The sequence below is a fragment of the Uloborus diversus genome, chromosome 5, assembly GCF_026930045.1.
Source record: "Uloborus diversus isolate 005 chromosome 5, Udiv.v.3.1, whole genome shotgun sequence".
In the NCBI taxonomy this organism is placed as follows: domain Eukaryota; kingdom Metazoa; phylum Arthropoda; class Arachnida; order Araneae; family Uloboridae; genus Uloborus; species Uloborus diversus.
Window position 1 is genome coordinate 185,194,563 of NC_072735.1, and position 51,465 is coordinate 185,246,027.

Genomic DNA, 51,465 nt, shown 5'->3' on the forward strand with positions numbered 1-51,465 from the left:
AGCTGTATCAAAATTCAAAATCAGAAAAGCTCAACCAGGTTATGGTTTTTACGGGCGAAGAACGATAAAAAAAAGTGCAAGCAACAATCATACAAATTTTCATACCACATTAAAAAATATATATTCACATAAAAAAATCACCGTATTCATTGAAAACTGGCCTGACTACGTATTCAGTTGCAGATCAGTGATCCACATGACCAAATACTAATTAAATGCATTGCAAAATGCTATACTTCCTTTAACAAGAGAAATAATTTTGCATTTCATATACAGTCAACCCTCAAGGGAGTAGATAAAAACTTTTGAGTTATTTGATGTTCGAGTTACGTGAAGTTGAAGTTCCACGGGCTTTTCAAGAGTTTGCGAAGCAATGAAAACTGAGATAAAGAATATTCAAGTAATAAGGCTTTGAGTTATGGGAAGTTCCCACTGCCTTTTCAAGAGTTTAGGAAGCAATGAAAACTGAAATAAAGAATATTTGAGTTATAAGGCTTTGAGTTTTGGGAAGTTCCCACTGCCTTTTCAAGAGTTTAGGAAGCAATGAAAACTGAGATAAAAAATATTCGAGTTATAAGGCTTTGAGTTTTGGGAAGTTCCCACTGCCTTTTCAAGAGTTTAGGAAGCAATGAAAACTGAAATAAAGAATATTTGAGTTATAAGGCTTTGAGTTTTGGGAAGTTCCCACTGCCTTTTCAAGAGTTTAGGACGCAATGAAAACTGAGATAAAGAATATTTGAGTTATAAGGCTTTGAGTTATGGGAAGTTCCCGCTGCCTTTTCAAGTGTTTGTGACGCCATGAAAACTGAGATGAAGAACATTCGAGTTAATAAAGCTTTGAGTTATGGGAAGTTCCCACAGCCTTTTCAAAATTTGGAGACCCAATGAAAACTTTGAGATAAAGAAATATTCGAGTTAGAAGACTTTGAGTGTTCAAGAATAGATTGTATATGATATTTAATTGTGATATTTTGCAAAACAATGAAAATAGCAATTCCAGGAATGTTACCAAAAAATAAAAAGTATTTTACCAGTTAGTTTCTGAATGAGAAAATAGTCACAAAATAAGTCATAAGAGAATTTGTGCAAAATAACGCATAAAAATATTTTATTCTGGAGGGAAAAAAAAAGATTTTGTGAAGATAAATTTTACAGCAGTTATTTTTAAAGAATTATTAACATTATCTTTCACAATTTAACTAGTTAATGAAATAATGATATTAATATAAATCAAAAACGATCTAATAGAAATTACTAAATATAAAATAACTAGCATAATATTTTTATGTCCACCATTCTTGCTCAAGTAAAAAAAAAAAAAAAAAAATTAGGGCAACCCTACTGACACATTTTTAAAAGAATTTATATTTTTTTAAAAAAAATTTTAATAATTACAATACATTTCTAATGTAACAAATGAATAAAAATCTAAAACATAATTAGATGTAAAACTCATCCACAACATATTATTATTATTTTACACTGATTTTACTAAAATAGCACTTCTGCTTTTTGCCTGTTTTTTTCTTCTAAAAAACTAATAATCATAACGAAAAAATAAATAAATACATAAAAAGCATTTGTAAAGCAAGTACAACTTCTGCCCGATTTTAGGACCTATTAACATTTTAGTGTTTTTTAAATATGAAGACTATAAATTTATCAAAATTTACCCTGGGCAATCAATAAACTTACGTACACATTCCCAATTTATATATTTTACAAGATTTTTGGAAAAATATAAAAAGTTTAACGAGGCATGTGCGATAATTGACAAAAGCAAAAACAATAAGGAATTGAAACAAACATTAATCCAACAAACATAAAACAAAATAAAAAAAGAATGACATTTATAAATGAAAGTGGCAAATTTGAAGCCAAATGGCAAGGTTATTGAAAAAGCTTTTCACCAATGGAACTCATAATACCATAATTTACTTCTTTTGTTAAGGGAAGTATAGCGAAATATGCTACTATTTTGACATAAATAACAATCCTTTTCACCTATCCTAACTAAACTGTGACTCCCAACACTAAATATAAATTATTAATCTAGCAAGTTCCTAGAATTTGGCACTGTTGCTTTTGATAAGCAAAAATAAGATCTTGAATAACAAAATTAAATTGTCATGGCTAAATACATAATAAATTTCAGATTGTTAATTAACTTTATTTTAATTTGAAAAAAAAAATGTTTTGTTAAAAATGTCCTAATTTTACACGTTACTGAAGAAATTCGTCCCCTAATATATATTCAATAACTTAACTGATATTAGAATCATAAAAACAATCAATATCAATCACAAACTAATTTTATCTGTTGATTGGAAGTCCACATTAATGAACAAGCAAAAAGGTTTGTTGCTTTCATTTTTCCACAGTAGCATAGAAATCTAGTACAGAAAAATTTTCAAAAATATAGAGAGGAGGATGATGACGTATAACCTATTCTGATGCAATAAATTACCTATACATTTTTTACAAAAAAAGAAAGCATACACACACACATACATACACACAAAATAAAAACATCAACTCAATGACGATGCGTTGATGACGTCAGATCCACAGGACAATGGGACACTTTCTTCACCGGTAGTCACACGCTCACTTTCTTCGCTCCTGGAAGTCGAAGAATCATCGGGTTTGGTCGAGCTCTCTTCGGATGAGTATTCTTTGCGAGCTTGGGTATTTGCAGTTCTCTCACTTATTGCCATAGTCAGCGCGGGCTGACTGAGAGAGGAGGAAATCTCCGCCCTATTGTTCCTCGTTCGGTAAGATTCGGTGATAGACCGAGGCATGAGGATATTGCGACTGCTGTTTAATACTGTTTTATCACTTTGATCCTCGGGCGAGCGGGAATTGCGGAATCTCCCGGAATCTTCGCAGTGGAGGAATTCTCTCATGGAACACGAGCTCAGACTTCCTGGAAGTTCACTCTTTCCTATAAAGCAAGAAAAAAAAGATGTTCACATTTTTTTTGCAAGTGTTAGATTTTTAATTTAAACTTTCACAAAAAGTGAAAGAATCACTTAATTTGAAAAAAAAAAAACAACATTAAAAATACGTTTTTGCATCATGCAGAATCAATCCCTTTTCGATGTAAACATTGCATCACGTTGTGACGTCATGTGTGCGATCGGTTGCAATGGCTCAGTAAAGTGAATGGACTTTTGGGTGAACCGAGTCACCAGTTCATTGTATCTTATAACCGCGAGAGTTTTTTTGTAGATTGAGTTACTTTTTGATTGGCAACATATCTTTAACTTTCTTGCATTGGCAACACATCTTGTGTTTTGCATATTCTTGATTTGAAAGCCATGTGAAGACCTTTAAATACTTCGAGCGATCTTTTTCGCTCTCTCTCTCTCTCACCTCACATAGCCACAAGTGTTGTACGTGATTTCGTGATGTCTGCCAGTGCTCTTTACTCCTGGCAGGGCGTAATACAACGTGATGTCAATTTTAAAGTCATAAAACGCCTTTAGGCCTATTTTTGTATGTTACGTTAATGCCTTATATTCCTTGGAATCAGCATGTTCGTAAAACTGAATGTTTCGTTGTATTTTAGCGGCTAATCTTTGTCTATTCTTCTAAATGTTTTTAAATATCAATGAAGATGTTGTTCGTCAACTTTAGGAATCCTTTGAGGATAATAAATACAGATTTTCCATGAGGAAAAATGCTTCACGTGTTTTTCTTTCCAACTTCAGGCTGTGGACATTTTTTTTTGCAAGTTCACTTCTACTAGCGGTGTAGTAAGTCTAAATTTCACTACACTTAATGCTCACAGCAAGCAATGAAATCTCATTGAGCAACACTTCACCAGCATGGATGCCCCAGTGTTGCCAGATGGTCAAATCCATATTTCCCCAATTCCTTTCCTACTTTTCCCCAAAAAGCGATGTTTTCTCTATAAATTCCCCAAATTCCAAAATTATTTTTCCCCTAATATTTTCATAAAATAAATCGACTTCCTGTAATATTTTTGTCTCTTGAAATTTTTTTTTCTTCTCCAAATAGCCAAATTTTCTTACAAATTTCCCCAACTTTTTTTTCTTACCACTTTCGTTTTTTTTTTTTTTTTGATGTTTACCTTTCTTTATCTTTACTAATAATAAAGCTGAAAATCTCTCGGTCTGGATCTCTGTGATTTGCATAGTGCCTAGACCGTTCGGCTGATTTTCATGAAATCTGGCAAAGAATTAGTTTGTAGCTTGGGGGTGTGCACCTTTAGGTGATTTTTCGAAAATTCGATTTTGTTCTTTTTATCTTCCAATTTTGAGAACATTTTCCGGAGCAAAATTATCATAAGATGGACGAGTAAACTACCAAGTTATCATAATGTGGAACCGTAACGAGGGCAAGCCAATTGGCGAGAAATTCATCATGCATTATTTGTAAATATACAGGGGGACCAAAAGATCTTTTAATTTTCTAAAACGGGCAAAGCCGTGCGGTGCCACTAGTCATAAATACAAGCGCCTGACAGAGAGATAAGAAATAACCAAATATTTTTTTTTTCTACTCGCATTTACTACTCTGCTTCTGTATGTATATTTAAACTATGATTTTTGTATATATTTATCCATGAACGTTCTTCATCACTTATTTTTACCTATTTCACATATCAACTAGTTACTCACGCAGTACATTAATGCGAATTCCGTAGCATAATATTTCACATAATGCGAAATGTGAATTCCATAAAGTTGAGCAAAGCTAAACCGACGCTGTTTGATACAAACAATGTAACTACTACTTCTTGACACAAATTTAAATACGAAAAAAATTCTTTTCCCCTGAGTTTTTTTTCCCCAGCTTTTCCCCCAAGAAAAAAAATTTTTCCCCAAAGAATTCCCCACAAAATCCAATTCCCTAAAATTTCCCCAAAATGGGGAAATTTCCCCCAATCTGGCAACACTGGGATGCCCATATAGGGAGGCAAGAGGGGACTCAAGCCCCCCTTAGAAATCAGCACTTTCTTCCATTTGGTACTTTTTTCTTTGGAAAAATTTAAAAACATTTCTTCTCCAGCCATTAATGACTAAGTTATCAAAAATGTCAAGTTTTAACAACACTAAACTGTACTGAAATCAGTTTATATGGGGAAAATATCTGCCCCTCCCCCTTAAAATTTTGCATTTAGGCGCCCATGTTCACCAGTATCTGAAAGGCAATAATGCTCAATTCTGGCAATTATCAGAAATTTAATTGGGCCATTCTGTGTGACAGAAAGGGACATTTTAAGTAGTTTTTTCACGAGATTTTGTTTCATAAATACAAATTATAAAAGCTAGAAGTTTTATTTTTGATAGCAACAGTAAAGAATTTTCATAACAACTATGTAGAACATCAAAAGTTAGTCAGTTTGAAAAAAAGTAATCGAACAAAATGCAATAAAATGCCTGTGACGGAACGGGACCCATACGAGTCCAGTTCTGTCACAAGCATTTTATTGCGAATTCATCAATTATTTTATTTGATAACAATAAGTTTAATGTTTTGTGGAATTCTTATGACAAATCCTTACAAATGCTATCAAAAATAAATTTCTAGCTTGATTTATTTGTATTTATGAAACAAAATATACTAAAAAGTGTCCTGTTCCACCAAATGGAATGGCCCAGCTTTGGATAGAGTAGGTTTTCACAATCAGGTGATCCGGGTTCACAATTTATTTCATTTTTCAAACAATCAAATTTCAGGTGTTTTCTAGAAATAAAAAACAGCAAATTTCATTAGCTCAAGTGAAATGTCTAAAGTAATGCAATTACTAGGAATAAATATACAGTGAAATACAACAAACTTCGAAAGAACCACAAATATTCTTCGTAATGACGAAGTAATGTCTGACAGAAAACGAAAAATTGTTGGATGGGAAGGTATGATTAAACCTATCTCTTACCCAAACAACGTAATACATTTAGCAGAGTGTGAAATTCGAGTTCGTGAATCAGTATGATTGAAGACAAATAACTTAGTAAACATCAATTAATTTATTAAGAGATAAAAACATAATACATGGCTTTAACAAAAGTAAATAAGAATAAGTATACCATTATTGCAAATACCCCGTTGACCTAGACTAATAAGTAATTATCAATTGACCCGACTATCGTTCATGAGGAACGAAGTCTTCGATGGACAAACGTCATACTACTTCAATTAAACAAAAAAGGCTGACAGCCTAAGCTTGCTGAACACACAGCAAGTTGGCTTGCCTGACATGAGCTGACGCCTCTAGGCTGTGCAAGAAGTGAGAGAGAGATCAACTGATAACAGCCTCGCTTATATTCCGAATCTCATTAGCATATCTTCACTTCAATGCTAGCAGATCGTGATTTTCAGTGGCCAAGCCCGAAGCGTGTGCACGTGACGTCACATGTTCTCAGGGGCGTAGCTAAGGGGGGGGTTTTGGGGACAAACCCCCCCCCCCCGAAAAGTTAGTCTCAAAAAAAAAGAGAAAAAGAAGAGAGAAGAGAAAGAAAAAAAAAAAGAAGAAAAGGGAAAAATTCCAAGCGATTATACATATATATATATATATATATATTATATTATATATATATATATATATATGTATATATATATATATATATACATATATTAGTATATATATATATATATATATTCTTTATATATATATATATATATACATATTCTTCTTATATATATATATATATATAAGTAACCCCCCCCCCCCGAAAGTCGGGTCTAGCTACGCCACTGCATGTTCTAGAAGGATCGACGTCAAAGTAGTCACGTCATGGGCAACGCCCACTACACGTGCCGTTCTCTATTCCAAGACTAGTTACGTCACGGATTCTAGCGTTCGTTAAGGAACAATGATATGAAAACTGCAAATATATAAAATGTTATCTAACATACAAAATGATAATAAACCTTCACTTATGATTGACATACTATGTCTATCAAAAATCGGGGTCCGACTGCATAAAACAGGGGTGATTGTGAGTTCATCAAAAAATACCTGAAGGTTTCGAAGCAAGAACGGGGGGGGGGGGGGGTAATCTTTGGCCCCTATTACTTAAGTGCACCTATGCCATAGTATTAAATAGTTCAATAGTCAGAGTCAAAATAGTGTGTGAACATATGATTAAAATTTTAATGGGTTACAAAGTTCGTTTTGAGCTGGTGTTATACAAAATTATCTTGACATTTGTCCCTCTTAAGGGATAGGTGTCCATCTTAAGGCTCTTGCAGGTATATTTGATGAGTATTATATAATTTTAAAAAAAATTGCGGAGGTAGGGAGATAAAAGCATAACTAAAAAAAAAAAAAAAAACATAATTCCGGTATTTTCGGACATAAAAACACCGGAAATACTTCCGAAAATACCGGAAATTCGGTAAAATACCGGAACACAATCACCCTTGATAAAATTTGCCGCAAACACTTACTATTTAACGTAGTCCCTTGCCTCTCGGCCATGGGCGACAGATCCACAGCGCTCTCGTCTCTGTTCAACAGACAGGACAGGCAAGAAGGGTCGTCGGCAAGGAAATCCAACAGGTCCTCCTGCTCCAGCTCCATTTTCGCCTTCTGCCACTCCCTCTCTATCTGCTCCCATTCCACCTGCGGAGTCCCCACAGACGTCCTGGGCCTCTGGAAATCTCGCCGCAGCAGAGCTTTCGTCTCCTGCTCGAAATTCTTGATCTTTTCCTGCGCCAGGGCACTCAGCTCGTTATACCTGCAGACATGAGTGGAGAGTTTATACTGGGGGGGTAAAATGTGCAGCAGGTTTTTTTTTAATAGTATAATATTTTTTTAATAGTATTTTTAATAATAATAGTAAGTTTTAATAGTATATAATTTATCTGACATGGGCATTTCCATGTCAGATCAATAAAAGAAAAGTAAGTTTTGACCTCATCATTTCCGATTCAAACAAAATTTGGCATGAAGAGCACATATAAGGCAGTGAGGAGCAAAGGGATGCAAGGGGCAAAATCAAAAAATTGGAGATAACCAGCACTAATGATAGGTGAACCTCTCCTCTGTCTTGGGGCAAGAGTTGGTACTAGTAGCCCTGGTAGGTGCTGCTGTACAGCAGGATTAAAAAAAATAATGAAAGCCTATGATCTGATCTTTAACACATTTTACTTGAAACTTAAAATAGTCCACTTGCATCCTTTTGCTTCTCACTGCCTCAAAGGCAGTGAGAAGCAAAGGGATGTAAGTGGCGATGGCAAAATTAAAAATTTGGAGATAACCAAGTAGACATGTTAAGTAACTAGTACATATGGTAGGTGAACCTCTCCTCTGTCTTGGGACAAGAGTCGGTACTAGTAACCCTGATAGTTGCTGCTATACAGCATGATTTAGAAAAACATCTCAATGACAGCCTACCTAGGATGTTATCTTTAAACTTGTTTCACTCAAAACTTGAAAATGTCCACTTGCATCCCTTTGCTTCTCACTGCCTCATATGACAAGATAAGTTATCATGCTACCGTATTACCCCATATTAGCCAGAATGCTGCAAAATTTGGGGGTCACCAGATTCTCAATAACACTTGCCTGGTCCTTTCCGGCAAGCCGGAAAGATCGAGGTTAGGAAAAAAATTAATACTATAAAAAATATATGTTCAGTTTAAAAATGAATATAGATTCTATTAGTATAAAAAACAGTTTAGTTTTGTAAAAATATTTACTAACAATGCCATTTGTTATTTTAACAAGAAAAATATTTTGTAATAACAAATAATTTAATAAAAATTAAATTTAAACCAAGCAAACAATTAGGCAGTAAGTTACCGCCATTAAATCAGGGCTAAATAATTTACCATAGCTGTTCAATAAATAAAAATTAAACTTGTGTCTCTAAAAGGGAACCAAAAATAATTTATTTAAAAAATTATGAACAAATCACACTAACAATGGATGCTTCTGAATCGATTACTTTATGGGCACATAATTAAATCTGTTAATAATGCGCTACCCTAAATAACGAGCACATATTATATGCAATACACAATTTTTTTGAAAAAAGGTTACTTTGAGGATTCATTTATTTTTTTTTCCTTGCAGTGGTTGGCTTTCTGATTCGAACAGAATGTGGAAATTTACTTTTGTTTATTATCCAGCATGCCGGAAAATTCGAATTTCCTTGCATGCTGGTCAACTTCGCTTTCAGCATGCTGGATAATGCAAGGTAATACAGTAGTTTTTAGATCTCTATTTGAAACTTGTTCAGGGCTGTGAAAAAGCTTGAAATATAGGAGAAAAAATGAAAAGTGTATACTTACAAATGACTATAACTTCTCTCCTAATCACAGTAGAATAAAAATATGAAAACCATTGTCAAGCTGAGGAATAGAGCTCTCTATTGAAAAATTATGTGTCTTTCTAATGACAAATTTAAGGTTTTAGGTTCAAGGTCATTCACCATGACTTTTAACCTTGAATATCTCTAAACATGCCTCCCAGAAATTTAAAAAAAAAAAAAAAAAATGCTGTTTTTACACCATTTTTTCCCTGTATTAAAAATTAGGCTGGCACTACAATTACAAGGCACTGGGGGGGGGGGGGGGGGAGAGGAACTATGAAGTTTGCATGTTTTCTATTTCTCTGCTTTTTTTCTTTGTTATTCTTTATTTCTGTTATATTATTTAAATGTTTTTGGGTGCATTGTTCATGAAATATGAATATTTTGACAAACAGACAGCTTTTTTTTAGATGCAAACTAGAATGTGATTCAATTTTATTTGATAAACAAAATTCTTATCTGCAATCAGTAACAAATTTTGGAAATCAAAAACTAAGTTTTAGCCCAAAGCAAAGCTTTGCATATTGGCTAAATGAACCATTTCACAGTTCTTTCAAAAACCAACATTTGAGAAATTCTGTCCCAACACTATCCAAAAACTCTTAAAGTTTTATAATAATTCTTATAAAACACTGTCAGAATTATTTTAAGGAAAAGAAAATCAATTTCGTTGGAACAATAGCCACCAGAAAAGCCTATTGCAATTGCATAATTTAAACTATCACTAAAAAAAGGAGGAAAAAATTATAACTCCTTCCTTCTGTTATAAGAATTGTGTTTAACAAATAAATTTGTGATCATATTCTAGTTAGTATTCAAAGAACCTGTCAATTAGTCATACAAGCACATTTCCATGAATAATGCACCTAAAAAATTAATAATAACTCAATGGCACAACAGTCTATGAGGGTCAAGGCCAACAGCCTATCTCAGTTTGCGAGATCGAGGACTCTGAGGTCAAGGGCAGATGTTCTGATCAGGTGATCAGCCGAACGCCAACTCCCAGTGTTTAGTTCCCAAGCACACTTGACATTCATTTTATCGTCTCACTGAAGGGATGAAAGGCTGAGTTAACCGTGCCCAACCTGGGAATTAATAATATTATAACAGAAATGTTACAAAACATCTACAGAAAATACATAAACATTCCTGTTTTTTTTTTTTTTGCAGTGCCTTGCCATTGCATTGCCAGCCTATTTGTTATGGTAGATTCTTAAAAAAATAAAAAAATCTGAGGGGGGCATGTAACAGTAAGTTACCATTTCCTTCCTTTTCAAGAAAAGATCAACTAAAAACGAGCTGCTGCATGCATCACATGACTTTTTTCTCCGCCAATTTAATAATAGTCCTGCCTTGGAGTAAGCAAAGAAACACTTTAAATGTTTTTACCCCAAGTTTGTTGTGAACTGAAGCAAAAAAACCGTTTTATACAGATTAATTTCCTCAATATTGGACAATTTAACGTGATTCAATGCTGAACTCTGTAAATATCGCCAATAGTAGCCAAAATGGGGCGGGGGGAGGGGAGGGGACCAAGCCAAATTAAAAAAAAAAACAAAAAAACACCCCTAATTTTTGTCGTTAAGTTGGCAAAAAAAAAATGGCGATATGTCGCCAAGTGTTTGCCAAATTATAACACCACTTGAGCTTGCATTGACATTAACAATGATTCCCCCCCAAAAGGTGTAAAAGACCCCCTTAGAAACATTCCAATGCAACCAAAAGGGGAGGTGCTCAACTAGACCCTACTAGGAGTCAATGTACCAAATTTTAACTTTCTAGGATATACCATCTTTGAGTTATGTGAGGTACATACGCACATACATACGTACAGACAGATGTCACGAGAAAACTCATTGTAGTTAATTCAGAAATTGTAAAAATGGATATTTCGGGTGTCTATACATTCCTAGACATATATCTACATGTGGTCGAGTTGAAAAAAAAAAACTCAACATGCATTCGGGGGCGAGCAAAATGGAAATTAGGGCCTATTTTCAGGTCAAAATTTTTTCGTGTGAATACAATACTTCCTTTACTTCGTAAAAGGAAGTAAAAGGAAATAGTACCTGTGGTGGACGGGGTCTTCCTCCACATTTGGAACACTCTCTTCGGCGGCCATTTCGGACCGCAATTCTGAGTCAACGGGTGGTTCCAGTGATCCATTGCGAGATGCCCGCTCTTTCGACAAGGACCGCTGCTTTGTCTTCGAAGATCCCGAAATCAGACTAGAGCAGCTCCCGAAACTCATGTCGGCGAGATTTTTGGTTTCCGTCTGGATCGAGTTCTGGTTTTCCGAACTGTCGTGCGAGGAAGTAACGGAGCTGTTCAAGTTCTCGCCTATCAGCATTTCGTTGTCGTCGGCTATTATTCCCGATCTCTTTTTGGAGTTGACGGATGCATCTTTTTTCTTGTTTCGATGTCTCAGATGGCGGGCAGCAGTGTTGTAGAAAGATGTGAATATTTCATGAGGTAATTCTAATGCGTTATCTGAAAGAAAATAAATCAGATTTCCTCTTTACTCCAATTATTCAAGAAATGCAAATTTCTATTTATTAATAATTGCAACAATTACTAAAAAGAAAATTGACTTAAAACATTCTGATACCATACAAATATAGAGACAGTTTCTTTTTTTTAAATATAAAAAAAAGAAACTGTTTTAAATTAAAAAAAAAGTATTTATATTAGTTTCCCCAAGCTAAAATTTATGAATACCTGTAATGATTAAATAAGAGTATTTTTAAATGCCCAACTAATCAAATTTAAAATGTATGTTGCCCAGGCTGTTCGACACTTTAGATTTTTGCTACAACCAAATATTTTATCCTGTGTGAAGTTAAAACATAAACTCTTTTGCAAACTTGCAACAGCAGAAATAAAGAGCCAATATTTTATCGAAATTAATTAAGTTTACTACCCATACTCTGTTCCCAGTTGAAGAAGAAAAAAAAAACATATACAGTGCTTTCCAAATTATTAGACTAAATAGTTTTTTTTTGTTTTTTGTACACTATTTGTACTAAAATACTATTTATTTTACTGTTAAAGAGCAGTACATACTGTACACTGATTATTACGTTATTTTAGCATAATTTAATATTTGCAGGTGGCAGCATTGTCTGCTTTGTTTATGTTCTTTGTTTATCTACCTACCAGGAACGTAACCTCTAACAGCTTAAACAGTTCACTAGTTCTTTTTATTAGTGTATTCTGTTATATTTAAAGTTAGTTTTAGGTAATTAGTGAGTATGTGTGTGTGAGTATATATAATAGCGAGTATAAACAATTTTTTACCTCCTTTTTAAAAAAGTTAAGAAATGGTGCAAACCTTGTGAAAAGTATGCCAAAAAGACTTAAAATGCTCATCAAGAACAAGGGAATGCATACTAAATATTAGATAAATATGTCACTGTTCGTTAATGTGTGTGTCTATAGTTATGTAATTAATAAAGAATTTGCTCTTAAAACAGTCTTAGTCTAATAAATTGGCCAGCACTGCATGTATAAAAGCTACACTGCAACTATAATGGTTAAAAGAAATAAAGAGCAAAGCATCATGCATAATAGTTACCATCTAGTTTGTTAATGTTACTCAGCAGAGCATTGGATTGCATGTTTGATGGGGGATGAGTTTTTCGCTTATCCTGCGCATTTACTTCCAATGGTAAGAGGTCACCGCAGTCTTCGAAAAGCCATTCAGCCTGCATTGAAGCAGTCATGAAATCAAAAAAAGTCTTAATTAAACCATCAATGCATTATGGAATTAAACTAAAAGAGTTCAATCACAATAGGTTTTCATTACAATGAATTTTTTGGTGCTTTGATGAAACTTATAACAGGAATACACATATTGAAATGCAGGGTTCGAAAATATCCGATATTTTGATATATATTGGATGTTTTGATATATATCTGATATTTACAATCAGCACAAACTTGTCTTCAAAATAGTAAATGCATCCCCAAATTATTTTCTTATATTGTTTTTACAATATGTAGACTTAAAAATTACGGTTTCCTTCATTATTTATATCTAATATTTCATTTAACATTTTTATCACTTTTAATGGAGTTAATTTAGCATTAGCTGTTTTACTTATTTTTCTTCTGTTAGCTACCTTTACACAGTTATATGATTCAGACATAAAAAATATGCATTAGTCGGTGCACAGTCATAAGACACTTTCTTTTTTTCTGACTAATATTTAATAGTTAATTAGGCACTAGTAATATGAATTAATATGGTTACATTACTAATACTTTCATGAAAATGAAATAAAAAGGAATATTATATTACTTTGTAAAATTAATGATGTTTTAATGGATCATAAAAGTATAATACATAACTTTTTGGTTATTTTTAATAAAAAAATGAACAATATTATTATGATTAATGTAATTTTTACATTGAAAATACCACAGTAGAAAAAATAAACATCCAAAATATCATGATATTTTCCAAATAAATAATTTTGATATATATCGGTGAACCCGTCGGAAATGTAAGAATTTAAATTCAGGTGAGACTGAGTTATGATGACATCTGTTCGATCCTGTAACCTTAATGTTATGTCAACAAAATTCACAATTCTTTGAGATTAATCTATTAAAGAGACAAATTAAGTTTTGTATATAAATATCCAACTTCATACTATATTTCAATAAAAGCTAAAAAGTGAAAAACACGTAAAACATACTTGAGAATCATATGAAAATTTTTAAAAGATTATTTTTAAGCCTTCGTTCACTGAATCAAAATTCATTAGTGAGTCCTACTTAAAAAGGCTATATAATATTAATCTTTAAATATTATTCAGGCTGATAAAGTACCACATTTTAGAAATTCCACCACTTATAAAAACTACCCATTTAATTTTTGCCATGCATATTCAAAAATAAAATCAAGGAAACACTTAAATTTACAAAGATTATTTTCAGTAGTACCATACTAAGTTCCAATTGTCAACTAAATTCCAGTGTAAAATCATTGCATTATTAAATGAAAAATCATCAGAAATGCTTTGAGCAAAAGTATGAGTAAATTTAAAAACAACATAAAGTTCAAATTGTCACACATATGTTGTAAATAGCTAGGAGGATCACTCACAACTTACTTATGTTTTTTTGAACGTTTTTTTTACTAAGCCATTTGAAGCCCTTTCTGGACAATTTTCACCTTATTTACATAATTTACTAGCAAACATACCCAGCGTTGACTGGGTCAGTAATAATATTGAGAAACAATGGGGTTGTTTCCAAAATTTTAAAAGTATTTTTATTTGAAAGAGCATGCTTAAAAACATATGATCTGACCATTTTTTGATAAATTTGTTTACGTTTAATATTTAAAAAAAAATTACTTAAATTGGAGAGCTTTCATTGTTTACGGCTTCTGCCGATGACATCACAAATGATGAAATGCCATTCAGTGTTGCCCTTCACAGTGCAAAGTATTTAATTTGCATCTTTCTCACTGGTATTGGCAACAATATGGTTGATAGCAAGCATAGAGCACAATTTTAATTTGCTGCTTGATTATCATAACGTGGAAACATAGTAGATAGATGTGCCAAAGTGCACCATTTGTGATGTCATCAAAATCACGCCTTGTTTGAAAAATTGGACATTTAAAAAAAAAAATAATAATAAAAAAAAACTGTTGGGAAAATGAAAGTATTTTCTGGGTCCATGTTATTTTTTTTTTGCTCTTTCTGTCCATTTCAATGACTAAAAGTAGTACTTTTGACTGATGGAAACCACCCCATTCTTACTTTCCTTTATTTATTTTTAGCTGTGCCCCGCAGTTTCACCCACGTTAATAAGACAACAATGTATTAAAAATGATTATATATATATATATATATATATATATATATATATATATATGTATATATATAGTAAAGAATTACACACCCTCCACAATTCCACATCAACATTTTCCATTAAATAATAAAATTAAAAAAAAAAATTTCAATAAAAAATAATTGAAAACCTTTGATTTATAAATAAATTAATTTTTAACTGAGCCGGGTACTAGGTGCTGAAAATTTTCCCGTCCACAGCCAGGTTTGAACCCAAGACCCTAGGGTTGCTGGCCCAGTGCTTTAGTGACTGAACTATTAGGGCAACAAAAGTTCTAGCCATTGATGCAGCAAAAAATGCATCATGATTGTTATTGATTTAATTTCAATTTATTGCTTCTCCACTCCTATTAGTCATAGCGTGATATTATACAGCCTATACTTTTCCTCAATGAATGGATTATTCAATACAAAAATAATTTTTCAATTCCAACCAGTAGTTACTGAGATTAGCGCATTCAAACAAACTTTTCAGCTTTATATAATTAGTTTAGAGTCATTTTACTCATTATATCATTTATTGTTTTCTTTACTAATAATAAAGCTGAAAGTCTCTGTCTGTCAGGATCTCTGCGAAGCACATAGCGCCTAGATTGTTCGACCAATTTTCATGAAATTTGGCACAAAGTTAGTTTGTAGCATGGGGTGTGCACCTCGAAGTAATTTTTCGAAAATTCAATGTGGTTCTTTTTCTATTTCAATTTTAAGAACAAAATTATCATAAGATGGATGAGTAAATTACGAAATTATCATAACGTGGAGCCATAACATGGGCACAAGCCAATTGGTGAGAAAATTCACCATACTTTATTTGTAAACATACAGGCGAACCAAAAGATCTTTTAATTTTCTATTACGGGCAAAGCCGTGCAGGTACCACTAGTATAAGATAAACGTAACACATGGTTAACACATTTAAAAAAAAGTCGATCTTAATTGAATGTCAAAACTTAAACAAAATGTTAACACTTACATAAACTATCATTGATTCAATGAGGTAACACTGATGGGACATATCTGTAACCATGGTGACCATATTGTTATCAGTAGTGCGTACAAGAGTGGGTCCGAAAACTATTGCTAGGTTTCTCGCTTCCATCTGAAGAAAAATATCAATTCGATTATAAGTATGTCATTAAAAAATTATTAAAAAATAAAAACAATGTATTTCAAAGAAAATGGCAATTGAAGTACCTTGTTCGTTGCACAATGTTCAACAACTTTCTTCAGATGATACATTAAGTAACGTAAAGTGGCGAAGTAATGTACAGGCAGATGATACAGCTAAAAAAATTAATAAATAATAAAAACAACTCTAATTAATAACTACAAATACAAAGTAACATGCATCCTGTAAAGCAAGTAATATGTTATTACTTGTCTTAAAAAAGCCACAACTGTTTTCAAAAGCTGCTTTGGAGCCTAATTATTTGTCAACTGCAAGTTTAAAGCAATATCGTAAGGGGCCATTCATTAATTACGTAAGGATGATTTTTGGCAATTTTTGACCCCCCCCTCCTCCCATTTAAGGGTACATAAGATTTTTCACCCCCCCCCCCCCCCCCCCACTGTGCTATTCTTACGTAAGATTCCATTTCGTTTTGCCAAATAATAAAGTAACAAATCCACGAATTTTGTATCACTGGAATCATTATAAAATTCACTATTATTAAATTAAACCTTATTGTATCAAGAAATATCTACTAAAAAGTTGGAATCTAGACTAAATGTTTTTTTTTTTTTTTTGTACATGATGCGATATAATTAAAAATAAAACATGCCATACAGAGTGTGATTTTTTAATTTTAATTTACATTATTCATTCCTTGTAAAACAAATAAAAAACAGCTCATCCTATTAAGTTTTTTTATCTTCCAGATGCATATGAAATATGATCCCTGCCTGACCATTTGACCGCAAGATTACTAATGCAAAATATCGACTTGAAAAATATTACGTAAGAATGAGTTCGGAACCCCCCCCCCCCAAGTAAGGGTATGTAGAGATTTTTCCATCCCCTCCCCCTTGGGACCCTTACGTAATTAATGAATGGCCCCTAATATATGACAAAGATTTACTACTTTAAAAGTTTTATCAGGTTGCAACATTTTTATTTATTGTGCAAAAAAGAAGGACATTCATGACTATCACACGCATACTACATCTTAAAAAACCCTTATACCTTATTTATTTGCACTGTAATTAAATGTCATTAATTTTTCATTGGGTAAATGAATAATCTTAGGATCAATTTTAGCATTAAGTATACTTCTTGAGGAATACCTGAATTTAGCACATTTTCAACTGTATCACGGGCGCCCATATGAAAAATTATAACGGGGGGGGGGGGGGGCTCAGATATTTTCCCCATGGTTTAGCAGGATATTTTCCCCATGGAAACCAATTTCAGGACAGATTAGAGTCATTGAAGTTTGTCATTTTTAATAACTTATTCATTAATGGCTGGAGAAGAAATGTTTTTACATTTTTGGAAAGAAAAAATGTACTAAAAGCAAGGAAGTTCTAATTTGTAATGCGGATTTTGCTCCAGCTCCCACTTGCCCCCCTATATGGGCGTTCTTGAACTGTATTAATCATTTTCTCACTCTTTTTTAGTTATTGTAACTTTCAAAATGCTAACTTACATTTTTAACAGTGTTTTCTATATAAATGATAAAAATTATTAAGCTGGTAGGACAGCTAGAGAGAAAAAATAAGTACTCAAAACTCAAATTTGGTTTCGATAGCTCTTTGGATGTTCCAGATTTTCAGAGTAATTCTAAAATGTCATGCCCAATAATACGAAATCAAATAAAAATGAGGAATAGCATTTGATTGGAATATCCACTTGTAGCTTCAAGTAAATTTTGACCTGAAAACATCTGAATGCAACAGGATTTTCCACTATAACTTGTTTAACATTTTATGCTATTTTCTTTTGAAAGTTATTTTTCACTCACATAACAAAAAGAAGAAGAAAAAAAAAGAGCATCGGTTAATATCTTATTTTCAGGGTTGTTAGAGTTTCTGCCAGTGGTGGTTTTAAGCATGGATAAAATTAGTTTTGTCCAGTTTTGGCCATTGGGCGTGGATATAGGAAATAATAAAGTTTAAAATCAAAATAAATGAGTATACAATTAAAAGAAACATGAAACACCAATCCCATAATCAGTCACTACTCATTATTTAAGTAAACAGTTCATTTTACACCCTATGCAAGTAATAAATGACGGAATATTCCAAAAGGTTAGTCACCTCATGGGAGAATTATGTGATAATTTTTAAAAAATACGTTTCAAATCGTCTAAACAGCACAATATATACCTAATTATTTCATAGTTTTATGCACATAGAATGAATTTCAAAATTAATCAAAGAATACTTAAAACTAATTTTTTAATGCATGTAAAAACTAATTTTTTAATACATTGAAAACATGTTATAAGTTTTGTGAAGAATAACTATTAGTTTTCCTAATAAACGAGTGCCCTTTGTCTTCGTTGTGAATAATTTTTAATGTTAAAGAAAAGTTGCATTAAATCAATAAATCAGTTTTAAAAATTATTCCCATTATGATAAATGCACATCCCATTTCTTTTAATCATGCAATAAAATGTGCAATATTATGCATGCAAACTGTATGTGTACACATATTAGTGCATTTTTATACACTACAGTTTTGGCGAGCTCTATGGTGGTTAAATCCAGTTCTGACCGGTTTTAACCGATTATTGCAAGTGGCATGGATAAAATGAGTTTTGTCCAGCCAAAATTACAACCCTGCTTCTTTTACATCATTTTATAAAAAAATTGCATGCACAATATAATTACTCTCAATTTTTTCACAATTAATTACTAATTTTATAAAACTTGTAGCATCTGTGACAGTCAAGGCTTTCAGTTGTCACACACGTTACAAGTTTTATAAAATCAATAATTAATTTAAAAAAACTGAGAATAATTATATTGTGCAAATAATTGTTTTATAAAATGATGTAAAATAAGATAATAATAACCAATGCTTGATTTTTTAAATATTGAGTTAATTAAAAATAATTTTGAAAAGTAAAAATGTCAACACACATATTATGGTGGAATGGCTCAGTATTAGAATACTGATGCTTTTTCTCTAAGGTTTACTTCCTTTTTTCTGATTTTTGTTCTTAAATATTTTTTGAAACTGAAAATGAAATTTTTGTCACTAGAAAGAACATGCTGCAAAAGTCAATCATATTCGTGGAAAATAATTATTATGAACACATTTGCTTATTTCCAGGCAAAATTACATATAGTACAACCTCAATATCTCGAATCTCTCTGGACGGGGGAAAATTCAAGATATTGAGTTAATAAGGTTTTAAAAAAATTACACTAACTCTCACAATTACACACACGTACGCTATATACATTTATATATGTACTATGGGACCACTTTGACTTACGATCAATAAAGTAGTCTTCAATATTTTACTAGATTTGAAATTTTATAATTGTCGAAAGTCCACAGGATGAGATTTTGAAATGAACAATAATTTCCACTTGGTTTTTTCACCCAAAAATTTAAAAATTCTAATTTTATTTTCAACCAGTAGCTCTCCACATTCAAAAAGTTTTCAGCAGTCATTTTGAAGGAGTTAAAAAAACAGCATGATAAGCGCATTTTCCGTTTTTGCTTGAAAACTGACGGACGAAAAATCAACCCCCTTTCCTTAAAGTGGACAACATGTTTGAGAGAATGCACAAAGATTCTAAACTCTGTTGAAAACACAGCACCTCCCTCCTACCAACACTTGCCTATTATCTTGCCCCAATCCCCTATTCACAAAATTTCCAAGAAAAGGGAGGAAAACGTCAAGCAATTTTCCCTAGAACTGGTTTTACTACAAAAATTGCCAAAGAAAACCAACTATTGAAATTTGCTTTTGTGCAAAAATTTCGACATATCAAGGATTTCGAAAAATAAATTTCGAGATGCAGTAAAACCTGTAAAGTTGACCACCTGTCTAAGTTGACTGCTATTTTCAGGCACAGAATTAGATCTTATCATATAATTCAACCTCCATAAGTTGACCATCTGTTTAAGTTGATCACTAATAGAGACGTACCGAGTAGCACTTTGGCCGAGTAGCCGAGTACTCGGGCTTTCACTACTCGGTCAAGTTACCAAGTACCAATTATGTTTTAAGAAGAACCATCGACACACATGTGATGAATTTTGAACTTATTGGAATAGTAGTATAGACCTCCTTGTCCATATAATAGTTTTTAAAACTAAATTCCTGCTGAAATTCAATTACGCATTATATAAACAATTTTGTTTGTGTCAAAAATTTTACAAAAAAATTATTTTTGAAATTAAAAATAAATAAATAAAAGGTATGATAAATCAAGTTGGAATTAAAACAAATTACAGTAAAATCCCTCTAATGCGGACACTAACAAGACTTTTTTTTTGTCCACAATAGAGAGGTGTTCGCAGGATAGGGGTTTAATAATGTTATTTGCATTGGAACTGGGGAATTAAAAATTGTCCGCATAAGAGGGGTTTCCGTTAGGAGGGGTTTCAATGTATACCAATCAATTATAGTTTTAGTCCGCCAAACATAAATAATTTTTTTAATACAACAAATGTGCAGGAACACTGCAGACCAAGTGTTTCTGCCCCCCCCCCCCCCCCCCCCGTTACAAGGAAAGTCTTTTTCAGTGCATAACATGTGAGCTAAAGAATATAAAGACATTCGACAAAAAAATCCGACTGTTTGTCGGATGCCTTGAAATCCACAAGCTCCCATTTTGTGAAATTGAAAAAGAATTACTTGTAACGCCAAAATACGTGTCTGCAGTGTTCCTGCACTGTACTTTTAACGTTGTTTTATTTCCTTTTATTTTTTTAACAAAGGTATTTTTATATTTTTTATAACTAATTTTTGTTTGTAGCGAAAATCCATTTTTAATCTAAAAACTCCATATTTTCTATACTTACCTTTTTTGCATAATTTTTAATGAATAAGTTTTATTAACTTTGGGGACATTAAAATAAAGATTTATTCCATTAACGCATTACAAACTTCATTATTCCCAAAATTTAAATTTGACTTATAAATTTTAATTGTAAATGATTGCAGAATATAATGCTTGCTCTTTTTTTTAATAAATTTTAGTACTGCCTTGGATAATATTCAATTTTTTGCAACTACCCGGTACTGGCTGAGTATCTGATCAGAATTTGACCGAGTACCCGGCAAATTGGCTAAGTAAGCCGAGTACCGAGTAGTTACGGAGTACTCGGTACGTCACTAATCACTAATGTAGTGTACGGCAAGTGGTCAACTTACACAGGTTTCACTGTAACTATAGAAAATACATAGGGGTTCTTATAGAAAATGCAGGGGAACATATTTTGTTCGAGACATCAAGGGTTTCGAAATAAGGAGATTCAAATGTATCTACTTCACTTACCACATGTTTGATGGCTTTTAGTCTTTTCATGGGATCTTCTATCTTACTCGCCTGGATGAACTTTGGGTAAAGGTATGAAGTGAGCAGAGGTTCCGGCAGTTTGCGGAAAAACGCCTTGAGCAAACTAGAAACTATGTTGACATCGTTCCATCGGGCATCTTGCAGAACCACGTCATCTATTCCTTGGTTGACCATGTCAGTTAAAACACTGACAGAAGCATTGTTTCCGGGAACCCTGTAGATTCCGACCACATCCAAACCTCTGTTCTCAACAATCTGCACACACAACTCCACAATCAGCGGGATATGCTGGAAAATAAAACAGAATCGTGAGAATCGAAATGCTTTTCACACAAAGCTGTGTCAACTCTCTCCGGCAAGGTGATCACAAAAATGGACACCAAATAAAGTTCTTTATTCTCTTTAAAATTACAAAAATTGCTGCAGAGGTATTTTGCTCTCTAACGATCACAGAGGGCAGACGTACAAAAATGGCATTTTCAGCTGGTTCAAATCACCCAAATTTTTGAACCTAAAAAAGGGAGTATTCCTAAATTAAAATTTTTTTAAATTTGCACTGCAACAGTCGCCCATTTTTCTTCCTTGTCTCTAAGGTGTTCAATAACATTTTTGTAAAAGATAAAAATTCATTTTAGAACAGGTAACATTTGTTCACAGGGCAAGAAAAAATTGTTAGATAACATTTTTTCCTGCACAGTGAACAAATGAGGACACCACCTACCATGAAAAAAAAAACATTATATTATTTTTAATTGTTAAATCTATGTCTAGATAAACACTCCCCCCCCCCCCCCCGAGTGTTTTCCCATATGCTTCAAAAATTTTACTGACTCGCATGGGAAAGGGTTAAGTGCTGTTCTCTATAATGCATACTGAATTAAAGATTTTGGTTACAGCAGTTGAGCCAGGTTTTTATTTTTAGGTCTGCATTTTGTGGTGACAAAAAATGAGAACCGTATCGAATAAAGCATTTTTAGTTATCATAAATCTAGTCTGAAATCCCTTGGTATAAATGATTTCACTCTGAATGACTTGGAAGCTGGAGAATTTTTTACCGATATTTTGTTTTCAGACCACTTGATTGAGCTTATAAGTGATGAAAGAACTGTTTCTACAAATAAAATTTTGCGAAATATCTGATTGTAAGATATGAAATTTTGTGAAGTGGTTGCTTTTACGATATAGAATTTCATGATTGGGCCGCAAAGCTGACTCAAGGCAGCATTAAAAGGAAAAAATATTTATCATACTAAAATTGCTAGATTAAGCCATCTCTCTCTTTTTGCTCCTGTCAAAATCATGGGCTGAACTTCTTTCTCTATACCTTGGGTTCTTGGGCCCTTGATATTTCCGGGTTAAAGTGCTCAAAAGACATAGCAAAAAGTCAAAAATGATCCATTTATTTTCATTACGCTTAAATTTCTATTTTTTATTTTCAGGGTCACATCGCACAGTTATTTTATTGGATACTAATTATTAAATATAATATATTCCCTTGCTGCCAGATTCTGATAACTAGACCATCTATTTAAATTCAACCACATACATATACTGTTGGACGTATGCAATAAAGCCGGATATACACTGGACATCTAGTCTGTATTTTTTTTTTTTTTTCAGTTTGTGTTGTACCAAAGTATTTTATTTCTTATACAAGGGAGCTTTGCCTTTTCCTTGTTGCCACTCACTAACCCCCAAAGATTGCTTCGAATCTTATTTGATTCGCAAAGATTTTAAGAAGATCAAAACACACCTTACAATTAGAACAAAATTAAAATCTTACTCCCCGTCCCATAGAAAATAAAGTTTTGGCAAAGAGCTCATTGAATTGAGAAAAATATTCCAATCACACTCCAACCTGAAGATAAAAAAGTATGACAGTATTATTTTTAAATAAACACTTCAAACAACACCCCTCTTGTAGGGTTCAACTCCAACCTGAAGACAAAAAAAAAACTTGATAAAAAACGTATGACAGTATTATTTTTAAATAAACCCTTCAAACAACACCCCTCTTGTAGGGTTCAAAGAAACTTGTACCAAGTTTCACAGCGTAAAGGTTTCCTGAACATAGCATAATGGCCGTTTTGTATGCTTGAGAAATCACTTTCAAATTTGTGGTCTCTAGTAATATTTTACTCTTTAGCTCCAGGCTTGAATTGAGTTGAGCCTAGGACTTTTGCTAAATTAGAAACCCTTATCTCTGCTGTTCTAATTAATTGAGAAAACTGCAACAAGCTCTGAACCATCGGGAAGGGTAAGGGGGGAAGTAGTCATCACAAATCACCTATTGAAGGGAGCATGGGAAATTTTTCCCATGCTAACTTCAATAGCTAATTTGTGTGAAATTTAAGCTTAAAAATCATTAAAAAAAAAAACTAATTCTACAACCCCCGTGGCTTGAAGTAATTTTGTACCAAATTTCAAGGCTGTACTCTCTGACATTTTAAAGTAAAACCTTGCTCGAATTTGCGCATGAGTCAGGTCTCTTCTGATTTGATCAAAATAGGGGTGATGAAGATAACGATGTGAGGGGATTTTTATTTTTCAATCGGGATGCATTTGTTAGACCGTGGTTAGACACACTCTCTGTTTTGAGTTCTTTTTTTTCTATATTTCTTTCTTATCGGATCTAGGAAAACAATATCGGATTTATCAAAAATGATGCCGTAATGCATTTTCTTATATACCAATTACAATTTGAAGTTCAAATAGGTTTACAGCAGTTTTTTTGAATAAAATAAATAAATATGCATTAACCGCCACTTAAAAAAAATCACTGGATAATTATCTGGATAATCAATGCCAAATCTGCCCTCTGTAATAGATGTCCGAAAAGTACTTGTTAATCACACAGAAATACACAAATATTTTGAGTTCTCTATGTAAACAAGAAAAAAAACCCCTTGTGTTTAGTTAAAATGTCAACCGTATTTCGAAATACTTAATATTAAATATAAATACAGTTATTCATTTTTTTTCCAGAGTATTGAGACTTAAAAACCTCTTACATTTTAAAGTGCAGGGACGCCGATTTATAAAATCAGCCGCTTTATAAACTCAAATGTCCTCGGTATGAATGTGATTATAATAAGCAGCTAATACATAAAAAGTATCTAATGAATAAAATATTCCCCAAAACAAAATGCTGATGACAGGATCATATAAGAAAATTCCTTATTATAATACATATATTTTTTTCAAACCTTATTCAAAAAAAGCAACATGAAAAGTTGCAGACACAAAAGAGAAGAAAATATAAAACCAAAACTTATCAGAAAAAAAAAACTACTTTCACTCATCATATTCATCCTCCTCTGCCGAAATTGTAGCTTCACTATCCCATTTATTGTCGCTTTCTTCTGTATCAGTTAATACAATTTGCAGGGGTTCACACATTTCTTCAATTATAGCGTCTTTTTCCCAAGATTTAAGTTCTAGTTTTTCAATGTGATTGCAGTGAGATTGCCACCTAGAGCTAGATATTTTACTTATGCATTTTCTGTTTCTTTTAGCAATTCATCCATATTGAAGTCACTTGTGGGATTTGTATTTCTTATTTCTCTTTTCATGTCGGCCCAAACATATTCAATTGCGCTAAAATCACAGTGGTAGGGTGGGAGGCGAAGCACTTGAAAGCCATGTTCTTGAAGCAATTTATTGAACTTATAAGTTTTATGCTTAGGAGCATTTAATTTTACAAGCAACTCCACTTTCAAGGCATCAGGAGAATGAATAATGGATTTTGCAGCGAGCCAATCCGAAATTTCCCTTTTGCGGCTACTGGAGTTGGGACACTTGTCAATTTGCACCGTGTGATATGGCACATTGTCATTAATAATAACTGCATTTAATGGCAAATCTGGAATAGGGTAACACCCCCAGTAATTGGCAGGTCACCAGTGAATGGCACTTCCAACAAAAATGTCCTAAAATAAGATTCGTATCCAATCTTTTGAAAGTAGAAAGCTATATATCAATTGACAGTACATTTATTTTTCAAGATTATAACCTTGATTCATGTTATTAAATGGTAGCAGTGCATAGGAAAGAGAAACAATTGTGGCTTGTGTCGAATCAGCCATTTTTGTTGCAAAAGCTTCTTCTCTGGCTTAAGGGAAGCATGCGAATAAATCCATTAAAATCTGACTTAAAATATATTTTAAATTTTCTTTGTTAAAAGTTTTGTTTAGTTGAAAGGTGTTACTTTGAGTGGGTAGAAATATATTTTTGTCCCTTCTGGGATTTTTTAATAATGATGCATGCCATTTAGTGGTGCTTCAGTTTTGCTAGTCTCCAGTAGGCACATGTGCCTATAAACACTAATGTGTTGTGCAATGTGTCACTAGTTTCATTTCTGATACTTTTGCAGCAACTATATTACATGGGTTTTACAATTGATTTGAATCCTACAGAATAAACTGTTAAATTTTTAAGAGAAACAATAAAAACAAATATGTTTGGCCATCAGTCAGAAATGCTTGCTGTAGAGAATCGGTTTATTTTTATGGTCCCTTAGAATCATCGGCTCAATGTTCCTTTTTCTGTGCAAACAACTTTAAATTGTAAAATCGAAACTGCATACCGACTAATGAAACAGCAATAATCTCAATATTTTTTTGATGCAACACCTCAAATTTATTTTCATTTCTCTAAAATACTTTTTCAACGTCAAGATGTATGATTTATCATTAATTTATGTAAAATTACCTACTTTAAATCAACATTAATTATGTTTCTTATGATGATGAAATTTGTATGTAATCTGAAAGTGAAAAATAAAATGATTTTCCAGTTTTATTAACATGTGCCAATCACTGGATCACAAGGTGTCATACACTGGGGTATCAGGTGCCAATTACTGGTGATTTTGGTAGCTTTGTACATATATATTTTTATAAAAATATCAATTTAAATATTTTTGATTTTATTGAACTAAATACATGCACAGATGTGCATTCTTTAATACAAAAATATTTGCAAGTGAATATTTTTTTCTAAGTAATGAAAACAGAGGTAACAAACTCTTAAAGTGCAAATTACTGGGGTCGATACCCTAAGTTTTTCTCTTGGCCATTATTCAAAGATATTTGAATTCATCTGCCCATGGTAGTCTCCTTGGTTGTATTGGCCTTATAAATTAAATTTGATTTCGGCAAAAATCCCACAGAGCCCCCGGCACAAAGCATGATGATACGATGTGCAGTATTTCCTGTTTGCAGTACGCCATCCACTTTCTCCGATTGCCAACATTTGCTAAAAGTCAAATTACTATCGACACAGGTTTCATCAATATAAATTAAAGATCTGCCTCCACTACCGAATCTTTTAATGTTCCTTAAGTATTGGATTCTTTCCAAAATAATATCCTTGCGTTCCAACAGTACTTTTCTTTTATTCTGACTTCTCTTCCACTTGAACCCAATTTTATGAAGAATTTGGCGCAAAGTTTCATTATACCAAGGGAAATGTATCTTTTCTTTTAAAACGGGATGCAACTTATTCAATGACGGGATTTTTTTCTCTTTCACATAAAAGTCATGAAAGTTCGACAAATTACGCTGCAGTCAAACTCATCAATATCTGCTCATTCGAAAACATCCTTTTTCACTCTTTTCTTGGGAGAACGAAAATTCGGATTTGATTCATCTTTTGTTTCACCGCGAATCTTTTTGAGAGTACTGATCGAAACTCTGGCAATTTTACTGGCTTGTTTTGTGGGATGAATAATTGGAACACTTAATTGCTCATTTTCAGCTTCTTCATCACAAAACCGAATAACATTGTATAAAATCTTCTTGGTGCCGCAACGAAAAGCTTTATTTTTACTGGAACTAGCCATATTAAGCGTTGAAATCTGTGAGCATTAAGTGTAGTGGAATTAGAATGACTACACCGCTAGTTGAAGTGAACCTGCAAAACATGTCCACAAACCGAAGTTGAAGAAAATAGAAACACGAGGAGCTGTTTTCCTCAATGGAAAATCTGTATTTATTATCTTTAGAGATTGCTGAAGTTGTAGTACAACATCCTTATTAGTATTTAAAAACATTTTGAAAATAAGTATATCTGCCGCTATGATACAACGAAACAAAGTTCAATTTACGAGCATGCTGGTTCCATGGAATATAAAGCATCTTCATACATACAAAATAGGCCTAAAGGCATTTCAGAACTTTATAATTAACATCACGTTGTAGACAATCACGACCTGCCAGGAGTAAAGAGCACATGCAACACATATCGGCAAATAGAGGTAAGAGAGAGAGCAAAAATGAATCGCCCAAAGTATTTAAAGTCTTCACATGGCTTTCGAATCAAGAATATGCAAAACACAAGAAGATGTGTTGCCAATGCAAGAAAGTTAAAGATGTGTTGCCCATCAAAAAGTAACTCAATCTAAAAAAAAACTCTCGCGGTTATAAGATACAATGAACTGGTGACTCGGTTCACCCAAAAGTTCATTCGACTGCGTTATCGCGACCGATCACACGAATGACGTCACAACGTGATGCAATGTTTACATCGAACAACGATTGATTCTGCATGATGCAAAAACGTATTTTTAATGATTCTTTTTCAAATTAAATGATTCTTTCATTTTTTGTGGAAGTCTAAATTAAAAATCTAATAAAAAAGACTTTCAGATATTCTCTGAGACACACCAGAAAAGGGAATGAAAAGAAATGTTAGCGCAGATAACAGAACCCAAACTAACTATCTCTGCGCAAATGCATAGTGAAACTAAAAACGCGAACCAAAACCCTTTTTTTAGTAGTTTTGGGTTCAAAGCAGACATCGGGAGGTGCGCCTCCTTAAGCCATCACCGCTTTTCCAAATCGAAATGCCTGTGGCTGCTAGTCGCAGAGTTCGAGAACAGACAGTATTAGCGATATAGGATTTCCAGAACGTAGGCCCACCATAGACAGAATTTCAATTTCATTGAGTTTAATTTGTTTTCATAGATAGAGATAATGCTACCTAAAACAATTAAATCAAACATTCTTCACTTACCATTTCTTTAAAAGCATTTGCTTTGTTTAATGTTATGACACTGGTGCATCGATTGGGCATAAAATCCCTTTTAATGCTTATCATGTCAGTGGGGGAAGGAAGGCAAAAAATACCTTTCTGTGACAAAAAGAGAGTTCTGGGGTAAATTTTTGTGGTATATTTTACTAATGAAAAACATTCAAAGAAAACTTACTTCATTCGTAACACCAGGAGGTGCATTCTCTAACTTGACTCCAAATGAAGCATCTTTGTGAGGCTGTGTGTTGCTTCCGTGAACTTTTTTCCATCCTTGGACCATCCGGTCTCGCCACAACACTCCAATTTTAGTCAGAGCAAGTTCATCTGGTGGAAAATTTACAAAAATTAAAAAAAAAAAAAAAAAACGAGCTGATGTGTGCATCACATGACTTCCTTTTACTCCAATTTAATGTCATTTCCCCTTTACTCGCGATTTTAATGTGATTCAATAGTTTGCTCTCTAAATATCACCAACAGTGGCCAAATTAAAATCATATTTTTAAAAAAAATCGCCAAATTTGTCGCCAAGTTGGCGACAAAACTTGGCGACCAAAAGATTGGCGATGTATCGCCAAGTGTCCACCAAATTATAAAACCACTTGAGTTTACATCGAAATTAACAACGATTCCCCCCCCCCCAAAAAGGGCAAAAGATCCCTTTAGAAACACCCGAATGCAACCAAAAAGGGAGGTGCACAACTAGACCCCACTAAGAGTCTACATACCAAATTTCAACTTTCTAGGGAACACAAGAATACTCCTCATAAATTAACTCGGGAATCGTTAAAATGGATATTGCGTGTTTTTTACGTTCTTAGGCACTTATCCACGTGTGGTTGAGTCGAAAAAAATACTTAACATTTATTCAGGGGTGAGTAAAATGGAAATTAAGGTCAATTTTTGAGTGAAAATTTTTTCGTGAATACAATACTCCCTTTTTTGTAAAAGGAAGTAAAAAGACATAAGACTCCAATACAAGAAATAAAGCATTATCCTTGGAAAAGTAAATGCACATAAAAAATACAGTAGGCGTCATTTATTGTAATTGCAATGAATATTAAAGCACAATATTACGATTAGTTATTCACGAATAAATATGTTTCACAATCAAACGAAAGTGCATTATCCTGCACTTCTGCTAGCTTCATGGTTTGCATAACAGTTGCATTTTCAAGAGCCATCAGGTATTTTCTATTTACTGTAAATACTAATTTTCCTTTAAAAGCTTTAAATTAAGATGGAAAGATGAAACACTGTTTCAAAATTTAATTTGCCTTAAAATTTTTATGCTTGCAAAGCAAAACAGAGGGAGATTTTTTAAACTTCAAAACATATTGTTTACTTCTCGAAAGTTGTGCGTTTTATAGAGAATTGCGTTATATAGGTCAGCGTTATAACGGTCTTCTACTGTATATCGACTGATATATGTCGGAGAACCCTGATTATAAAAGTTTAGAAACAAAAGAAAAACTGCAAAAGTCAGTACCTCCTTGAGAAGCTCTCCTTGTTTTGATGGAAGGTGAATGGTCGGAGGGACCCCTGTGTCGAAAAACAAGCTTTCTCACATTATGATGTTGACTTGATGATTTTCCTTTATAACTTTGTATCTGTTGTTCGTAGGCTGCGGCTTTCTCTAGCACAGAAGTATTTTTCAGCCACTCAGGCAACTAAAAAAAAAAAAAAGAACATGGGTTTCATTCTCAAAATTTTATTTATAAATATGCAACATAGCAAAAAGAAAAAAAAAAAAAAAAAGAAACAGACTAAATCATCCATGTGAAAACCTTAATTTTCGATAACTTAAAACTAAATCTATGTGCAACTTTCAGCAACTTATAAGATAGCTTTTAAAACAATTTATTGCTTGCATTATATTTATTTCAAGAAATTTGATTTTTGATTTGGAAAAAAAAAATCGATTTACTTAATTTTAGTTACTCTATTTTTTTTATTTCAGGGCTCCCAACAGATTTTTAATTACTAGCAAGATAAAGGATCTTTATCTCAATACTTAAAGGTTAAAATATGAAATGCACTGATTGACAAGGGCGCCAATATAGGGGGGCAAGAAAGGGCTCGAGCCCCCCCCCCTTAGAAATTAGAACTTCCTTGCTTTTAGTACTTTTTTTTTTGCAAAAATGTAAAACCATTTCTTTTCCAGCCATTAATGAATAAGTTATTAAAAATCTGTCCTGAAATCTACTTCCATGGGGAAAATATCCTACTAAACCATGGTTAAAATTCAGTAAATTACCGCCCATAAGCCGGGGCTAAAGCAGAAATACATGGAATACACCGCCAGCTCAGAGCTGGCGGTGTATTCCATGGTTAAAATATCTGAGCTCCCCCGTACAATTTTGCATATGGGCGCCCATGCTGATTGATAAGCAGTAATCAGTTAAATAGTCAATTTTTTATAATCAGCAATGTTTACTGATTAATCAGCTGAAAAATTACCTTTGAGTTGAAATTATTTTTGCCTAGAACAAGGAACTATTATTAATGAACTTCTTGCATTTACAAACAGTTTTCGCCTCTAGCTGCCATATTCCTGTTTTATTAAACATTTTAATAATTAGCCTGGTAGGGGTGTGAACAACAGGTGCATACATTTTAGGGGAAAAAGCAAAAGGATTAAAAGATGTCACAGCAAAAATTCAAAATAAAACTGAAATTTTAAAAAATCAGGTTTTTAAAAACTTGAGAATCACAAAATTCAAGCGCTAAAGACACATTTTAATGCTTTTCAAGCACTTGAAAAAGAAACTTTTTGTTTAAAGCAGTTTTTAAGGTTTTTTTAAAGCGTACAAATCATGGAAATGAAAATGAGTTTAGAAAGTCTGAAAATACAAAACAAACATCCAACTATGATTTTTTGTGGAAAAAATAATTTAAAGCTTTGAACTGCATTAAAATCTTTGCTTTTATATATACAGTCGGACCTCCATATATCGAACTTCCATATATCGAAATTTTCTATTTATCGAAATCCCAGCACATTTCCATGTTCATTACATAGAAAATTTGTTTCTATATATCGAAAAAATCTCTATATATCGAAATTTTTCTTAAGATATTCGTAGATTTTTTTTTCCACTTTAGACTGTTTGTCTCATGAAAAATGAAGGTTAGGAAGAAAATTATGCTCACTAAGGTTGCTATGAAACTCATAAGGAATCTGGGGTTGAGGGGTGTGAAGAAAGGTCGTTGTTCCGTTCTGGAGTTCTTAAATTCCGTCAAGTTCATTTCAAATCTTAGTTGTAACCAGTAACACTGTAAAATCAGTTTCAAGTTATCCCTTTTGTCTGTTGATTATCATTTTTATTAGTCTTTTACCTTCAGTAAAAATCATTCAGGTTAAGTAGATTGGTTTTTTACTTTTCTCTCGATTACATAGTCAAAACAAAAATACCCTAATGTTGCGGATCAAGTTGAATTGCCGAAAAATGAAGATGTATGAAGGCGCAAAGGTGTAATTTCTGTTATTTTTCTAATTCTTAACTTTCGTTTAATCCGATGCTCAAATAAATTAGAAATTGGGTTTCGTACAAGAAAATTAGCTTTAATTTTAATGTTTTAGGAGATTTTTTATGATAAAAACAGGTTGTTTCTATATATCAAAATTTCTATATATCGAATTTTTTCCCGGCAATTTGCTACTTCGATATATGGAGGTCCGACTGTATTAGATCATGTGTTGACCAATATTATCGACTAACTTAAAGTAACCACCACCCTCCACAATTAAAGTTTGCCGGAACAAGGGATGATCTTTTAAGAGAGGTTTCACTGTACTTAGTTTCAAAGCTCACTAATGCATTTAAAAAAAAAACCCGAAGAATTCTTTTCTCAACACCAGATCAGATTAACTTACCTCAGCGAATTGTCTGGCAAATATCTGCAGCGCTTTGAGCCATTCCATCATGCTCGCATGGCTCTCTGTCTGAACCAGGTACTCTGTTCCGTTAAAGAGCAGGAGCCTTAAAACATGTTTCCTCTTCATGTAATCATTAGCAACATTGGCCATGCTGTTCTGAACGTCTATCACATGTTCTTCACCGGTCACAGTCCCCTGCAAATGATACAGGATAGTTGTTGAATCATGAAGTGAAAGAAGGACTATCTCGTACAAAAAACGGAACATAACTGACGAAGCATCAACCAGAAACTATATCAAATAAGATATTTAACAAATGACTTATTAAACCCAAATTGCAACACATAAATCATTTTTGAAATTATGATTTCGAAAATTTTGTTGTATTAAGCCAAGAGAAAAATTTCAGCAGAAAAATATTTACTTTTGTGTATAAACCATGAAAACCAACAAAAGAATGGATAAGGATGGCACATTTCTGTTTTAGTGAAGGCATTTCTATATGTCAAGGCTCATTTTCAATTTTTGTTTTGCCAAACTGGTCAAAATAACAAAGTGCTTATTTGTTCGTCAAATGTTACCAACATCAATATTGTTGAAAATCAAAATCTGATGTTTAGCTTTTAAATGTAGCAGTTTATTAAATAAGACAAACATATACATTAAAAAAAAAAAAAAAAAAAAACTCCATCAAACAAATGAACTAAGTCATGAAAGATATAAACTTCAGAGTGTCAGAATTTCTATATGGATCATTCATCAAAAAGTATAACTTTTCTGTCACACACCTTTTACTGTAAAAACTTTAAGGAACAATTCATTTGACAATGCTTTTTTATTTCATCAAAAATATATATATTTAAACTTGTCAACAATTGTTTAATGAAAATTTTTATTTTAATATATTTTTGGTTTACAAAATGTGAAATCTCACCTCTGTGACATGTCACACATCTTGTGTGACTGTTTAAGTTGCTTAATAATTTGTTTACTTAAAAGTATCTTATGTATATACATGGAATGTATATACATAAGATTATTATGTACTTTTATATATACTTATGTACTTATGTATATACATGGAAGTCCCTATTCAAAGGGACTGGGACCAAAAAAAAGTCCCTTAAATAGAGGTGTCCCTTAAGGGAGGTTCTACTGTACTTATGTATTTATTATTCCTTGCACAAGTGTCTCAAACACTAAATGTTTAAATACATTTAATTGTTTAATACTGTGTTTTAGATCGTTTTAGTAGGATAAGGAATCACGTCATACAATAAATTCTCACCTCTCTTACCTAAACACAAATCGCAATTTGTCATTAACACGTGGCAGTAATGACATCATATTTTATTTTCAGTCACAAATAAGTTGTGATATTTTTATCGAAAAACAGGAAGATGGATTTTGTTGAACGAAGTATGGTTATTGTGAACTCTCAAGTCCGTGAACTTGAATTTCAGGGATGTAAATTAATGTAAAAGAAGAAGTGAACATGTTTTCATGTTCAAGAGGTTTTCCATCTCCAGCTCAGTCACTTTCCTATGCCGGGCTGATGAGTGCTAATCAGTGTTGCCAGATTGGGGAAATCTGGTGCTCTCTGGGGAAATTTTGAGGGGAATTCTTTCGGGGACAATTTTTTTTCTTGGGGAAAACCTGGGGGGAAAAACCTAGGGGGAGAAAAGAATTTTTTCGTATTTAGATTCGCGTCAAGAAGTAGTAGTGTTTGTATCAAACAACGTTGGTTTAGCTTCGCTCAACTTTATGGAATTCGCATTTCGCATTATGTGGAATATTATGCTACGGAATTCGCATTAATGTTCTGCGTGAGTACCTAGTTGATACATGAAATAGGTAAAAATAAGTGATGAAGAATGTTCTTGGATATTATATGCAAAAATCATAGTTTAAATGTACATACAGAAACAGAGTAGTAAATGCAAGTAGAAAAAAAACCCTTTGGCTATTTCTTATCTTTCGGTCAGGCACTTATGACTAGTGGCACCCACATGGCTTTGCCCATAGTAGAAAATTCAAAGGTCTTTTGGTTCCCCTGTATATTTACAAATAATGCATGATGAATTTCTCGCCAATTGGCTTGTCCAAGTTACGGTTCCACGTTATGATAGCTTGGTAATTTACTCGTCCATCTTATGATAATTTTGCGCGGGAAAATGGAATAGAAAAAGAACAAAATTGAATTCTTGAAAAATCGCATAAAGGTGCACCCCCCATGCTACAAACTAATCCTTTGCCAAATTTCATGAAAATCGACCGAATGGTCTAGATGCTATGCACGTCACAGAGATCCTGACAGACAGAGAGAGAGAGACTTTCAGCTTTATTATTAGTAAAGATAAAGAAGACAAAAAAAAGCGAAAATTGGAAGAAAAAAAAATGGGGAATTTTGTAAGAAAATTTGGCTTTTTGGGGAAAAATTTTATTTTCAAGAGACAAAAATATTAGAGGAAGTAGATTCATTTTGTGAAAATATTAGTGGAAAAATAATTTTTGAATTTGGGAAATTTTGATAGAAAACATGGCTTTTTGGGGAAAAGTTGGAAGGGAATTGGGGAAATCTGGATTTGACCATCTGGCAACACTGGTGCTAATAAGCACGAAACTGCAGTCCTCGGCTGGAAATGACTGAGCTGGTGGTGTATTCCATGTTTTCATGTGTTTAACATGTGAAGATTGCAGCAATGAAGAAAAACAAATATTTCCCTGAAAAATGTATCCATTAAGCCCATATTAATGGAAAATTCCTCACCTCAGTGACAGATCTTATCACTGTCATTATTTCTGAGGTGAAAATAAATGACGGAGAGGAAATACACCAATATTAGGCATTCTACCAAAATTATAAACTGCCAGTTTGTTTTCAAATTTACTAAATACTATTTTTTTACACTCATTTGAACTAAAAGGATAACTAAAAATTAAGCCGTACTTCAATTAAGAGAGCTTAACACTAGATTTCCGCTAATCATTAAAATAGTTCATTGTTTGCACAATTAACATAAGTACTACTTTGATATTAAATTGGCCACGATTTTTAAACATTAAAAGTTTTTTTCTCTTTTTTTTTATTTCTGTAAGCAAAGCATTTTTTTTATTTTTGTTAATTATGAATAAAGTAATTCTAACATAGCTGGGCCATTGTTTATGGTTACTTCCAGTGGACAACACTTTCATGTAAGAATAGAAAAAAAGAAAACAAAAGCTTTCGAAATCAAAAAAGATTTTCTTTCAAAAGTTACATTTTCTGGAGAATGACCCATATAACTGTTGGCTCTGTTTTAGCCTTGATGTACAGTGGACTCTGTTGTCTAATCTTAACCCTTTTGGGACTGCACAAAAGCGTTCACAATAAAGGGGTGTTCATTATAGAGGGAAACTAAATGATGCATATGTATTTGCTGGGATCAGCAAAATGTGTTCAAAATACAGGGTGTTCACATTAGGGAGTGTGCAGATAGTATGAGTCCACTGTATTATTGCTTCTTTCTCTTTGTTGTATTTACATTCTAAATTAATTTCCTACAACTATTTTTGAATATATGTTAGATCTGGGTTGACCTTGCAATTGCAACAAGATATGCACAAGCCCTATGAAAAATGTGTGTGTGGTGGCGCAGGGGGGGGGGGGGACCTGTGGTTAAGCAAAAGCTAAAAATGCTTTGTAAATTTTCTCAAGATGACAGTTACAGATAGACCAGCAGTCGGCAGCTGGTGGATCCTGCTTCAGGTCTGGACTGCAGAAACAGGATTGCCAAAAAGGTTTTGAAAGTTTAAGTTACACAAATAAATTATTCACATGATTGGAAACCGAATTCATTGTTGGCTGACAAGGAAATTATATGCAATAATTTAAAATTTTTATCTGCTGCCAGTTTCTATTTGTTAACAAATAAAATACTTGTAATTGATTTTTAATAGTATGAGGCTTTTAAAAGGATTTTCAATTTTTCCTCTTGATTCTACCCTTGGGGAAGGGGGAAGGGAAGGGGGTTGTAAATTTTTAATTTATAGCCATTTTTAAAATCTGCTTTAAAAATAACACCATAATTCAAATTCTATATAACTGGAAGTTCCAAACACATTCTATCAGACGCAGAAAAAAATACCCTTTAATACTTTCTTCTATATCTAATATATAGAAGAAAGTATTGGATTTGTGCTAATTTTCGAATTTCGAATGATTTGAACGTTTTGAGGTGTGCTGAGTCCATTTCGACCATTTTTGGAAAATGTCTGTCTGTCTGTGTGTGTGTGTGTAACGTATGTGTGTGACCAGTTTTTTGTGGCCGCTCTACAGCAAAAACTACCGCATGAAAGCAAACGAAATTTGGTACACGTATGTGCCTCTTTATGAACTTGTGCCCATTGGTTTTTGGCGCGAATTCCTCCAAGGGGGGTGTAGCAATAGGATGTTTTTTGAGTTTTGCGTGACTGCTATTCCCCAGGAAGTAAATGGCGGAATGAAACAAAATTTGATCCATATGTTGCCCTTAACAGCAGGGGCGGCATTTCGGCATTTCATTTGGGGGGTCGAGTTTCTTAAATATGTATTACCACAGTGTGATCCCAAACACACATTAGCTAACAGGAAATGGTCATAAAATCGGTTTAATATGAATAAAAATTAGTGTTTGGAAACAATTAAAACTTTGATTCACTTTCTAATATGTTATCATATAAAACATCTGGATACTAAAGTTTTTATACCGTTTGGGAAAGTTTTAATGCATTACTTTTGGAATTCGGGAGAGCAAGGAATCGTGTTACTAATCTATCAGTGCCCAGTGTCATGCTGTTTTGCCAGTACAGCTAAATATAATTTTTTTTTTTTTTGCCCATTGTGTTTCGAAAATAATTCTCTAACCTCCTAAAACATACAAAAAAAAAACAAAAAAAAAACAACTTTCTCTACTAGCTGAGCTGCTTGGAATAGTTAAAAATTAATTAAAGTAACAAAGTTATGTATGAAAACACTTTTTATATCTTGCTCTTCAAAATCACCCAGGCAAATTCAAAAATTGTGAGGGGCTTAGTTTTTACTCATCAAATAATTTAGTCTCGTCGGCGCTCTCAGCTTCAATGAGATGTCATATGCCTCCTTCTCTGTTAATCGCTATTCCAGACTGATGAGTCCATAACAAGGACGAAATTGTAGTCTCTGGATATAATAACGGTCTTTTGGTAGGTGGCTTGTAATTTTCCTGCCTCATGCTAAAAATTTTACTCATAATTGAATCATTTTATTTTTCGTTTTCAAAATCCAATCCAGATAATATATAGAAACCAACCATACAGAAAAATAATTATCATCAAATCTTGTGTTAATTTCATTCAAAACTGAATCTATTACTTTATACAAAATATTAAAAAAAAAAAAAACAGTATTTGACTTCACATCATCACGTGAATTTTTGTCACTTTTTTTTATGAGTCTTTTTAATATTGGCTCAGAGGAAGAATTTTTTTGAAATGTTTCACGATTGATTGAAATAAATATCTGTGTAAAATCTGTTTTCAGTTTCAATTGTAGATTGAACTGTGGTAGTATGGTGCACAGATCAATTGTATATTGAACTGTGGCTTGAATAGTCCGAAAATTAAGGGTAGCGGACTGAAGATGTTTTGATAGAGTAAAGCATTTTTCAAAAACTTTCCTCAATACAAACAAATTGAATAAAAATTCAAACGAAGTCATACATGCTAAAGGGCATGAGCTTTTTCACCATTGAAAGAGTCGTTCTGCAATAATTTTTCCAGTCATTAAATCACTGCTTTGAAGTTATAGAGAAATGTTTTTATGGTTTTAACTCTTGAAGACCATCTTGTGTCATTCCGAGATTGCATAGCTATAGGAACCCATAAAAGGTATTTGTTGATATGTTTTTTTGTTATTATTATTCAATAATCATATGCATTTTTAAGAGCTGCTATGAAAGCATATAATGCATTGAGCAGCTGAAACATGTTTCTAGCAGAAGAAAGCAATGAACACTCATTAAATAATTATACACTTAAAAAATTAGCATAAAAGTGAATGTAAAATATCAAGGAATTTTCTTGTGAAAACCATGCATCCACACCACTTTGCACGAGCCTCTCATATTGAACATGCCATCGTTACGCTGGGCACACAAGTATGAATATTTAGCTTATATGAGGAAATGTCTTCTTTAGTTAAATTAACCATAGTTCTCTATCAGTATTATATGTTCTGAAAAAGCCGAAAAATACTTCATGAATTTCTAAGTCATCATACAAATACGAAAAACACTTTTCTAGTCTGGGAAAGTATCGAGTTTCATCAAATAGTTACTGAGAACCAGCGAGATTTTTTTTATGAACATTCATTTCCGACTTACATAAATTAAGTTCACCCTTTTTCTCAAAAAATTTGGGGGTGCGACCGCCCCCTCTTGACCCCCCTATTTGCCGCCCCTGCTTAACAGGTACAGATCCTGATTCAATTTTGGTGTCAATAGCTCAAACGGAGGTGTAGAACATTTTTTGTTGTCAATTGTGACTGCTGTATCTCAAGAAATAATAATGAACATAATCAAACAAAAATTTATCGACAAGTAGCCCTTAGAGGGTGTAAGAAATTATTTTGGCGTCAAAAGCTGAAAAGGGGGTAGAGCAATCGAATGTTCTTTTTTTTCTATTGTGAGCGCCATATCTCAAGAAATAATGCTACATTCTGGATGAAATTTGGAATAAATATGAATCCATATGTAAACAGGCGTTGGTTCAATTTTAGCGCCAATCGCTCCATGGGGGGGGGGGGGGGGCTGATTTTTTTTTTTATTTGTGTGAATAAAAATAGCTTTATAATTGCAACAATAAGAAAGATAAATCGTAATAGACTGCCGTCTGCGTTTATCTCGTGATTTTAATTGCATTGAAATGATCGGAAATATTATCTCAATGATTTAAAATTTTTAATTGTTGCCATCTTGTGTTTGTTAACAAATAAATGTTTGTTCTTATTTCATGCAAGGCTTTTAAATAACTTTCAATTTTCGCTCTTTGCTTTGCTTTTGCAATAATTCAGACATTGGGATGGTCGTCAAGTTTTAACTAGTTTAATTTTTGTTTTTGTTGGAAATATTGCTTCCTCGTCAAGCATGGGGAGGGATCGGAATTATAAGAAAGATATAGATAAAAGTTTCGTGATGGCCACAACATACCAGTTTTTGTACTAAATTCTTAAATATGTTCACGGCAAAAATCCTGGAAAACCGTTTAGAGGTTTTTAATTAAAACCGTCATTAATTAATGTGATCCCAATTCGCAATCTAACTATGAACACTCTTGAGCAAAATTTTTTTCAAAAATTGGTCCATCTGTTTAGGCACTGGAATGCCACAGACAGATACACAGACACGCCAAATTGATAACCCCATCCTTTGTGGGTTGGGGCTAAAAAATAATTTTACATAGGCAATAATATCTTTAGGCACAACTTTTGTTACCTTTTCTATTTTTTTAAAAGTAATATTGCTAAACTATAAATATATATAAGTTTTTAATGGTTGGTGTAGAAGATGAGAGTTTCTTCTGTATCATGATAAAAGTTTTCGAAAGTTTCTGAACAATCAAAAAATTATTTGCCGCTGCCCAAGATAGACTGTGGTGTCTATGGTCATATTTTAGCTAAATGAGTTAATTATATCCCATCACGAATATTTCCCAAGAGCGTTGAAACACTGCATATATTTATACATGATACAAAAAATTTAAGCAATTAAAAAGCAATTTATAATTTTCTATCTGAAAAATAACAATGTAAAAATATTGCTATAGTAAAATTGAAAGAAATATCAATCAATTTCTTGGTTAAAGGATGTGTTGGTAAAGTATATACCTAAATTTTGCTACCAATTAACTTGTTATAATAAAAAATAATTACTAAAATGAGACATCGAAAGACAAAATAAAACTATTGTCCTACATTACAACTAAAATTACCTACTTTAGAAGGTTCTCGCCTCTCTTTAAGAAGATAAAGGATGTTATTTCGCAAAATTGCCCATAAATGCCTCCATGATCTGTCACTTGATCTCTGCACAAAATAAAAATAAAAAAAAAAAGACTTATTTTAGAAAAACATTTTCTTAAAATTTCAATTACAAATTCTATACAGAAAAGAATGAATTTGCTTATGATTTATAACATAATGAACAATATCAGTATCACATTTTTATGAAAAAATAAATAAATAAAATAAAAAGGTAATATCAATCATAAAATGAGTTCCTACAGCAAACAGACTTTCCTTCTGGGGGGGGGTCCCAACAAGAGAAAACTTAGGTTTTTACATAATGTTATACTAGGGATTAGCTATACTTCTTAAAAACATGGGTTTTGAAGGTTGTCATGTTGCGCGCGATTAATTTTGTGAAATCATACGAAAACCAAAGAGAAAGCGATTTTAGGCCGTGGAAGTGGAAGCATCGCTGCCGCGCATAACCTCAGACCAACGACTGCCTTGAATGCCCGAGAACCAAAATTTAAAAGAGACTTACCCGGGGGTGGTGTGTTAGTTGACGATAGGAAGCACAAAAATAATTACCATACATTCTTTATTCAACGTTACTTCAAAGCAGACATGAAGATAGGCACTAGGCGTGGTGATCACCAGAACATTTCACTTAGTATAAAAAAAAACAAATGTGAGGAATACAGACTTAAGAGTTCATGAATGGAGCTGGGTTTTGTTGCTAAGTTCGTTAACGATCAAAAAAAGGTAGAGTTCTCGCGGAGGGTGGTGGAATATTTAAATTGAAATGGAAGAAGGACGTACAGTTCGCTATGAATATGGTGGGATGTTATCGAGGGATGGCTTTTGATAAAAAAAATGTCCGTTGCAGGCCGATGTACGTTGAGACGAAAATGGTGCAGGCTGTAATCACCATGGTGACAACGTTGAGCTCGTCACACGCTTAAAAAGGAATCAGGATACTTTCAAGGTAATTGCGGATCCATGCCGTCACCTCATGGTATGTAGATCATCGAAGAAGTAGTTACATTAAGGGGACGATTCAGGTGCACACTGCGTGCCGCCATCGGACGCCATCATTCAAACAGGTAATGGATCATCAATGCACTCATCTTCAGCTGCGACGAAGTACGGTCTTGATTAATATATTTTAAACATATATAAAAAAATGAAACGTTCACCTCATGTTGAGGTTATTAACGATTTTGCGGCGAGCAACGGCCGTCCCCAGACGCCGTGCACCGATGCATCATTATCGCCATGGTAGAACAAAAACCGGAGCCGCAGAAAATGCGACCGAGCGGACAGAGAGCAGCAAGTAGAGTGAAGTGGGGTGGAAAAATGAATCGGCAAATGAGCGATCAGATCCGGGTACGCGGTGATGCGCGGGAACCAATGAGTGCGTTTGGCGCCCAAACAACGAAGGGAAGGGGACGCTACGCCATTTTAATGGCCGACAAGAAGATGCAAAAAAATCAGATCGACGCTTGAAAAATTGACAAAAAGCTAAACGATGGGAAAAGTGAATAAGTCATATTTTGATATCGTAAAGTGTGCGAAATTTAACGGGGGAACGCGGGGAAAACGTGGAATGCACAAGAAAATAAAAAAACAACAAAATGGGGGAAGAAAACGATTAAAATGACCGAAAACATGGGAAAAATGTAAATGGGTAAAAAAATGTGATATGCATTATCACATACACTGGCAAAGCAAAAGAAAAAAAAAGAGAAAAAAAAGAAAATTTTAAGTCCAGCTCCAATTTACCGAAACTTTACACAACAAATTCATACATCATATATATTCAAATGCATAAAGAGTTGTAACATCCAAAAAAAAGACATGGGATACAGTTTTATACTATCGTCAAGGTAGAAAATGGGTAAGTCAAAGAAAATGAACTGTTTGCATTTTCTTTTTGCATGTCATGATTGCACCCTGCTCACAAAACAATTTGCCACACACGACCAACCAAAAGGACAAAAAAATACACACAGTTGTAATTACGTGAACAACACATAGCATACCAAGAGTTAAAAATATAAACATTCAAAAAAAGTTCACAACAACCCAACACATGTAGAAGGTATGAATACAAAAAAATGCAATAACCCTCAAATATGACCATTCTCGATATGCATTAAATTATACAGAAACATATTAATGCACAAAAAACATTAGAATCATTATCTTGACTATCTATGTCAAGTGTTACACATTAGGGTAACATGAGTAAAAAATTTCAAGTAGAAATTTTTTTTTTTTGTAAACAGTTCCTATTGTTAAAGAGTTCAACAGCGTAGTGCACCAAATTACCAGGAGCACACTGAGTACTAAATTTGTATTTGAAAAAAAAATTGAATGTTGAAGACACACTAAGATTGAGACGGACAAATTCATAAGCATGAAGAGTAAGACATAATAAGGAAAACCGGTTGTAGATATTAGGACATAATCGAGAGATTGACATTATTATGTGGAGGAAAAATTGTTACGCACATGTTGACATACATATGTTGGTACCAACAGCAAAAAATATGACAGCGTCCTGTCATACGTAAAAATTAAAAAAAACACATAAGAATACATTTCCAAAAATAGAAAAAAATGAGATCGACTTGCCTTGTATTAACAATAAATTCTCATCACTGTGCCCCTCAATGAAAACAAACATAGGGGAGAAAAAAATTACTTTCATAAAAGACATAGAGAGAATCACAAGCAAAATGATACGGATTCCGGAATTACAATCACGACCAGCACGACTGCCCGTACATAACAGCAAGTGGCACACCCTATGATTAAATTACTTACAACTACGGAGAAAGTAACGGGTTTGTTGACTGGGATGCTGAGGTTGGTGGGACACATTGTTATCTGTGTTAACAGACATTAAATTGCTTTTGCGAGGTGGGGCTAAACGTAAACGATTGACATGAATTACAAAAGGATGCGCGGAGTCATCACCTAAGAGTTTAATTTTACAATTTACATCCCCTACATTGCTTACAACAGTATAAGGGCCATCAAATCTAGGTTTAAAAGTGTCAGCCGACTTCATGTATACAATATCATTTTGTTTAAAATTTCGACTGTGAGAAGCAGGCAATTGCCTATTGTTTTGATTGATCTGTTTGAGTTGTAAAGAAGAGTACGCCTCCTCATAGATTAGGCGAAGATCCTGCAGAACATTTTGTATATAATGTGAGGTGTTAAGAAATCGAGGTTGCACGTCATTATCAAAAGTGTCAAAAAACAAGGATAGTTCCCTTCCCAAGTGCAACATGTTAGGAGTGAAACCAGTAGATGAATGAGTTGTCCCATTATATATAGACATGTGAACCATAACAGCAACTTCTAAAGACACATTCTGTTCGAGTAAAGACAGTAAACTAGACTTGATTTGACTATTAATTCTCTCAGAAATCGAATTGGACTGGGGATGAGCACGAGAAGAATGCTGAATTGTAACACCTAAGGCCTTGTTCAAAGAGTGAAATACATCACTGTCAAACTGACGGCCTAAATCTGACAGAAGATACGACATTCTACCATATAGAGAAATGTAATTCAACATGTGCTTAACTATTGTGTTGGCAGTAATATTTTTACAAGGATAAAGGACAACGTGACGAGAAAAATGATCAGTAACCGTCAAAATATATCCATATTGGCGAATTGGACCTACCAGGTCGATTGAACAGAACTCACCAGGTCTCCTCGGAATCCAAATATTTTGCAATGGGGCGGGTTTAATGGAATAGGGCTTCAGTCGAATACAAAAATCACATGATAAAACAAAATTCGACACATCCCGATACATTCCTAACCAAAAATATTTACTAACAACTACCTCATACGTTTTCTTTATTCCGGTGTGAGAAATGTGACAAATTTGCAAAACTTTAGCTTTCAATGTGTCGGGAACAACAATAGTAGGTAAACAAGTTTTGTTGCGAACATGCATTAATAGGTTTGTAGTTGGACAAATGAAAAAATCCTTAAGCTTGTGAGCATGATGCAGATTAGGCTTTTGCAAAAAGGAAACAGCTTCTTTAATGTACGGATCATTAAGTTGCTCACGTAAAAAGGTTTTAATAGATATTTCATTATGTGCATCAGTTTGGGCACACACAAATGAATGAAAGCTTAAATTATGACCAGACTGAGGTTCACATAGGGAAGTAGGGTGCGGTCTCAAATAATTAACCACATTAGTGGATTCAACACAAGGAGTATTAGAGGGTATATCACACAGCATATTGTCAGGGGTGGAAATATCAGTGAAGGGAAGGATCAACTCCTTATCCGCATTGGGTTGAAGAGCTGATTCATGTAAATTGGGGTCAGGGCTCCGAGAACAGAAATCTGCTAAAATATTCTGAGGGCCAGGGATATATGAAAAAGTATAGGAATATTGACCAATTTCTAACAACCAACGAGTAACAACATCGGCTGGCGAGGTTACATTGCTGTAACGCTCTAAGGGCTTACTGTCAGACATGAGAATAAATCTTCTATTAAAGAGGTATGTCTTGAATGCTGTCATTCCTTTATATATAGCATACAACTCGAGTTTAATTGGAGGATAATTACGCTCAGACTTTGACAAAGCTTTACTAAAATAAGACACGGGTTTTAGAATACCATTTCTCTTTTGCATCAATACAGCAGCAATTCCCTGAAGTGAAGCATCTGTATTTAAATAGAAATCATCATTCCAATTTGGAAGAACCACAAAAGGCTGCTTAAAAAAGGTAGACTGGAGATCATCAAAAGCTTTTTGGTGAACATCATTCCATTCAAAAGGTTTATTTTTTGCGGTTAATTGTGTCAAAACATGGGTGCGTTCAGCATACTTGTGAATTAAATGCCTATAAAATCCACATAACCCCAAGAATTTCTTGACCTGTCGCACAGTGCGAGGTGGGGCAAATTTGGTAATTTTGGCAATATTAGAAGTAATAGGTTGAATACAGTTGTGTGATATATGAAATCCCAAATAATCAATTTCGGTCTGGAAAAAAACACATTTAGATGGCGATAAAGTTAGATTATGTTTGGAGAGAACAGAAAAGACAGCCTCGAGCTTAGATACCATCTGGTCAAAGTTTTCGGCACAAACCAAAAAGTCGTCTTGAAATGCATGAATTCCGTGAATTCCTAGCAATTTTAACTCATCAATTAACTGATCCACGGCAGATTGGAAAATGTTGCTACTTACCTTAAGGCCAAAGGGCAAACGGTTATGAGCAAAAGAGCCAAATTCGGTCGAGAAAGTCACAATATCTTGGAGATGATTGGGAAGGAGAATTTGCCAATAGGCCGAATGCAGATCTAAAACGGTATAGTACTTATAGGATGAGACGGCATTGATTAACGTAGAAATTTTGGGAAGTGGGTATGTGGAACTTTCGATGACGGAATTTAATAATCTTAAATCTAATGCCATACGGTACTTAGGTGGTTCATTAGGCCCAGATTTCTTACGTACCATTATCATCGGACTCGCATAGTGGCTCACATTTCTAGAAATAATTCCAGCCTCAATTAATTCATCCAATTCTTCCTGAACCTGTCCTTTTAACGCCTGAGGAATTTCAAAAGGTAAGGCCTTAATTGGATTATTGTTACGCAAAATGACTGAAGGAGTGACAACGTCAGAACACCCTAAAGCTTTGACAGATTTACTAAACACAGAAAAATTTTTCATCAAAATGTTTAATAAAATATCTTGTTGTGAAGTATTTAAGTGATCTAATTTAAAATCTGAAGGACTAAGTTCCTCTTTCCTGATTTTTAATACTTCGTCTGATGCAATAATTTGGTGACAAAATTGGGATTGATTGCTTGAGCATGTAGTTTCATTCAAAGAATCATTTAAAATTTCAAACTGTTCAGTGACATGACCCATTACCATACCTTTATTTAAATGAAGAGGATTGTTACCTATATTTCTGATAATAGAGGAGAAATTATGTTTCTCGACTAAGTGCACAGCGGGATGAATTTCACAAGTTATGTCATTAACGGTAGGAATAAAATAAATTTCAGATGATTTGACCGGTATGTCAGATAACGAAAAATTAGCAATGGCAGTTTCCCCCGGTTGGATAATTAATTTGTTTTTAAGAGCAACAGAAAAAGCCTTGTCACTATGCAGAGAATTAATTTTGGCCAAATGTTGTGAGATGTCAGTTTGAGGCATTAAAGGAGCTTTAAAATTATCAAAAGTGGCACTGCCGGTCTTAGTGTCAATTAACACATTGAAACGGGTTAAAAAATCATAACCTAATATCCCATAAAAAGAGGAAGGTGCAAAATCAGCAACAAAAAATGGGTGCTTAAAGAAATTTTTACCAATTTTAAATGAAACCTCAGCGCACGCAGAAAATGATAAGTTAGAATTTACAGTCCTGATTGTGACAGTGCGTGAGAGAAATCTGCATTTTGTCAAAGATTTTATCTGTTCGAAAACAGCTTTTGAAAATAAGCTGACCGAAGATCCTGAATCCAAAAGCATTGGGAATATCTCATGACCAATTGAAATATTAAGTATAGGTAAGTCGCTAACCTTGTTATCAGAATGAACATTAAAAATGGATTCGGATTGTTTGCATTGAGACTCATCAGGCTTTGAAAATTTCGACAAAAATTCCCCAATAGTATCTTTACCAATGGAGCTATTTAAAAAGGTATGTAAATCTGGATATGTATTATGTTTCTTACATTGAACAGATTCAGTCTCCTGTACACTAATATTTTGAGGGACCAGATATGAGAAATCAGTTACCGAGGCCAAGCCGTCCCTCATGGATGACCCCCTCGCCAGTTTAAATTGTCTCCATTTTGTGTTGGAGTATTAAGTCTTACTTCCGGCGATGAAAATCTGTTTTGCGACGGAAATTGTAGGGGTGGAACAAAATGGTTGGGGAAATTAAAGTTACCACGTGGCCTAAATGGAATACGAGGTGCAAAGAAATTTTGACTTTGAGGCCTATTTTGACCTTGATTTGAGAAATTGTTAAGGGGTTGACCCCCATTGTAAATCCGACAATTAATCATTAAGTGGTTTGTTCTACCACAAAATACACAAAAAGTGTTATTAGAATTTTGAGAGACTTTTTGCTGGGGTTTGGGCAAAACAGTTTTCTCATTAACGGAAGAGACGCGAATGTACAAAGGACATTCAACAAGTGGGTGTGGACTTTCCCCACAAAGACGACAATTTGACATTAATTTAGTGACACATGTTGTTAAAGATCGTAAATTTTCGGCCAAGGCATCTATTTGCACTTGAGCACTAGTCATAGCATTTGTCAATTTTGGTTGGCCTGTTACATGTAAACAGTGTAACTTATTAGCCTTGTCGACTAAATCGGTAAACTTTGACGTGTCGACATCAAGTAGTTTGTCCTTGATATTCAATGGTAAAGCCGCCAAAAATTGGTAAGATTTTATTTGGGTGAGGGCAGCACTATCCGTAATAAAAGGATATGCTGAGTGAGCAGCACGTTCAACACGATGTGCTAAACTCTGAATACTCTCATGAGTTTCAAATTTGATATTTTGAAATTCTGAAAGGGACACAGAAGAAGGGGTATGCATTTTGAAAAATGCACGCAATTTGTCACAAGCCTGGTTAAAAGTCATAGACTCCAAGCAACTGGGATTGGTCGCAAAAAAATACAAGGCAGAGCCAGAAAGTTTTGACTTTAAAAACATAAGAGTCGTGGGATCATCCCAACCGTTTAAATTCTGCAAGTCCTTAATTTGTGATATAAAAAATTCAACAGTTTCTGGCTCGCCTGAATATGAGGGAATGGGGAAGTTAAAATTCCTACTCGCCACAGCACCTTGAGGTGACTCATTGGCCATATTCACACCATGGGGTGGGTCGGTTTGAGTACTATCAGTTGACATGGCAACAAATGTGCCGTCTTTTACTTTAGCACAAAAATCAATGAGCATCTAATATAATTTTCACTTAATTCACACGGTGCAATCATGAGAAACAAAAATGTTTAAATGCAAATATTGTTGAAAGCACATGCACACATGAGAATAAATGCAACTAATAAAATAAAAATTGACATCAAATTTTTGAACTAAATTAAAAAAAAAAATTAATATATCCCCCCATTAACATCACAGAAATACAAAGAGCCATATGAAAAAAACAACAAAAGTGCATATGCATTCAACTTCAGAAAAAAAAGGCATTCAAGACCTGGTCAAAAACGGCGCCATTTTGTCATGTTGCGCGATTAATTTTGTGAAATCATACGAAAACCAAAGAGAAAGCGATTTTAGGCCGTGGAAGTGGAAGCATCGCTGCCGCGCATAACCTCAGACCAACGACTGCCTTGAATGCCCGAGAACCAAAATTTAAAAGAGACTTACCCGGGGGTGGTGTGTTAGTTGACGATAGGAAGCACAAAAATAATTACCATACATTCTTTATTCAACGTTACTTCAAAGCAGACATGAAGATAGGCACTAGGCGTGGTGATCACCAGAACATTTCACTTAGTATAAAAAAAAACAAATGTGAGGAATACAGACTTAAGAGTTCATGAATGGAGCTGGGTTTTGTTGCTAAGTTCGTTAACGATCAAAAAAAGGTAGAGTTCTCGCGGAGGGTGGTGGAATATTTAAATTGAAATGGAAGAAGGACGTACAGTTCGCTATGAATATGGTGGGATGTTATCGAGGGATGGCTTTTGATAAAAAAAATGTCCGTTGCAGGCCGATGTACGTTGAGACGAAAATGGTGCAGGCTGTAATCACCATGGTGACAACGTTGAGCTCGTCACACGCTTAAAAAGGAATCAGGATACTTTCAAGGTAATTGCGGATCCATGCCGTCACCTCATGGTATGTAGATCATCGAAGAAGTAGTTACATTAAGGGGACGATTCAGGTGCACACTGCGTGCCGCCATCGGACGCCATCATTCAAACAGGTAATGGATCATCAATGCACTCATCTTCAGCTGCGACGAAGTACGGTCTTGATTAATATATTTTAAACATATATAAAAAAATGAAACGTTCACCTCATGTTGAGGTTATTAACGATTTTGCGGCGAGCAACGGCCGTCCCCAGACGCCGTGCACCGATGCATCATTATCGCCATGGTAGAACAAAAACCGGAGCCGCAGAAAATGCGACCGAGCGGACAGAGAGCAGCAAGTAGAGTGAAGTGGGGTGGAAAAATGAATCGGCAAATGAGCGATCAGATCCGGGTACGCGGTGATGCGCGGGAACCAATGAGTGCGTTTGGCGCCCAAACAACGAAGGGAAGGGGACGCTACGCCATTTTAATGGCCGACAAGAAGATGCAAAAAAATCAGATCGACGCTTGAAAAATTGACAAAAAGCTAAACGATGGGAAAAGTGAATAAGTCATATTTTGATATCGTAAAGTGTGCGAAATTTAACGGGGGAACGCGGGGAAAACGTGGAATGCACAAGAAAATAAAAAAACAACAAAATGGGGGAAGAAAACGATTAAAATGACCGAAAACATGGGAAAAATGTAAATGGGTAAAAAAATGTGATATGCATTATCACAAAGGTTTAACAAGTGCAACAATTATCCATTGCAAGGGAAAAGGGAGCAATGCTTTAATAAACATTGTAAAAAATACATGTTGTCGACTGAAAAAGCCAGAAAAATTTGGTAACTCTCCAGAATTTTTCTCTCTGTCGTTATTTACTGGGAGCTCGCTTTTGTATCAAACATGACTACTTGGTTTGAAGCACTAGGATTTATGCATTTGAAGCAAAAACATTCCAGATAGTTTCAAGAACTTTAAATTTAAAAAGATGACCCCTTACAGATTATCATGTTTTACATACCGTGTTTTCAGATACATATTTTTTTGATTTTCTTTAATGAAATAAAATATTTTTATCAAAGAAACCATATTGATCTAAGCAATAAATAAATACCTTTGTGCCGAGGAATAACAGGAAATATCCATTATTGTTTAGCACAAATAAACAGATTACAGAATACACATGTTTTGGGTTTTCAAGGAACCCCTTTTCAATTCAAAGGTGTGAGCTTCTAGATGTAAAGTACTAAAGTATGCTTTTACTGGGTGTCTTTACATCTAGAAGCTCACACCTTTGAATCCTAAAAGGGATTCCTTGAAACCTGGAAACACGTGTATTCTGTAATCTGTTTATTTGTGCCAAACAACAATGGATATTTCCTGTTATTCATATTGATCTAGTTTCTGCTATCACATGCAATGTACAGCTACATTTTAGATATGTAATGCCGTTTTGAAGCTGCAGGGACATTTTCTTCTCTATAAATATTAATTTGAACTGGTGGAATGACCCTTTGGATCTTGAACCACTGAAAAGTTTTTTGAACTAAAAACCCATGACAAGTTCAGTATTTTAACAAGGATTTTTGAATTAATTTTATACTACTACAACATATCAAATCAATTAAGCTGAGAGGACTTGAGCTTATTTGGAAACAAAATTGCAAGTTGTATTATTTTTTAACTTATTTTGCTTCATCTGTTCAAAGTAAGTAAAATTATTGTACAAAAACATTAATTACACTTGAACAAAGCAGTGGTGGCGACTTTGCGAACTTGAGTTTTCTGAAAAAAGATCGGAGACAAAACTGATCAAGGTCCCAACACTCTGAAACACTCTCTACATGCACATAATTAAGACAGAACAAGTGAATAATAATATAGTGTTTAAGATACCTGTCGTTCTCCTCCTCCTTGAAAAATTGGAGCTTTTAACTACTATTCATATTCTGAAATGGAAGTCGAAAAAACGCTGCCCAACGTTTTTTAGGAGAAAGAAACATTGTATCTTCAACCTTCGCACTGTTTATCCTGTGCATTTTACAGGCATTCTAGAAGTTTA

The 51,465-nt window shown here is 33.8% G+C and overlaps 1 protein-coding gene across 1 annotated transcript; it reads right to left on the reverse strand.

The window, feature by feature from the left end:
• Positions 1-2,531: 2,531 nt before the first annotated feature.
• Positions 2,532-44,383, reverse strand: LOC129223338 (rho GTPase-activating protein 21-like). Its single transcript, XM_054857905.1, has 10 exons — positions 44,249-44,383; positions 40,534-40,623; positions 32,541-32,738; positions 21,614-21,922; positions 16,349-16,438; positions 16,128-16,253; positions 12,865-12,994; positions 11,360-11,780; positions 7,423-7,712; positions 2,532-2,944 (listed from the first exon to the last, which is right to left on the reverse strand). Exons 1-10 carry the CDS (start codon positions 44,381-44,383, stop codon positions 2,532-2,534), a joined length of 2,202 nt encoding a protein of 733 aa, XP_054713880.1.
• Positions 44,384-51,465: the final 7,082 nt, after the last annotated feature.

Coding starts and splice junctions, on each gene's coding strand:
- LOC129223338 (XM_054857905.1), bottom strand. CDS start 44,383: ATGTATCGGGATGTGTCGAATTTTGTTTTATCATGTGATTTTTGTATT. Junction 40,624..44,248: donor AGTTCTGTTCAATCGACCTG/GTAGGTCCAATT, acceptor TATTTTGTGCAG/AGATCAAGTGACAGATCATG. Junction 16,439..21,613: donor TAAAAGCCATCAAACATGTG/GTAAGTGAAGTA, acceptor TAATTTTTTTAG/CTGTATCATCTGCCTGTACA.